The 72,089-nt window shown below is 42.0% G+C and overlaps 1 protein-coding gene across 1 annotated transcript; it reads left to right on the top strand.

The window, feature by feature from the left end:
• Nucleotides 1-15,405: 15,405 nt before the first annotated feature.
• On the top strand, nucleotides 15,406-63,266 carry SCG2 (secretogranin II). The gene is made up of 2 exons (XM_042953331.1): nucleotides 15,406-15,467; nucleotides 61,354-63,266. Exon 2 carries the CDS (start codon nucleotides 61,369-61,371, stop codon nucleotides 63,223-63,225), a length of 1,857 nt encoding a protein of 618 aa, XP_042809265.1. The 5' UTR covers nucleotides 15,406-15,467; nucleotides 61,354-61,368; the 3' UTR covers nucleotides 63,226-63,266.
• The last annotated feature ends 8,823 nt before the right edge of the window (nucleotides 63,267-72,089 follow it).

Below are 72,089 nucleotides of genomic sequence, written 5' to 3'. Positions count from 1 at the left end.
GCGTTATGGTTTTTTGTTTCGTTGTTTTTTGTTTTTTGTGTTTTTTTGAGAGAGTGCAAATGGGGGCGGGGCAGGGAGGGGGGACAGAGGATTTGAAGCAGGTTCTGCACTGACAGCAGCTCACTGTGGGGCTTGAACTCACAAACCATGAGATGGTGACCTGAGCCGAAGTCCGGTGCTCAACGGACTGAGCCACCCAGGTGCCCTCGTTTTTGAGAAGAATACTACAGGGGTGAAATACCCTTCTTATCACATCCTATCATGCTACATGGTATCATGGGATTTAGTACCAGGGATGTTACCCTCAATCACTTGGCCATAGTGGTTCCTGCCAAGGTTTTCCACTGTGGATTTACTATATTTTCTCTTTTTTCTTAATTAATTTATTTTTTTTATTTTTAAAAGATGTTATTTATTTTGAGAGTGAGGGGCAGAGTGAGGGGGAGAGAGAACCCCAAGCAGGCTCAAAGCTGTCAGCCCAGAGTCCTATCGGGGCTTAATTTCCAGAACCGTGAGATACTGACCTGACCGAAATCAAGAGTATAGAGTCGGACATTTAACCGACTGGGCCATCCAGGCACCCCTATATTTTCCTTTTGATATATACTCTATTCTTTTGAAGTGGGTCAAGTCCAATCTACTCTCAAGGAAAGAGAAATGAAGCTCCACTTCCTGGGAGGGGAGGAGGGCATAGCCCTCATATATTATCTGGAATTCTTCTGTAAGGAAGATTTCTTCCTTCTTCATTTATTTATTATTCAACAATTTATTTATATTAGTGTGAACTAAACCTTTAGTTAATTTTATGGTGATTTTATATATAGGGTAACATTCTGGGCTCCAAAATCTGGGTTTCTGGCCTTGGTTATTTGATAATTACTTCCTGAAAGCAATTAAAAAGTCTAAATCTCACTGGCTCCAAATAAAATCTAATACATTTTACCTTGTAATATGGATTTGGAAAGGCCCCATAGTTCAAACTAATATTTTATTTTATTTTATTTTATTTTATTTTATTTTATTTTAAGAGAGAGAGAGAGAAAGCATGTATGAGCATGAGCAGGAGAGGGGCAGGGAGAGGGAGAGAGAGAATTTTGAGCAGGCTACATGCTCTGAACAGACTCCCGTGTGGGGCTTGGTCTCACCAGTGTGGCATCACGACCTGAGCCTAAATCAAGAGTCGGACGCTTGACCAGCTGAGCCAGCTAAGACCTCATTTTTTTTCCCCTTGGAAACTAATATTTTAAAATATATATGCATCTAAATTCCCTGAACTTGTACTAACCTGACAACTGAAGAGTTGAGTTAATGATATCGATTTAAAATTTTTGCAAAAAGGGGCACCTGGGTGGCTCAGTCAGTTAAGCGTCCGACTTCAGCTCAGGTCACGATCTCGTGGTCCATGAGTTCGAGCCCCTCGTCGGGCTCTGGGCTGACGGCTCAGAGCCTGGAGCCTGCTTCCGATTCTGTGTCTCCCTCTCTCTCTGCCCCTCCCCCGTTCATGCTCTGTCTCTCTCTGTCTCAAAAATAAATAAACGTTAAAAAAAAAAATTAAAAAAATACAATTTTTCCAAAAAAATAGTTTAAGATCTATTACTTGACTGTAGATTCAAATACTCTGTTACCTACTTCACTTTGAATTTAACAGTGACTAAACAGAACAGAGGAATGTGCTGCCACAAATACAAGTTTCTTTTGTGGAATCTGCAAACCTGATTATGAAGCTGTTTAATGCTGTGTAACCCAGTGTTTTTCCTCCTTATTTGGCAACAGAGATATTTTGTGAGTGTGTGTGTGTGTGTGTGTGTGTGTGTGTGGGTGTGTGTGTGTGTGTGTGACTGTGGCATTAATCTTCTCAACCCAGTTGGGAAAATGCTTAAGGTGTTTTCCCAAATTATGTTTTTCTGCCTGCTGTTTCCAAATGTATGCTCCTGTGAGTAAAGGATTTTCGCGGCATCCAGTGTGGGCACGGCTATTCTGAACACTTTTTTTTAAGTGCATTAAAATAAATAAAAATACATTATCTGTGTAAAGGGGATAACCAGCTTCGGTCACCACAAATACAGATTTCCCCCGTTATCCAGAAGTAGAGCATTTCCCTGAAACCTTTCATAAGTCAGAATGGCGTATGGTGAAGAGGCAATTGCCATTAATTTATACGGAAAAAATGCTGAGCGTTCTCAGACCCCAAAATAACCTCTCTGAAGCTTTTCTGTTACCCGAGGGCACACCTTGCTGACAGCCACACAAAATAAATTGAGATAAAACACAGATGCTCAAAGACACAACTCAAAGCGCTGGTGGCCCGATGCTGAGCTGCTGAGCGTGGTTTCTGGGGACAAAGCTTCGCGGGGCCCCTCTCGCTGCTCCCAGCTCATAAAGGCTATGCTGCCTTTATGATAGCTCCCTGAAACAAATGCTGAATGCTGTTTTTGCTTCTTTTCATAAAAGCAAAAATCCTTTTTTTTTTTTTTTTGGATTTCTTCTGGTTAGCAAAAACAGATACTACCGTAAGTCTTTCCTAAAAGGAAAGTGGCATGGCACAAACTTCAAAGAGCAAGGAATACCCGTATATTGTCTTCACATTCCTTAATGCTATTGCTAACATGGAGGTAAACAATGTCATCCTTGTCAAGGGGAAATTTGAGTTAATAATAATGATGATGATGATGATGATAAAATGATGATGATAATGATAATGAGGTACCAAGCATTGTTCTGAGAGGCACTTTTCTATATGTTACAAAATTTAATGCTCTCACTAGCTCACAAGTTAGGTACCACCATTTCTCCCAGTTTATAAATGAAAAAAAAAAAAAAAATCAAAGCCAAAAGAAATGATGTGATTTGCCCAGAATTACAAAGGTGGTAAGTGGCAGAGTCTTAAGTGTGTGTAAGTGTGTGTTCCAGGGACAGAAAACGCTCAGAAGTCAAACAGAAGAGAGGAAAAGTTGGAAGAAGTGCCGGGAAAGAGCTGGAAATCAGACCCGTGGGGAAGACCAGCTCCCCCTTTGCATCCTCCAAAGTCTCTTCAGTTCCGAGAGTTCATTTTTTATCTTATGTGTAATTGGCACCTAAAAGAACTCTGAAGACTTCACGGCTTTTTAGGCAAGTGAAAGTCTAAGGGACTTTTTCATTTTTGATGAACTGAATAAGCCTGACAGGGTTTCGTGGTATCCAAAACCTCTTTCCCATAGTGTATCAGTTAGTGTGCCTCCAACTGCTAGAAACGTTACAATTCAGGTCCACATAACTTAAGCACTTAAAGGGAAGTTAACATCTCACAGAACAAAGAATCCAAGGTAGGATGACCTTAGGGTTTGTTAACTGAGGAGCTCCAGAGAGTCATTGAGGATTCAGGTCCTTTTCATTTGTCTGTTCTGACATCTTCTTCATGTTCCTTCAACCCAGAGTTGCAAGATGGCTGCCCCAATTCCACGCATGAGACCCTGACATGACAGCTTCCAAAGAAAAAGAGGAACTGTCTTTTCCTTGATCATCTGATGAACATATGCCCACCCTTAAAAGAATCACTGGCAAAGGGAACGGGACTGTTACGGCAGGCAGGCTAAGATTGATCCGGATTTACCCTTGGAATGAGGACTGGGCTTCCTTCCTTGGCACATGCACAGAAGAGGGTACATGCTCAGAAAGAAGGAATTGGAGGATGGATGTTGGAGAGGCAACCAGAATGCCTTACAAATGCCTTCGTCTTATATTTGGTACTTGTTGAGATTGCTGGCATGAAATTATTGAGTTTTCAGAGAAACATGGAATCCTTTTACTAAAAAACAGAGTTAAAGCTCCTTTTCGTATTCATGCATGGCTAACTGCTCTCCTCTTTTTGTCCTTATTTTTCTCATAACTGTTCTGGCTTCCAGTGGTTTTGTGTTATAATCTATTATCCTGTCTTTGCTAGCATGTTTTTTTTTCTTCGTTTTTTATTTATTTAAATTAATTTTTTTTCTGATGCATTTACCTGCTAGTTTGAATATATTTCAGAATCGTTTTCCCAACCTTCAATGAAGAATTGTGGTAAAAGGAATCAATAGTTTTTGACGGGACCCATTTTGAGGAAAATTTGCAGGTAATCCTGATGTAGTCTATTTGTGATTTGTACCTTTTTAAATGATATGAATGAACATATCCAAGCTACTGAAAAGAAAATATGTACGGGCTTCAAATATTTTCAACATTCAGGGAGTAAAAATACAATCCTATGCCTTCTGCTAAATTAAAGAGAGTGATAAGGAGATACCAGACTGAGAACCTCTATTCTCCAGGAGTTACAATTGGAAGAGACCATTGAATCTTTACAAATGTTGTAGACTAAATTCTCTGCCAACTGTCCTGTTTTCAATTTTTGTTATACTAAAAAAAACTAACATTTGTGCCCTTTGTTGGGCACTGGGAATACTCATGAATTTAACATTAATGATTTTTTTTCTTTGCCTTGATCAAAGATAGAACAGCAATTAAGAGCTGTTTCAAACCCTTAGAAACAAATTGGGAGTATTTTAGCAATTAGCATTACAAGATCTCTTGCTTTTTGAGACCCCCTGCAGCAAAGAGTTAATGTTTAAACTATTTAAAATTCAGTGGTGGTTAATAAGGCAGTTCACAGGCTCTCATTTCCTAACCACATCAGATTTTTCTTATGCAGTTTTTCAGTTATTCCAGCCATTTTGAAAGAAATGACTTCTGATTTCACGTGACTATTTTAGCACCTTAATCCGTGGACTACATTTGGATTTATGCTGTGGCCTACCTTTGGATACTGTCACATTTCCAAACTAAAATGGTAGAAACGGGAACCCCAAATTTCCTTTATTTCTTAACACACAAATTCCTCATCTCTTTTGAGACCCTTCTGCCAGTCACAAGGAAAATGTGGACTCTCTAATTCCATTCATTTCTTGTAATAAATGATGTAGTCTTAATAGAAATTGCCTCCATAATCCACAAACAGTTGAGCTCATACTGTGTGAGAAAAAATATGATATGCACGCAGTGAGAAATCAAACGTTTCAGAAGAAATGCCAAGGCATGTCTTGGCTCTCAAGGAGCTCAGGAGGACTTGGGGCAGAGAGCCATGGAAACAAACACGGACAATACAAGGCTATAAGGAGGTTAGTAGAGAAACCAAAGACTTAGGTGTGTACCCTTGGACTTGAAGGGGAGTGTCAGGGAAAGTTCATGATGGAGGAGGTCATCCAGTGGAGATGAAGGCTGGTTGACCCAAGAGCTGGACCCGGGCAATCTGGTCAGTATATGTGACTGAGCCCAGCTAAGTCCTCTACATAAACTCTTCTTCTTCTTCTTCTTTTTTTTTTAAGCATTGTATTTTTGAGAGAGTGCATGCAGGGGTGGGACAGAGGTGGGGGGGGGGGGAACAGAGGATCCGAAACGGGCTCTTCTCTGACAGCTGTGAGCCCAACATGGGGCTTGAACTCACGAGCTGTGAGATCATGACTTGAGCTGAAGTCAGACGCTCAACCGACTGAGCCATCCAGGCGCCCCCTCTACACAAACTCTTAAGAGGAAATAAGATCTCAGTGGCGTCTTGAAGAAATTGAAAGGGTTTGCCAAGCAGGACATGAACCAAGGGCACGGAAAGCCAAAGGAACTGCATGGGCTTCGAATCAGATACTTATTTTAGGGTGTTTTCCTTAATACTGAGAGGCATTTTGTGAGCCAGGGCATGTCCCTCAACATCACTTGTGTTTTTGTTTCATCAGCTCATTTCCCCTCATTTTTTTTTTTTTTTTTTTTTTTTTTGTGGCACCATCCCTGCAGGTAACATGGCTCCTGACATCTGTGCATTGGAAAGGTGAAAAGCCAGCAGGACGTCACTACAGGAGCCTCCAGGACTGGTACTGTCCTCGTCTTATAATACTGTGATATTCTCCTTCTGGTTGTTTGGCCACCCTCAGTGCCTGCTCCTTTGAGGATGTTGCCTGTGATTCCTGTGTCCCCTCAACCCGTTAGCCTTCACCAAAGTCATGCATTGAGTGTTTTGATGATTGACAAAAACGGTTTTGCCCTCTTCCTAAGTAATTCCTCCTCTGGGAATTTTTTTCCCCTTCCCTCGTGGTGGAGCTGAGCTCATCCAATCAATATGTAAATTCATTCTGTTTGTTCTCCCGGATGCCAAGCTAGTCTTCCTTTGTTAATTAGAGGTTAGATTTCACGTCGCCTTCAAAGCCGAGCAGCTCTCTGTTTTAAAGACTTGTGATTCTATTCTCACAGCACTTACAGCCAAGAATTCTGAGCCAACCTCAGCCAGTTGTACGGTAACAAAGATAAGGGCTGCTGAGGTCTCTCAAAGACCACAGAGTACACAGTGGAATGAACTTTCCAGATTGTGCTCTTCCCTCCCATGGATCTCTGAATCTTCTGCACTGACTTGAACAACAGGGAGAGGATGTTGACTTCCCTGCGAAGACTTTCTTGGTCCTTTATTGGGTTGGGACTCGATCACATTTTTTTATACATGACACATGTAAGAGAAGGGGCCACATGACATGCTCGAGGTGTCACATCTTGTGCCAAGTAAGCAAGTCGTGACCTTGGGCTAGATGTTTCACCCTCCTTCTCAGTTTCCTCATCAGTAACGTGGGGACAAAAATAGGACCTCCCGCAGAGGATCAATCAGCCTAGAATAGCCGTGTCTACCTAAAAAATCCAGATTGTTCTCTGGGATTTGCTCACAGACTTCCTGGAAAGTCACTGGCTTCTCTGCTCTTTGTGGAGACCTTGCTGACTGCGAGTCTAGCCCAGGGCGGTGGACCTACTAACCAGTCAGTACGGATTGCTTCCGTGATGGATTTGTATTTGGGTATGAAACCAGCCAGCCACACACAGGGTTTTTGAAACCGTTCTCATCTTTTTCACTCACGTCTGGGAAATCTTGCATACTTCTGCATTCGCATTTTGGCTCAAACGTTTAAAAAGTGCAGATTAAAAGTACGCTCAAGTCAGGTCGTGCGGCTTCCTGACTAATTTTCTACTGAGATTAAGGAAGATTTTAGTAGCATGGTAGCTATCAGATTTGTGCTCACCAACTCCATTTAGTTAGGTCTTTGAAATTTTTTAAATTTATTTTACATTTATTTATTTTTGAGAAACAGAGTGAGACAAAGCGTGAGCGGGAGAGGGGCAGAGAGAGAAGGAGACACAGAATCAGAAGCAGGCTCCAGGCTCTGAGCGAGGGGTCAGCACAGAGCCTGATGTGGGGCTCGAACCCACGGACCGTGAGATCATGAGCTGAGCCGAAGTCGGACGCTCAACCGACTGAGCCACCCGGGTGCCCCTAGTTAGGTCTTTAAAAAATGACCCCTATTTCATATTTGTGTACATATGTGTGGTGTCTTTCACCCTAAGGATTGGAGGATATAATAAGGAAATTATTGTTAATTTAATTTAACAATAATTAATTTAATAATAATTAATTATTGTTAATTGCAAAATCAACTACCTCGTGTAAAAAGCAGGCTATACTCAGCACTTTTATTCCTAGGTGCCTTAGTACGCATCCATTAGAGCCACCTAAAAAATGAAAAGGTCCCATAACTAACAAAGAGAAAGCCAAAGTGTTATTAATTTTTGGCTTGGTTCAAGAACCTGACTCATTCTATAACCTTGTTACTGTATCTATTACCACCTGGAATAATATTCTCTGGCTCAGAAGGCCAATAGTTAAGTTCCATAGTAATCAATTCAAACATCCCCTTTAAAGAAACATTGATCTGTTTGGTTTTGACTGATTGAAAATCCCTCTAAGAACTCTTCTTTTTCTTGTCTTTTCTTTTTTTTTTTTTCTTTCTTTTTTGAGAGAAAGAGAGAGCACGTGAGCAAGGGAGAGGGGCAAAGGGACAGAGACAGAGACAGAGACAGGGAGAGAGAGAATCTCAAGCAAGCTCCACACTCAGCATGAAGCCTGAGGAGGGGCTCCATCCCATGACCCCAGGATTACCACCTGAGCCGAAATCGGGAGTCAAACACTCAACCCACTGAGCCACCCAGGAGCCCTCCCTAAGAATTCTTAAAATCGCGATCCTGTACCTCATTTCCTCAGCTGTTTTCCCAGCCCTAATTCAGACTTTGGCAGTCTGGTAGGTGAGCCATTGCAATGATCTGCTAAGAAATCCTCGTGTTTACCTTTCAAATTAGAGTTGCCTGATAGAGAAGGAGAGAGAGAGAATCCCAAGCAGGCTCTATACTGTCTGTGCACAGAATCTGAAGCAGGCTCCAGGCTGCGAGCTGTCAGCACAGAGCCCGATGCGGGGCTCAAACCCACAAACCGCGAGATCATGACCTGAGCTGAAGTTGGATGCTTAGCTGACTGAGCCACCCAGGCACCCCTTAAAAATTTTGTTTCGACTAGGGTAGAGCCGGCTGATAGAATCGCATGGTTTTAGGATTAAATTGGCAGTAAAGGAGAGATTGAAAATAGAGTTGGGGGGGGGCGGGGGAGGGCTGCTAGCAAAAAGATCCTGGAAAAGAGAGAAAGGACAGGATCTGTAAGAGAGGCAAAAGGATTTAGTATATTTAGGATAAGAAGCAATTTGTTTTCCATCCTCACAAGAAGGAATAAACGGTTGGGGCCAGATGTTGTAAAGCTGGTTTAGAAAATTCACAAAGCGGGACGCCGGGGTAGCTCTGTCGGTTAAGCATCCAACTTCAACTCAGGTCATCATGTCGTGGCTCATGAGTTGGAGCCCCACTTGCGAGTCTGCTTCAGATCCTCTGTCTCCTTCTCTGTCTGAGCCACTCCCCCCGCCCAGCTCATGCTCTTTTTTCTCTCAAAAATAAACATTTTTTTAATGTTTATTTATTTTTGAGAGAGAGACAGAGCACGAGCGGAGGAGGGGCAGAGAGAGAGGGAGACACAGAATCCGAAGAAGGCTTCAGGCTCTGAGCTGTCTGCACAGAGCCGGACATGGGGCTTGAACCCACGAACTGTGAGATCATGACCTGAGCCGAAGTCAGACGCTCAACTGACTGAGCCACTCAGGTGCCCCCAAAATAAATAAACTTTTTTGGAAAAAGAAAAAGTAAAAAGACAGAAGGAAGCTTTATTAAAAAAGAGAAGAAAAGGAAAGAAAAGGAAAGAAGAAAGAAAAGAAAAGAAAAGGAAAGGAAAGAAAAAGAAGAAAAGAGAAAAGAAAAGAAAAGGAAAGGAAAGGAAAGAAAAAGAAGAAAAGAAAAGAAAAGAAAAGAAAAGAAAAGAAAAGAAAAGAAAAGAAAAAAGAAAAAAGAAAAGAAAACTCACGGAGCTCTTGTCTGGTATTATCCATTTTCCCTGTGATTTTCAGAGAGTGAGGGGAGATCGGAATGTCAGGGATGGAGAAACATGGAAGGTTAAACTATCCCTTCCCCTCTGGGAAGATACAACCGGATGAACAGTCAGGAGGTATTACGGTCCCGATTGTCAAACCGACCTTAGTGAACATCCTTCACACGTGCATCCCTTACACTAGAGCCTAGTGGTGGGACGGAAGGAAAGGTGGATGGTAGGGTTGTGCTAAAATTCAAACATGATTGATTGCTTACATCGTGTTCACCACCCTTCTCCCTTCTTCCTTCCTGATAGACCCCTGTTTTTGTTTAGGTCCCCAAAGTCCTCAGATAAGACATGTTCTTCAAGGGATGCTGGCCTGTCCAGCATCTAGGGAGACTGGCCCTGATTCGTGTTAAGCCAACCATAATGGTCCCTTTTTACCAATGACTGATTCGCATAAGGTTGTGAGCATGTCATACAAGCCCAGGCGATGAGAGGGATTCCACAGACAAGGAAACGTTTTCTTGCTTCCAGAAAGAGATAGAAGGAAGAGATGGTCTATTTTCTACCTTGGGATGCGGACCTGCCTGCCGGGGATGGTTGGTGAACTAGTCTAAAGTCAAGGTGACATGTAAGGATGCAGGGTTGAAAGACAGAACTGGGCGCTTGAACTAGTGGTCTTCTTGTTCCGTGACGTAATTACCTTATTGCTTCTGTCAGTTTGGGTAGGTGTGGTGCCATTTGCATCCGAAAACCTTTTACCTGATGCGCTAAGTAAACATATGGGAAAGACAGAGGCACAAAAGGCACTGAGGATATTGGTTAGATCCAGCTTGAGGTGATTGACCTTCCAGTTTAAGACAGAGAAGGAAGGAGGAGTGTTTGGGTGGCTCAGTCGGTTGAGTGTCCGACTTCAGCTCAGGTCACGATCTCGCGGTCCGTGAGTTCGAGCCCCGCGTCAGGCTCTGGGATGGCCCAGAGCCTGGAGCCTACTTCCGATTCTGTGTCTCCCTCTCTCTCTACCCCTCCCCCGTTCATGCTATGTCTCTCTCTGTCTCAAAAATAAATAAATGTTAAAAAAGAAAATTTTAAAGACAGAGAAGGAAGGAAATGAGAGGAGAGGGTGATTTGGAGAGAAAGTGGAGGGCTCTTGGCCTGTAAATCACTAAGAATTCAAAGAAATAATGTCTGGAGTATAGCTGAGTGAGAAAAAAGAAGAAACTGGAGACAGGAAAAGAACGGCACTTACTCTCATTCTTTGGGATTTTCCCACCGTTGTCATTTTTAGGATCTATTTGGCTCTCTATTTCAGAAACGGTGAGTATGTCTCCAAAGGAAGTAACATAGACTCCTGTCAGCAGAAGTGGGAGAGGCAAGAGTATCTGGGCACTTTTTATATATTTTAGAAATAAAGAAGGAAATGGTATGTTTCGGAGAACATTTGTGGGAGATTCGCTTTTCATAGGGAACTGCAAATTGTGTTTTCTCCCAGCCAGGCTCCGTGCCAACTGGAGAAGATGGTAATTAGCAAGGCCCACTGTTGTCTATTCTTATGCATCTAATAACCCAAGCTTGATTCACAGAAGCTACAAAACAGAGTAGTCGCTGTGAAGTGGAACATTTTTATGTAGGGCATTTACTTTTAATGGAAAAGTTTGTGCTATGACATTCGTCGTAGAGCTGCCTGACGATCCTGTCTTCCCCAGTTCCTTCACTGATGCCACTGTTATTCTTCTGGAAGAAGCGTCCAATGTTTTATTCATGCTTTAGGTGAAACGAGGAATACTGAGTTCAGAGGGAAGTTGTGTTTCTGACGCAGGTCCTGTCGCTGTACCTTGCGACACGGCCGCCTTTTCTATCTTCCCACTGCTGTTTGGCTGCCTCCTTATCATCGGCACGTCTCGCACCCTCTTTCTTCATCTGGACTTTTCTGAGTTGTAAGATGAGTAAAGAGGACTAGTAATTTTCCATAGACAAAAGCATTCAGTGCAGTCTCTTGGAGAGACTTGGAATCTTTCCTAACATTGTGAAGACATTTTGGCTTTCTTCTTTTTAAAATTTCTTTTTAATGTTTCTTCATTTTTTGAGAGACAGAGACCGAGCATGAGCAGGGGAGGGGCACAGAGAGAAAGGGAGACACAGAATCTGAAGCAGGAGAGAGACAGAGACAGAGAGAGAGAGAGAGAGAGAGAGAGAGAGGCTATATCAAATGGAACGGTCTAGGCTATTCTGCAGTAACAAATAACCCCCACAATAATAGATCTATTTCTCTATCAATGACCCTTGAATAGAAAGTCTCTACTGATCGTAGTCACTCAAAGACCCTCAATGATGGGAATTCTATCAACAACATGTGCTTTCATGATCACCCCAGTTGGGGAAGAGAATGAGGTATATCATGGCCTGGCTCTTTTCAATGGCCAGATAAATCCTCATGATCATGTCTAACTTCAAAGGAAATAAAATCACGCAATTCTACACGTGCTCAGAAGACAGAGAACCAGAAATATTTAACGAGCAGAACTAATAACCTCTATAGAAGGAATGCAACTCAATGAAGAAAATCCAGGAAAAAGAAAAATAGGTAAAAACAAATTGTCTTGCATTGCCAAATCCAAATAGGATAGAGTGGGTGGTTTAAACAACAGACATTCATTTTCTCACAATTCTGGAGTCTAGGAAGTCCAAGTTCAAGGTGTGGGTCAATTTGGTTCCTGATGAGAGCTGTCTTTCTGGCTTGCAGATGGCCAGCCACTTCTTGCTGTGTTTTCTCATGACCTTCTGTCAGTGCGTGCATGAGGTGGGAGAGAGGGGAGACCTTGAGGCATCTGGAATCTCTTCTTATATGGACACTAATCCTATCAGAATAGAGCTCCTACCTTAATGACTTTATTTAATCTTACACCGTATATGAAAATCAACTCAAAATGGATTAAAGACTTGAGCTTAAGACCTGAAACGTTAAAGCTTTTAGAAAAATACATAGAGGATTAATCATGATATTGGTCTTAGTAATGATTTTTTTTTTTTTTTTGAATTGACACCAAAAGCAAAGGCAGAGGTCAAAAATAGCAAAACTTAACAAACTCAAAACCTTCTGCAGGAGCAAAGTAAACCATCAACAAAATGAAAAGGCAAACTGTGGTTTGGAAGAAAATATTTGCCAACCACCTATGTAATAAAGGGTTACTATCCAAAATATACAAGAATCTCAAACAACTCAATAGCGAACAAAAACAAAAAACACTAACCTAATTAAAAATGGGCAGAAGATCTGAATAGACATTTTCCCAAAGACATACTATGTACCATGGCTAACAGGTACACAAAAAGGTGTTCAACATCACTAATCATCAGAGAAATGCAAATCAAAACCACAATGAGGTAACAGCACACACCGGTGAGGATGTTTGTCGTTAAAAAGATAAGAATAACAAATGCTGGCAAGATTGTGGAGGAAAGGGAACCCTTATACATTATGGGTCAAATAATTATGTTGTGTATTCTAAATACATTATAATTTTATTTGCCAATTATATGTCAAAGAGTTGAATGAGGGGAGAGAGAGAGAGGAAGAGGGAGAGAGAGAGGGAGGGAGAGAGGGAGAGAGGATGAATTCAAGACTAAAGGGGAAGCTTGAAGGGAAACTGATTTCCCAGATGTAATATCAGCCTTGGAGGTAAGCCCTAAAGTCTAGGGCTTGGAATTTAATGCTCATCGGGGAACAGAAGACAAGGCTTAAAGGTAGAACTGTGACCTGACTGAATCCATCTATGAAAAAAGGACAGAAAATCTTTACCTATCAGACTGGAGAAGTGAGAAGGAAACTAGCTGTCCACACGGCTGGCGAGGTGAGCACTTTGCCGTAACAAATGGAAAGTTTAATTCTGCACTATGGACTGACATTATTACCCTCTTAGTTCAGGATCTTAAGCAGAGAAATTGACTTAAAAATTGGTCTTACTCAGAGGATCTCTGGGTCCCCAACAGAGTGATGTGTAAATTACTCTAAGGGACATAGCCCAGTTACCTCAGGAAGTCACGGTGAAATCTTATCATCCAAAGGCAATACTGGTTAATATGTTGCCAACAGAGCCACTAGATTTTTCTACATACACGTCTCGTTCTCTACATAGTTGCAATCCTAATATTTTGTATAAACAGAAAGCAAGATTTTCCGCAAAGGAACATAAGTCGTCGAACGTAACTGAGTTACTGCAGTAAATGTTTTCCCCCAGCTGCTGCCCTCCTTTCTGACATAGGAAATGCTTTGTTTCTCCTCTATGCCTCAAACATTTGGCTATCTCCCACCACCAAAAGGGGAGAAGAAGAATTCAAAGCAAGAGATGAATTTAGAGGACGACAGAGAGAGAAAATACGGCTCCATATGAACCCCCCAGCGATGCCATTGTTCCCAACATGGTGTTAACCAGTATAAAGTTGTTTCCATTCCATTGATTCCTACAGGTATTTCTTGCAGCAAAGGGCCTTCTCATCAACTCACCACCCTCCACGTCTGTGCTTCTTGAGTCCCTGCTTCATGTCTAATTGGACGAGAAGATGGATTATTTCTCTAGGGTATCTTGCGGGAACTCGTCAAAGAGCTTATACATCTGGAGGTTGTTTGGAAAAGTTGTGCGTCAACACTTCTCTTCTTCCTGTGCGGAAGGCGTAATGAAGGCAGGATGAAAGGGCAGACAGTTTGCTATTAACTAAATTGAGTTTCTTTTCAGAAGTGTGAACTGCTAATCCTCCATCACTAGGCACAGCCTTTCCTTGGGCAGGACGGACAACTTTCCTCCCCGGACAAGAGCTACCTCTGCCTTGTTTCTGGATGTGGATGGGTGGGTGGAGGCCAGACATCCATCTCTCTCTTCCTCTCTCTCTCTCTCTTTCTCCCATGGGCTCTAACCCATTGGGGGCAGGCCCAAGGAGCCAAGTAAGGATTAAAACGCAGGATCTACTTTTAAAAAAAAAATTTTTTTTTTTAACGTTTTATTTATTTTTGAGACAGGGAGAGACAGAGCATGAACAGGGGAGGGTCAGAGAGAGGGAGACCCAGAATCGGAAACAGGCTCCAGGCTCTGAGCGGTCAGCACAGAGCCCGACGTGGGGCTCGAACTCATGAACCGCGAGATCATGGCCTGAGCCAAAGTCGGCAGCTTAACCGACTGAGCCACCCAGGCGCCCCAGGATCTACTTTTTTAATGATAAAGTTGGTCTGAAGGATTTCACAGAACCCCTTCTGTCTTAAAATTAGGGTTCCGGACTCACAGGACTCTCATCTCTCTGCCCAGTTGGCAAAAGAGAAATGTGACTAGAACGTGCCGACTGCTGGGTGGGGCCCACTAAGTCTGCTTACTTTGCGGTGGGTCGACCGTCCTGGTGCTCAGTATTTCCCATTCTCCATCTCTTCCTTAGCACCCAGAAGACTATGTGCCCTCAGCCTCTCTGAAGTTGGGCGGGATGATATGACTAACTCTGGCCAATGGGTTGTCGCAGGAACTGAGATGTGTCACTTCTGGGCTGAGGCAGGAAAGGTACAGTTGTCTACGCTGTCTGTGCGATCCAGCTTCAGACTCAAATCCCACACAAGACAGTTCGGCCCAACCACTGGCCATCCCAAAGGATTTACCTGGGCAGGCTTCATGGTGGTGGCAGAAGCTGCCTTCCTTTTACGTGAACTTTGGGGCACACACATCTAGGGCACTGCTGTCCCTGGAGGAAGTTGTATTTGAGGAATAAAGCCCTCCCTCCCCCGGCCCCCAGCTGGCCTGCTCTGAGGCAGATCTGTGTCCCCAGCCTAGGCATCTCCTTTTGAAGGCCTCCTCAAAGAGGTCAGAACTTGAAGACACTTTTCTGTACTCTGACTCCATACTTCTCCCCTTCTAGTCCTTCCCTTTCCTCTTCCCAGCCGGAGTCCAAAAGACCGCAGTGGTCTTTCCTTCAAGGATTTTCTTCCCCCCATCTCCCCACCCCCAACCTGTGATGTCTGTCAAGTGTCTCTATGATGCGGTCCTGGAATGGTGGGGGTCCGGTGTTGATGGCCAGGAAAGAATTCTTGAGACATCTTTGGTGCAAAAAGGTGATTTTATTGTACAGCACGGGGACAGGACCCGTGGGCAAAAAGAGCTGCCTTGGGGCTGTGAAGAGTCACTGGTCAAACACTAAGGAGCTAGAGGAGGTAAGGACACAGGGAGGCCTCCAGAGGGACTTTGATATGCTAATGAGGACTCCTAAAATACCTGAGGCCTTGCTTTTGTCAAGCTAACTTTGTTCCCCTCTGGTAAGGCATGAACACTAAGACAGGAGGGAGTTCCTGGAGAAATGTTTTAGCCTGTATTTGCCTCAAGTATTTGCAAATGGGCTGCAGGTTACAAAGAAATTTAATTTTACCTGCCATTTCCTTCTTGCCCTTGTTCCCCACATCACCATGGAGGGGAGGGTGATGTTGGGGCTCCAGGAAACTGAGTCTATAGGTTTCTGGAGATTAGGCTGGTGATAAGATTGCCTTTTTTCTTGTAATTTACTAAGATTTTTGCAAACTGATGGCCAACTCTCGACCTGCTGGACTGTGATCTGTATCAGTTAACCATTTGTTTTTCCCCTTTCCTTTGTTTTTGGGCAGCCTGGAATGCCTGAGAAATAGCACCCCCCCCCCCCCCCCCACCGCCCGCCGGGGGCCGGGGTGTGGTTAGCTCCTGCTTTGTCCTCTGCTTGCCTTATGCCTCCCCCATCACCCAGCCTGGTGCTGCTCCCTGGGGAAAAGTGGAAGCCAGCAGCACCCTTTCCTGTCTGGCCCCTTGCTTGTAGCCTCACAGTGAGTGAACAAAGTCTTAATTGTTCCTTTCAGTTTGGCTTATTGTCCTTTATTTTAAAACCTCTGTTAACTGGAACACCCCGGGGCATGGAATATTCTGTTTACTAAACTTTAATTTACCACCAAAATCTTTCTCAAGTACATGTGGATAAAAGCATGCACCCACTTCTCTGCTTTAGTTTTAATATAGGTAATCATTCAAATTAAATCTTTCCTCGATGATTCAGAGCTTTATCTTAAAGTACTCATTTTTTTCCCCCTTGAACAGCCATATAAATGTAGGTGTAGAAAACCAAGATGAATAAATACTAACTGCTAGAAGAGTCCCTGAAACCTATTTTAAAGAAATCTGTAACAACATCTTTAGCTGTTACTTTTCTTTAAAAATAACATTTCAGAAACAAAAGTTTTCTAAATTACATGTTTTTAGAAGACTTGAGATTAAAAAAAAAAAAAAATCGAAAATGGAGTCCCCTAGAGGTCTGGGTGTGGGGCAACCTTTACTTTTTTTTTTTTTTCCTACTCCTCCCCTCCCATCCCTTCCCCTCTTCACCCTACCTCTTCCCTTCCTTCTTTCTTAAATGTACAGTTACATTTTAACTTCTTACTTGGAGATTTTGGTAAGCCTGTTTTCACAGAGCTACAACTTTTAGTATATGTCTAGTGTATTTCTCTTGTTAATTATTGCACTGGCTTTTCTTTTTTTACTGGTCACTGTAGGTTTCCTCTGGACACCTGCAGGGCTGGTTGAGTTGAAGTGCAGAAAGTGTTCTGTAAGCTCCGATTGTTTGATCCTCAAGAAGTTTCCTTGGGGGGTTGCCTCTGGAACTCCTACAAAGAAAGATTAAGATTTCAGAAATTGACAGATGTTTTCATTGTCAAGAGGAAACTCTGACTCTATTAATATTTAATAGATTCCAAAGTTTATGGAAAGTTTATTCTTTCAACTCTAAATCTTTGGCATTTTGTAAAACAAAGAAACCAAATTTTGTTGTTGTTGTTGTTAAACATGTAACTTTTACACGTCTTAAAAACATAGACTATATGGAATATTAGCGATGGGAGGGATATCATTGGAGTGACTCACTAGTGGGGACACGTGAGGAATCCGAAGAACGAGAAATGAGGCCCAGAGGGGTTAAGCAAATTAGTCTCGGCACTATTTAGAAATCTGGTTTTCAGGAGAGAAATCAGCTCATGGCCCCATGCGCAGGACACATACATAGTCCTCGTCTAGCGAACTCCAGCGTCAGTGCCACCGCTCACCGGGTAGGACAGTTTAGAGCATGGATTCTCGGGCTACGTTGCGGGGTTAAAATGCAATCCCATCACGTGCTATGTGTACATGTCCTGATCCGACAAATGGGAATAATAGCTCCATCAGCCCCAGAAGCTTTTGGCAAGGACCGAGTGAGCAGTTTAAAAGTTTCTGGCACTCAGTAAGTAGCGGCTGAGTCTTGACCGTTAGTGACTCGTTGGGGCAGTCATGCAGGAGCTTATCCAGCTAGAGGGACGTTTTCTATGTTGTAGGCACTGTGGTAGTTCCTGAATATTCAACGGAGGAACTCGACGCAGGGCCATCCTTGGAGAAGCTAACAGTCCAGCAGTGTGGGCTCTCAGCACTGGCACGGGAGCCTGATCTTTTTACATCGGGCTTCATTTAAAAAAATTTTTTTTTAAATGTTTATTTATTTTTGAGAGAGACAGAGTGTGAACAGGGAAGGGGCAGAGAGAGACAGAGAGACAGAATCCGAAGCAGGTTCCAGGCTCCGAGCTGTCAGCACAGAGCCCAATGCGGGGCTCGGACTCACGTAACCAAATTGCAAGATCATGACCCGAGCTGAAGTCAGAGGCTTAACCAGCTGAGCCACCCGGCACCCCTGGCGTCATTTCTTTTAAAAACAACTATAAAGAAAAGCGTTAAATTGGCAAACGTCTGTTTTAGTAATGAACCGTATTTTTCTGTGTGTCTGATGAGATGGTTGAAATTGTGTGTCTGATTTTGAGAAAATCACCTAAAAACTCAGGGCACATACTGACTTGAGAAAGCTCCTATTTCTAAGGACATGGCCTATTTTGCATGCTAAAATGCAAAGGAGAGTGAGGGCCTGGCTTTTTTTTTTTTTTTTAAAAGATCTATCCCTTTTTTGTGAAAAGCTGAAATGGGCTTAATTCCGGGTTGTCATATTCAGTTAGGAAATGTGCCATGGAACAGAGAAGAGCTTATCCAGGCCTTACAGCCTGAGGTCCTCGCAGACAGTAGGCTCCCCTACCTCCCCACAAGGTTTGGTACTAGCAGGTCATGTGACTCCAGGCAGGCCAATCAGGGCTGACGGGATTCAGTTCTGGGAGTTGGTTTGTATTCTCAGAAAAGCCCTGGGTCTGTGGGGCTGAAAGATGGACCCTAGTAAATGTGAGCTGAGCCGTAAATGAAAGCGCGCTCGAACCCTTGGGACTGTTCCGTTCTGAGTCAACATATTCCCTCTCTATAAACGTATTAGGATTGGGTTTGATGTTTTTTGTAACCACCTTTGGCAGACTCCCTGAACTTAATAGGTTTAAACAATGTTTTAATGGTAAACATCTAGTGGCTTGGATATAGAAACCTGCCCATTTGCAAACAGACTCACTTGCAAACAGCTGGACAGACTGCCTTATCCAGAGAAGAATTTGAATCCTTGGCTTCGACTTGAGATAAGGAGAATAAATAAAACTGTTTCCATTATTAGGCCTACTGCACCCAAAATCTGAGTAGTGCTGAAGGCACAGCAAGAAATTAAACGTGGAAGTATATGATATGACACGATACAATACTCTTTGATGGAAGCAGCATGAGAAGGCTATTATGGACTGGCATAATGGAGTCTGGAGACACCTCGCCTGATGTACATTTGCAAAACGCCTAACAGATGCCATATGATTTAAAAAATTACACATGTATATGGTAATGAACTAGACTGTAAATGCTAACATATCTTTTCTCCAACCTGAAACTATTTGGCCTGAAGTAGAACATGAAGCAGTGAGCTCAAAGTTCTATGCTACTTTGACCCTTCCTTCAGACCGCTTGGGCTGTTGAGGATCTCAAACTTTGGGCTCCTGTGAGGAACAAAGATGGATTCAAGAGGTTGGTCAACTCACGCCACCACATTTCCGCTATTTTAGGCATATCATTTGCAAGGCTCGTTTGCTAGTGAAAGAACCCTCAGTTGAGACCAATGGTCATTTTTACCTGCCAGTCTTGGTAACCTTATTTGGCTCAAAAGTAATAGAGTCAATGCTCAAAAAATATTGGACAAGAATATTTTGGGGTTGCCCGGGTGGTTCAGTCAGTTGAGCATCCGACTTCAGCTCAGATCATGATCTCACAGTCTGTGAGTTTGGGCCCCGCATCGGGCTCTGTGCTGATGGCTCAGAACCCAGAGCCTGCTTCCGATTCTGTGTCTCCCTCTCTCTCTGCTCCTCCCCCGCTCATGCTCTCTCTCTCTCTCTCAAAAATAAATAAACATTAAAAAAAAAATTTTTAAAGAATATTTTAACAAGTTCTTTAAAAGATTTTTTTCTTCTGCTTAGTGTGACTTGGGGAATAATAGATGTTTTTGTTACCATATGTATGTTTGCAACATGTTTTGACATTTCAGTTCATTCTAGGATCCCAGAACCCATCTGGTAATAATAGTTAGGCTCACTTATCTTTCTATTTATGTGTGTCATTTTCCTTTGTGGGTGTCAAATCCCATTTGTTTCAGCCATTGAAAGAGAGCAAAGCATTGGTGACCATGAAAAGCAGCCTGAAGCGATTTTATTTTATTTTATTCATTTATTTTTATTTATTTATTTTTTTCTGAAGCTATTTTAAACAGTGTCGTTTTATTACTGTGTTATCGTCAAGGTAAACAGAATGCAACAGGTACAATAGTATTCGAAAGCATCTCATAAGATTAGCTTCTTGGTGCAACATATTGAATTGAACTCTTTTCATAAAGGGCAAAAAAGAAACAAATGTGTTTGCAATTAAGTTTTTGTATCAGACCTTTAAAATCCATATTTATATATAAAAGAGCTATCAGTTTGTAAACCGAGAAACTGTCAAGTAAAATGGAAGTAGATAGTATGTTTTTCTTGTTAATAAATGGTTTCAGATATGGGGTCAAGATATTCTTTTAGTCAAAGTGACTAATTTTTTTTCTAGTTGTTTAGAGTGGCTCTCTCAGTCTTCATTTCCCCCTCCTTCTATTTAGAGAAGTTAGAAAGATGAACACATGACTTTACCCTGACTCTCTTGCAGCTAGAGTCCTGAATGGAGGATAGATTTAGTCATTTGATGGAGTCTTGTGAGGTCTGAAAGAGGGGACGATGGGACACGTCTTCCTTCAGCACAGTGTACAGGGACAGTGACATCTAACAGAAATGAACCTTAGCAATGGCTGCATTCCACATCCCACCCTGGTCACTGGCTTTGAAATGAGCAGCGGAAGTGATGGCTGTGGCAACTGCTAACCTCTGCATCACATTTACAATGATAGAACCTTGGAGCCAAACTTCTCCAGTCTTTAAACTATTTTTTTTAAGCACTTAATCTTTTTAAGTATGTAATTTCTGTCTTTTGCACTGAATCTTGACTTGATAACAAGCATCAGGTCATGTCCATAACCTGGGCATAATTCAATGCAATATCCTTAATTTGTCCTTCCTGTCCTGGAATTTTTACATGAATGTCGCCTGCCAAGCCATTCAAAATGCCGTGAAGAATATATAAAGCCGCGGCCTATGTAAATCGTTGAGAATGCTTGCCTGTGTGTTTGGAACCGATGATCTTTGATTTCAGTCCCCCCACAAATACTTCCTAAATTCTTATTCTTCGTCAAATATTGTTTTAGTGGTTGGAAATGCAGTGGTGAACAAGGTTATCGCCTTTGACCATGTATGGTTCATAGTCTCGTGGGAGGGCCCAATGAGCAAGTAATTACAACTGTGATAACAGTAATAGCTAACGTTTACAACAATTACCCCGAGGAGATTCTGATGCAGGTGGGCTTAAAAGAACTCTGAACTTGGACTTAATTAATATGCTCCATATAATCGCTAATCTCAGGCAAGAGTGGACATAGAACCAGAAGGCACTAAATAGCATCCTCCAGCATACCTCCATTGCTGGAGGTAAAGGATTTCTTTGATGATCATATCCCAGCCTCTGCTTTCAAAATTCTCTCCCCACAGTTTTAAGCAGCCATTGTCTTCCTCACTGGCGAAATGTTACTTTTAACTTGAAGAGTAAAATGTTTTGTTTTTGAAAATACATGTTTGCATAATATTTGCAAACAGAAACCAACATTTGGTCTGACCAAAATGGAATTTTACAGTTAATTCTCTTATTAAATGTTAGTAAAGTGTAATGCATTATTTTATTTTCTTTTTTTAAGTTTTTATTTTAATTCCAGTCAGTTAACATACAGTGTGATATCAATTTCAGGTGCATGATATACTGATTCAATAGTTCCATACATCATAATGTATGATTTTAAACAAAAATATATAGAGGTTCTGCTATTTACCTCCAAGTGCAAATTGATTCCTTCATATACACTGTTGGATGTGTCCACCTATCATTGGAAACCCATGGCTTAGAGTGCAATCTCTGCTGGCTTTCATCCATACAGAATACCCCCTTCTTAATAATCTTAATTTCTTACCTCTAAGAACCACTGTTATCTCAACATTTATTCATTCAACAAATATCTATTAAGACCCTACTCTATGCCAGGAGTAATTCTGGGCTCTGAAGATATGTCAGTGAACAAAACAAAATTCCTGCCCTCCTGGAGCTTGTGTGGTGTGTGTAGAGGGGGAAACAGACCATAAATACCCAAACAAGCAAATATGTAATATATCAGGTGAGTGTAGGTAACTGCAGAGGAAAATAAGCAGGGGAAAGAGGAAGGGAGTGCTGAATGCAGAAGGTGCTGCAGCCACAGGTATGGGCTCTTAAGATCCAAGCGTATGCATTTCTTCCCAAGTCCGTGTTCAGTGATGTCAGGTTGGCAACTTGGTCTTGGCCAGAGCTGCGGTGTTTACGGCAATGAAATTAACAAATGCTGGAAATCAGGACTTTTTTTTTTTTTAAGAGAGTCAATAGTGAAACATGTACCCGCACGTTATTGGGTGAGAGTGAGGGGTTCTCTGCTCTACGGGGTGATTGGAGAACGCCTCCCTGGGCAGAGAAGTGAAGGAAGAAGTGAGCCATACGGTCATCAGAGGTCAAGAAGAACAGCCTTCTCAGACGGGGGGGGGGGGGGGGGGGGGGGGACCATGAGACCTTTGACATGTAATTGGAGAAAGAAAGCAAGCCAATAGAACCTTAACAGTGTGATTCCGAGGACAAGTGAACATGCGGTGGGCGTGGAGAGAGGATAGCTACATGGAGGCGGGGCTATGTGGAGCCCTACAGGTCAGGGTAAGGAGTAGCAATTGGCTAATGCTGAGTAGCAGAATCTTCTTTTAAAAGGACATCTGCTTTTTAGTTTGTAGCCGTCCCCCACCCATGGCTGTTTCACCAAGCCCTCCTGCTTCCCTGGTGTGAGCTTTCTACCTGCCCTCCCTCTCTAGGTATGTGTATTTCACACCCAATTCCACAGCTTTCGCTTCTCTATATACTATAGCACATGTTTTATGTTGCCTCGTCTTATATTTTATTTTTTAAATCCGTGCAAAGGGTTTCCATGGTCACATCTCACATAGTAGAAGAACCTGGCAGTAGTGTAATTCTTTTTCTCCCTTCCTGATCCGGGTGCTCTTGCTATAGTTTACTTTTACATGTATTGTAAACTCCGTACTATGTTGCTAATGTTTTTCCTTAAACATCAATGATCTTTTAAGGAGATTTAAATAATGAAAAGATATATGCGGTGCATTTATTCATGTAGTTGCTATTTCTGGGCTTTTTATTCTTTTGTGTAGATTCATCCTCTACATTTCCATCTGGTGTCACTTTCCTTCTGCCTGAAGGACTTCCTTTAACATTTCTTGTAATGGGGACCTGCCCATGGAAAGTTATTTCAGCTTTTGTAGGTGTGAAAAAAGAAACCTTTATTTTGCCTTTGCTATTTCTTGTCTTAAAGTGGCTGAGTTTCATCAGGTGCTCTGGTATTAGTAGTCTGTTGGATTTAAAAAAAATTATTGCATGGGGCGCCTGGGTGGCTCAGTCGGTTAAGCGTCCGACTTCAGCTCAGGTCACCATCTCGCGCTCCGTGAGTTCGAGCCCCGCGTCGGGCTCTGTGCTGACAGCTCAGAGCCTGGAGCCTGCTTCCGATTCTGTGTCTCCCTCTCTCTCTGCCCCTCCCCCGTTCATGCTCTGTCTCTCTCTGTCCCAAAAAAAAATAAACGTCAAAAAAAAAAAATAAAAAAAATATTGCAGAATATCCATAACAAAACTTCCAGTTTTAACCATTTTTAAGTGTATGATGAAGTTGTATGAGGTACATTCACATTGTTATTAAACTATTACCACTGTTTCTAGAACTTTTTCATCTTCCCCAACAGAAACTCTCTACCCATTAGGCAACAAGTCCCCATTCTCTCTTTCCAGCAGCCCCTGATAAGCTACATTCTACTTTCTGTCTCCCTGAATTTGTCTGTTCTAGATATTTCATATAGGTGGAACCGAGTATGGTTTGTCCATTTGTGTCTGGCTTATGTCTTTAAGGTTCATCCGGGATGTAACATGTGTCAGAACTCTGATGTGGGAGGACGTGTGTGTGTGTGTGTGTGTGTGTGTTTATGAGGTACCGTCTTAGTTCATTCAGGCTGCTATGCCAGAATACCATAAACTGGGTGGCTTATTAACCACAGACATTTATTTCTTACAGTTCTGAGGTCTGGAAGCCCAGATCAAGGCCACAGCAGATGTGGAGTCTGGTAAGGGCTTGTGTCCTCGTTCACGGATGCCCTCTTCTTCCGCATCCTCACATGGTAGCAGGGGTGGAGTTCTCTGTGATAAAGTCGTTAATTCCATTCATGACTGGTCCACTCTCTTGATCCCATCACCTCCTAAAGGCCCCATTTCCAAACACCGTCATTGGGAGTGAAGTTTTACTACATGAATTGTGTGTGTGTGTGTGTGTGTGTGTGTGTGTGTGGAGGGAGACGGACACAAATACTTGGTCTAGAGCATTCCATCCCCAGTCCCCTGAATTCTTGTCTTTTTCACATGAAAAATACATTCATTCTATTCCAATAACCACCAAAGTCTAAACTTATTCAAACATCAACTCAAAAGTCTGTTAAATCCAAATTCTTTAAAAAAACGTTTTTTTTAATATTTATTTATTTTTGAGAGAGAGACACAGAGCACGAGTGGGGGAGGGGCAGAGTGAGGGAGACACAGAATCCGAAGCAGGCTCCAGGCTCTGAGCTGTCAGCAAGGAGCCCGACACGGGGCTCAAACTCACAAGCTGTGAGATCATGACCTGAGCTGAAGTCGGACACCCAACCGACTGAGCCACCCAGTGCCCCTTGAGATCATCTTTCTTGACTCCATGCTCCTCCAGTTTCTGGATCCACTAGGGGTGTGGCCCTGCGTCCACAGTTCTCCCAGCTGGAAATCTCAGGGGGGCAGGAGAGGAGGTTCTGCCCACCTATCCTCTTGACCTAATTCCCTCCCGAAGCACCCGCCTCCAAATACCATCACATTAGAGATTAGATTTCAAAATATGAATAGGAGGGCAGGCATGGTGGGGGTGTGGGTGGGGAGCACAGAATTTCGGTCTGTAGCAGGTGCATCTTCTAAGGAGACTTCCTGCTTTCAGATTTTATGTTTTCATCAATGAATTATTAAGACTGAAATTAAGGAAGATCATTCACAAGACCATGCTGCCTGTGTCTTTGAACGTTATTCTTGAAGTACGAAGATGTGCGATCATGTCAGGAAGTGCTACCAAGTGTAACATGTGAAACAGATTGATTACCTAGTGAGAACACATGAGCAGCACAAACAATCTAGACAGTTTGGCATGAAAGAGTGGATACATCAATTTCCCATTCCTGTCTTACCAGAGGAGACAGTTGGAAGGAGATACACAACTCTTCAGGATCGAAGGCAAGCAGCAGCTGAGAGCTCAATGCCAGAAAAAAACTTTGTCCCATCACTGTCCTGGCTGGCCAGGAAGTTAGCTTCAAGCTGAATTTACTCCCAGGCCCTCACCATGCCACCCAGCCGTGGGCGTAGGCTCTCCAGAGCTGGCGAAACAGAATGATGTAGAGCCTCCCAAGTTGGACAGTTTGGGCTCAGGCTCTGGCTTCATCACTCACTGCCTTTGTGGCCTAGAACTGGATACTCACTTCTCTAAGCCTCAATGTTCTCAACTGTGTAATGGGGTGATATTAATATTTTCCACAAAGAGTGATTAGGAGGACTAAGTGAGGCAATCGAATAAAGGGCTTACCGTAGTGCCTGGCATGTGCGAAGAGCTAAAACAATATTAGTTGTCAATCAGGAGTGATATTTGAAATGTTCTCAGTGGGAGGGCATGAATCGAGACCAATCTGAATTGTCACTGCCTAGTGGTCCCTTCTGTGCTGCATATCATTCCATCCTGGATGGTGAGCAGGACTAGGGGTGCTGGGGGTGTGGGCGAGGCAGAGAACCTTTGAGAGACTCGAGGGAGACACTGTTAACCAACCGGTATGGAAGTGTTAAAATACTTTAGGGGCACCTGGGTGGCTCAGTCGGTTGAGCGTCAGACTTTGGCTCAGGCCCTGATCTCGCGGTCCGTGAGTTCGAGCCCCACATCGGGCTCTGTGCTGACAGCTCAGAACCTGGAGCCCGTTTCAGATTCTGTGTCTCCCTCTCTCTCTGCCCCTCCCCCACTCTTGCTCTGTCTCTCTGTCTCTCTCTCTCTCTCTGTCTCTCTGGAAAAAATAAATAAACTTTATATTAAAAAAATACTTTAATAACTTGCATGGCCATACCCCTGAGTACCAGGCCTGGTTGTTATTCTGGTGATTATACTTGCAGAGGAGTATTCTTCCGGAGGCATGAATTTGCTCATCACATTAAATAACTTGTTTATGCTGCTGACTCACAAATTTACATCTCCAGCCCTCTTCTGCTCTACTGCCTGCTTGACGTCTCCACTTGGATGTCTTATGGGCATATCAGACTTCACATTTCCAAACCAGACTTCTTTTTTTTTTAAATTTTTTTTTTTAACGTTTTATTTATTTTTGAGACAGAGAGAGACAGAGCATGAACGGGGGAGGGGCAGAGAGAGAGGGAGACACAGAATCGGAAGCAGGCTCCAGGCTCTGAGCCATCAGCCCAGAGCCCGACGCGGGGCTCGAACTCACGGACCGCGAGATCGTGACCTGAGCCGAAGTCGGCCGCTTAACCGACTGAGCCACCCAGGCGCCCCTCCAAACCAGACTTCCTGATCTCCCGTGCAGAAACCCTGCTCCTCTCCTTTTCCATCTCAAGCCATGTGCCAGGGACCTCGTATGTCTCTGATGTCATGATGCCTCCACATAAAAGGGGCTCAGGAAGGGAATAAATGGATATGTGCTGGCTCACAATAAATGACAGCACTCAGAGGTGAAGTGTGGAGTTCTGTACGGCAGAGTGAATCAAGTTCAGTGGAACTAGACAGAGCTAGACTCATTCGTTGGCAGTGGTCTTGAGCAAGCCACCGAACCTTCACCACCCATCCTTTCCCTGCCTAACGGGAAGAATAAAACGGTAGGATGACGGTGTGCATTCAAGGCAATACATACAAAGGGACCGACACACAGTCTCCGTTTGCTATTGTCACATGATCGATTTCCTGAGTCATCCAAATAAAAGGCCAGGAAACTCCAGGATACTCCGCTGGCCGGGAAGTGAGGACTCTTCTCTGTTCCGTCTCTTCCTCATTCATAAACTCACCATGTCTGACCTCAAATCTCTCACATTGTACTTAATTCACCTTTGCTTGCTTGGAGCCTCCTTCCTCCAGCGTGGAGGCCTCAAGAACTGTAAGAAATAAATGTCATAGCTGTCTCCAGGGTCTTAATTTCCTCACCTTTGAAGTGGAACAGACAGCAGTTTCCACTTATCAGGCTGAGATGTTTGGAGAGTTAAAAAACATTACTTGAAGCTTGGAAATCAACAAAACGCATTTGTTATGGAATGAACGTTTTCATCCGCTCTTCCCAAACTCATGTGTTGAATGAAGCCTTAACCCCCAATGTGATGGTATCTAGAGCTGGGGCCTTGGTGAGGTAAATTGGGGGTAGATGCAGTCAAGAAGGTGGAGGCCTCATGTTGGGATGAGTGCCCTTGAAAGTAGAGATGCCAGAGAACTTTCTCTCTCCCTGAATGCACAAAGAGAGCCCCTGTGAGCAAGGTGGTAGCTACCTACAAGTCAAGAAAGCAGAGGAGGCCTTGAAACGAAACCTGCCTTGTTGTCACCTTGATCTTGGACCTGCGGCCTCGAGAACTGTAAGAAATAAATGTCAGTGGTTTAAGTCAAATGTCTATAGCTGACTTTGTCTCTTTTCTTTCACTCAGCGTTACCAAGCGGTCTTTCCGTGGACAGTTACGTGTTTCTACGAGGCCCACCCATCCTGGGGCTTATCTGATTTTCCAGGGGGTTATGTCTTGTTTGACTTCCTGTTTAACATTTATTAGGCACTTTCACAACTCTGTAAAGGTAGAAGCTAGCTTAAATCAGAAAACTGACAGCAGTGAAAATTACGTTGGTTTGGGGGCACAGCCAATAATTCTTATCCACAGATCAGGCCACCCTAATGGTTGCAGTTTGTTGACTAGTAGGACACTTACCAGTTTTGCAGATGCGTTTCAGCTCCGCGTGGACGGTCTGACTTGAATTCCCTTTTGAGCCAGTCTTAACGTTTTACCTGATCAATCAATTAATTAATTAATGAGTTGGCTGGAATATTTGGCATGTGCTCGTTTTGTGTCTGTATGAGAAGCATGTCTTAAACTTCTTTTTGGAAATTACGCCGTAATAGTATTAATGAGTTGCTGTTTCGAGAACGGTGAATCTCTAGCTGGACATTGATATGCATTGTAAGAAAGGGCACTTGTAACAGCCAAGATCCCTTCCTGAAGGGGTTCTACCTTTCTATTTCACGGCTTAGTGTCTCTCACGTACCTCCGTAGCCATTCTAGAGATTTTATGTTGAGTCGCGCAGAATGAAAAGGTAGGTCATTAAGGCATGTTCTCTAATAGGCAATAATGTGGATCAGTTGATTTTTGACTCTTGAAAAATCACCTTTGCATCAATGGTTGGTTTTTTTTTTTTTTTTTTCTGGAGAGATGAATTTAGATTTGAATTAGATGGAGTGTAATAAAATAGGGCATTCTGTTCACTGCCAATCTGCTAAAATGCTTACCAGATAAAATGTCGCCAGAGTAATTTGTGGTTGTTAAATTTTTTATTTATGTAGTCCCACAAATTAATGGAAACAAATCAAATGTCAGCCACCCTTCAGGCACCTCATTCCATCCCAGTCAAACTATGAGATGCCTGTCGGGATAAATTGTAGAGAAAAGTAGTGCTTGGTGACGTGATAAATTATGATGATTTTAGATGTTGTTTCCCACCCCCCACCCCCATTCTTTATAAGCAAACTGAATTTACAGGTTCCCGCTGTGTGTCAGAAAAGAAACAAATCTGTGAAGTTCAGGCAGAGAAGTTAATTCCTTAGTGCTGAATTTCGGGTCTAGGTTATAAAAAGTCTCTGGGGTCGAGGTGTTGTCAGAGGGTAATTTATTAATCCTGCGTAAATAGTCCTCTTTACACAAATATAACTGTATAGACTTCTGGTGATTAATAGTAAATTAGCTCCTCTCACGCCCAGGCTATTCTGAACCAGCACATGAACATCATAACTGTCGGTGAGCAGAGGCATTACCAGAGTGATAGGCACATACTTTCAGTTAGGAACCGTAGAGCAGTGGGAACCCATTCCCTGAAATATTGTTTCCCATGTAATCTTAGTCATGATCTTCACCTTTATGGAGGTTACATTTTATTTATTTATTTATTTATTTATTTATTTATTTATTTATGAGAGAGAGAGTGTGTGTGCAAGCAGGGCGAAAGGCAGAGAGAGAGGAGGGAGAGAGAGAGAATACCAACCAGGCTCTGTGGACCTGGGGCTCGGACCCAGGAACCATGAAATCATGACCGGAGCCAAAGTCAAGAGGGGGGACGTTCAACCAACTGAGCCACCCAGGTGCCCCGGAGGTGACATTTTAGAAGAAGATACGATCATTCAACAAATGATTTAAATTTTTAGGGATGGTCTGGACAGGTTGTCCAGAAGGCTAAGGAATATGACCTAGTGTCTCAGGCTCAGTGCTTCTTATATTTTTCTGTCATAGTCTATTCCTTTGTCTCTTTTCTTTTGCTCAACTACCCACACTTATTAATCAATATTTATCCAATGCCTACTTCATGATTAGCACTGGGCTGCCTGGGAATTATGCGTGTCCTGATCTTTGATGACTAATTAAAAAAAAAAAAAAAAAGGCCATAACAAGGATGTCTACACTAGGAGAAATGACAAGTGACTGGGAGACACAATGACTATAGCAGACACGTATCAGTCATGGTGCAAAAGCCCACCAATTCCATGTGTTATTTGCAGCTGAGAAAGGGAAGAACCACTCTGTGCTTATGTGATACAGAAGAGATTCATGGACAAGCGAGGGCATGAGCCAGCAAAGAAGCATGGAGAGAAGGTAACTCCTAGAGCCATCCGGGGGTTCAACAACATTTTATTGCTTTTCTTTTCTTTTTTTTTTTTTTTTAACAACATTTTATTTCATGAACACTGTTCGCATGCCTGTTATGTGCCAGGAGTTGGTCTAAGTGCTTTAGAAATGCTAACTTCATTTAGTCCTTATAATAACCCCATGAAATAAGTATTATGCCCATTTTATAGACGAGGAGATCCAAAGCACAGAGAGGCTGGAAAGCCTGGTTAGGTCATGTGTCTGCAAGTGGCAAGTCCGAATTTATACCCAGAAGTTAAAACTGGGTAGTAGGGCTCCACTGATGTGCTTTTAACCCCTACACCCTCCTGTCTCCCCAACCTCAACCAAGGTGCAGCATTTGGAAAGGCAACCAATCTGGCTACGAGGAATCATCTAAACTGCGAGTGGGTTGAGTGGATGGGCATCTAAATTCACATATCAGGTGGCCACTTGGGCGTGCAAGCTGGGGCTTGTGCTGAGAACGGGAACTTGGAGTCACAGATTCAGAAGTGAGTCATCTGCCAAGAGGCTGTAGGCAAAGCAAGGGGTATCTTGTATTGAGAGCAAGTCCTAACTATTCTCAATGGGGACACTTGTTGAATTCTACCTATTTGATCATCCTTAGCCAGAAAGGAGCTTTTTCCTGGTCTCCTAGTGGCATGCCACTAAGTTAAGGGTTGCGAGTCAAAGTGACGAAGAATGCAAAGTTATTTGCAGTTGTGACACATACCCAGGTCTCCGCTGCTTTTGTACATCGAAAGTCATCAACACAACACCCACCGCTGGGGAGAGGATCAGAGAAGCCTCTATTCTGGATATGTCTCATTTTGCTTTGGGGGGCAGAGCTTTCAGCTGTTGAAGGAAATGACTTTAGAAATGGCTTTTTCAAACCGACTGCGAGTCAGATTGTTACAGAGTGTGGAGCTGCGGCTATCGTTATTCCGATTAACAATTCAAAACCTGATTTTGAATTATTCATGGTGTTTAAATAACGATCAACATGAACAAAAGTGATGTGAAACTGTGGCAATTAGAAAAGCTTACTTAAGGCTTGTAGACAAACATCCTTAATTAAGTAATATTGCCTGCTGGAGACGGCATTTCTGGGAACCAAAGAGGAACTGGAGAAATGGAAGTCCAAGGGGGCCCCCAAAAGTGTGTTTTGGCGGGGGGTCGGGGGGTGGTGTTAGAGTAACCTCATGATCTTAGAGTGCTTGAGGAGGCACCAAGCAGGCCACCTAGTAGCAGCTCTTTGCCACTGCCTTAAGAGAGTCTAGATAGTTTTAAAAAAAGGAAAGAAACAATGTAGAATATGACACATTCAGCTTTCCGTTTCTTGCTACAAGACTGACAGGAATAGTGGTGTTGACACAGAAATAATCAAGTAGCAGAAGTCATCACCTGGTGGCAGGAAAACTAGGCTAAGGAAGGGCAGGATTGGAGCCTCAAGCCAGCTCAGGAGTGGGGTGTCTGAACCCCAGGCAAATCCTGAAGACTCCTGGTTATGTTTCATATGCTGTTCCTACATTTGCTCTCGGAACCCTATTCTCAAATCCACAAAGACGAGGAAGAGGTTTAAGGTCTCATCCCCCCTGCTTTGCGAAGTATGGCTCCTTCCCAAACCTACTGGCCACTTATTTAGGAATTCTCTCAAATGGTAAGGATGTTTGGCTGCTGGGTGGCCAACCTTTGCCCCAGCACCCTCCTCTCCAGGAGAGAAACAGGTATCCTCAAGAAGTAGAGTGCATACCAGATACTCATGGTTGAGGAAGCATGGCCCGTGTAGCTACCAGGGCATCTTTGACAAAACTCTATAGGATTGATGTCTAACAGATCATGTATTACAACAATAATGCCATAAAATGAGAAATTAATAAGAAAAGGATATGAAAATAAATCACATATATAAGGAGACTGAATATCTGGGTACTAAAAAAGGAAGTCATAATGGAGTCAAAAGGAAGTCATGAGGAAATGAAGAAACACCTGGATTTAAATGATGATGAAAGCATTAATGTCAAATTTGTCAGGCACATCTACAGAAGTACTGAGGGAGAAATATTTAACTTGAAATACATTTATCAGGAAATATGAAATATTTAATATTTAATATGAAATATTTAAAAATAAATGAGCTAAGCATTATGGCATTGGAAAAAAGAATACCAGAGCAAATAAATAAAAAAGGAAAAGCAGCAGGGAAAATACATTAGATGTCAACGTAATGAGGATAAAGAATAATCAAGAAGATAAATGCAAAATTGCTTCTCTGGAAACATTAATTCAAAGGATGCCTTTGGCAAGAAAGATGAAGGAAAAAAGGGAAAACATTAAAAAAAAAAAAAGGTTAAAATGCAGAAGAAAAAGAAAGAGAAGCAACTACAGACACAACAGAGATTTAAAAATAATAAAAGACTGCGTTGGGGCCCCTGGGTGGCTCAGTCGGTTAAGCATCTGACTTCAGTTCAGGTCATGATCTCACAGTATGTGGGTTCATTGCATTGGGCTCTGTGCTGACAGCTCAGAGCCTGGAGCCTGCTTCCGATTCTGTGTCTCCCTCTCTCTCTGCCCCTCCCCTGCTAGCACTCTGTCTCTCTGTCTTTCAAAAAGGAATAAAATTGTTAAAAAAAAAAAATTAAAAGACTGGGGCAGCTGGATTGCTCAGTCAGTTGAGCCTCTGACTTCGACTCAGGTCATGATCTCATGGTTCATCAGTTCTAGCCCCACACTGAGCTCTTTGCTGTCAGCACAGAGCCCACTTCGGATCTTTATCCCCCTCTCTTCGTCCCTCCCCTGCTTGCGTGCTGTCTCTCAAAAATAAATAAATCTTTAAAAAATGATAATAAAGACTGATGTGCTATTTACATTTACGTTTAATTCATTTGGTAAACCGGATGTAGTCAATGAATTCCTAGGAAAAAAAAAATCAAATGCTAAAATTGCTATAGGAAGAAATAGAGAAATTAGTGCACTCATAACCATTAAAGAAACTCTTCCTAGGGTCCCGCCCACCCCCTGTCTCCAATTCGGGCGCAGAATGCTTCATGGAAGTGCCACACACTTATAAAGAGCACTAGACTCCTAGTTTATGGAAGTTCGTCCAGAAAATAATAAGACAAGGGCAATCCAGCCTATTTTTATGAGACCTGTCCAATTTTGATTTCAAAATCAGATTAGAAAAATGTGAAAAATAGGCTCATTTCTCAATAAAATATAGCTTAGCCAAATCTAATAGTGTATTTTATTATTTAATTTATTTATTTAAATTCAAGTTAGTTAACATACAGTATGGTATTGTTTTCAGGAGTAGAACCCGATTCATCACTTCCATATAACACCCAGTGCTCTTCCCATCAAGTGCCCTCCTCAGTGTCCATCACCCATTTAGCCTATCCTCCCGCCCACCTCCCCTCCAGCAACCCTCAGTTTGTCCTCTGTATTTGAGTCTCTTATGGTGTGCCTCCCTCTCTGTTTTTATCTTACTTTTTCCATCCCTTCCCCTATGTTCATTTGTTGTGTTTCTTAAATGCCACATGAGTGAAATCATATGATATTTGTCTTTCTCTGACTGACTTATTTCTCTTAGCATCATACCCTCCAGTTCCATCCATGTTGTTGCAAATGGCAAGATTTCATTCTTTTTGATCGCCCAGTGGTATCCAAAATCTATAAAGAACTCATCAAACTCAACACCCAAAACATAAATTATCTAGGGAACAAATGGTCAGAAGACATGAATAGACACTTTTCCAAAGAAGACATCCAGATGGCTAACAGATACATGAAAAGATGCTCAACATCACTCATCATCAGGGAAATACACATCAAAACCACAATGAGATACCACCTCACACCCATCAGAATGTCTAATAATGTATTTTAAAGACCCCACACAATTAACTAGGGATTTCTCTCCAAAGGCAAAGAAGATAAAACATAAAAATATCAATGAAATAGTCTACATTGATAAACTAAAGTAGAAAAATCATATAAGTATTGCAATATATACACAAAAAAACATTTCATGAGATTTAAAATTTATTTGTGAGAAACATTCCTCACAAACTAGAAATCATATAAGAATTTCCTTAACTTGATCAAAGTTATATTCCAAACACCTACGACAAATATTATATCTATTAGAGAAACTATAAGATATCATGTCTAAGACCAGAGAAAAGACAGACATCTTTATGCCAGCACTTCTGTTTTCAGAACTGGAGGTCCTGGCCCAGGTAAAAGTGATGTAAGGATTTAGGAAAACAAGTAGAACTATTGTTATTTGCAAGTGATATTACCTCTAATCTAAACCAATCCAACAATATCGACATACAAACTCTTTGAACTAACAAAGGGATTCAGTAAGTGTAAGGATATAAAATTAAATCCCAGCAATAGAATTTCTCTATACTAGTACCAAATATAATGAAAAATTAAGATATCATTTATAATTGCAACAAAAACCCATGATGTTTTTAGGGATTAACTCGTGCAAGAAGACATACACTTTATACCTCTCAGTACATTGAACGTTATATAAATAAGTGAAGAGACATTTATGTGGATGTAATGAGTTAAACTCTCAAAAAATTAGTCTTTAAATTTGATCAACATCATTCAACATTCCAGTTGGACTTTAAAAAGAACTTGATAAATCTCTAAACTTTATTTGGGAAAAGGAAGATCCAAAAATATCTAACTTTAAAAACATTGCAAGTGGGAGTCGGTCCAGATAACAACGAGACCTTTGGGGTGTCAACCTATGAAGAGAGAATCACAGTGATACTCCTAAGGGTTAGATCAACCCAAACCCTACAGCTTTGTTGTAATCCCCCCCAGGACTTGAGGAGGGACAGCCTCGCCATCCAGTGGGGCTGGATGGAGCCAGACTGGAAAGGCAAGTGGGATCAGAGGGTTCTATGACCCCAGGAAACCCTGGAAGACCTTCCATCAGCCCTTGGCTTTGGGGTCCCCAGGTTATGTCCACTGTTCCTGATCTGCAGAGTTTGGGGGTGTCCCCAAATTGGAGCTTCTTACTCCAATCCCTGCCTATGACATCAGCTTTGGCCACCCTGATGATATTTTCTTTGCACACAACTAGACCCCCCGCTAAAAGACTTTCTCACAATGTTTCCTCTTGTGCCAGACCCTTTCATTCATTTCATCAACACTTCCCAGTGCCTATGTGTCAGGAACTGTGTTTCCCCACAGAGGGGAGTCAGGCTACTGTTAAGTCTTTCCCAGCTGAGATGGATGTGGCACAATTTGAGTCTTCAGGCAACCTGAAGTGACCTACACTATACCTGATATTTCCAGAGTTAGATGGAGCGTGAGAGGAGTGATCCAGAGTCTGGAGAAAGAAGACAAGAAACATCTGAGTGATAGCCATGTTGCTTCTGTTCTTGGTGATTTGCTCAATGAGGCTTGCCAGCCTTGTGAGGTGTTATTAGCCTCATTTGAAAAATGAGCACTCCAAAGGACAGAGAGCTTTGAGAATTTTCCCAGGGGCAGACTTCTAGTAAATAGCATAAAGATAACTTTAACTTGGGGCGCCTGGGTGGCTCGGTTGGTTAAGCAACCTACTGTTGGTTTTAGCTCAGGTCATGATCTCACTGTTCTTGGGTTCAAGCCCCTGAATGGGGCTCTGCAATGACATCATGGAACCTGCTTGGGATTCTTTCTCTCCCTCTCTGTCTCTCTCTCTCTCTCTCTCTCTCTCTGCTCCTCCCTCTCCCCTCAAAAAATAAATAAACATTAAAAATTACAAAAAATAGTTTTAACTCTACTCTTCTGATCCCAAAGCCCATTATATTTCTAATACTAGGTCGTCCACAAATTGTTCGTTCTCTGTCTTGGACAACTGCTGGAGGGAGGTAGGAGACATCCTAGAGACAGAATGGTGGACCAGTTGTGTCTGCAGGCAGTGTGGGCTGAGTGTGACCAGGAGTGTGCCCAGCCTCGTAGATGAGCAAAGCTAATCAGAGCTGTGATGGTTCTAATCCACGTAGGGAGAAGTTTCTTCCTAGGGGCTGAAGAGCAGTCTCCAGTGCAGAGTCCTCAGGCTACGGGGAAGCAGAGGAATAAACTAGCCCAGGGGGGAGGGACTTGCGATTCTGAGATGGGTGGGTGAAGGTCAAAAACGATAAAACGTGAGGTTGGCCAGGGGTGGCGGACTATCTAAGGCTCCTTCGTGAATCCTCTACTATGAAGCGTTGGAGCCACCTGCAGAGAGTTTAACCACTTAAGCCTCACCCTTGCACCCTGACCACAGACAGGGTTTTACCCCAGCACTTGGTTCTGCTTCCTTGGTTCTCAACAGAACACCAGATTTTCTGGAATCATGCTGCCAGCTGTGAGGTAGGTTTTAGGCACTGGGAGCTGCCCAACCATGGCTGACCCATTCTCTTCAGAGGTGTGCGCCTCACTTAGGCCTTCAGCCATGGTGTGGTATCTGTCTAGCGTCTTCTAGGGCTCTCCATCTCTTCCTGACCCTGGCCCCAACAGTTCAACTTCCATAAAGTGAAAGGTCTGGCCCAAACAAACCAACCCACAAACAAGTACCGTAAAACCTCGGATCGTGAGGAACTTGTTTCACAAGTGTTCCGCAAGACGAGCAAACATTTCTAATAAATTTCAGCTTGATGAACGAGTGATGTCTTGCAGTACGAGTACATCACATATGAATGTCACATGATCACGACTGAGCCAGTGGTTCTTGAAATTCGCTTTGAGACACAAGTGCTTTGGATTGCATGCAGGTTACCGGAACGAGTTATGCTCGCAAACCAAGGGTTTACTGTAACAACAACAACCTCCCCCACAAACGTTAAAAGTATATGCTAGCCCTTACAGAAATCAAAATAGCATACAAAACCATTGCAAAATAGAGTGTGGCATATGTTCAAGAACAGGTATATAAATATATAGATCAATGAAGACCTCAGAGACAGTTCTGTCAATGTATAGAACTTCATATACAATAAATGAGATGCCACAAATCCATAGGGTATTGACAGTGGGTTTAATAGGTGAGATTGGAAAAAGTGGCTCACGATGGAGAAAAATAAAACTGGGTTTTTACTAATGTCACAATTAAAGGTCAATTTCAAAGGAATTAAAGACCTAAATATAAGTAGTAAAATGGTAATAGTAAAAAAAATGTAAAATATCTTTGTGACACAGAAGTAAGGAAAATCTTATTATTTTTTTTTTAATGTTTATTTATTCTTGAGAGAAAGGGAGAGACAGAGCATGAGCAGGGGAGGGGCAGAGCGAGAGAGGGACACAGAATCCGAAGCAGGCTCCATGCTCTGAGTTGTCAGCACAGAGCCCAACGCGGGGCTTGAACTCACGAGCTGTGAGATCATGACCCGAGCTGAAGTCAGTCGCTTAACCGACTGAGCCACCCAGGTGCCCCAGGAAAATCTTTTGAAATACAACCTTGAATGAACACTTTCGGGTAAAATATGATGAATTTCATGACATCCACATTAAGGATTTCTGTTCAATAAAGGATGCCATAGACAAAGTTAATAGATGGCACGATGGGAGAAGGTAGTTAGAGCATCTAAGTCTGATAATAAGGAGATTCTGCAAAAGAGTAACCACAAAAGAAAAATAGGCAAGAGATATAAACAGACAATGCAACCAGAAGAGGAAATCCTAAAAGCCATCAAGCCTATGGAGGGTTGCTCAAATTTGTCAGCAATTGGATAAACACAAATTAAGTGAATGAGCTATCCCTATATACATACTAGTTTGGTAAGAAGTGGGAGGCTGGGAAATGCCAAAGAGTTGGCCAGGATGGGAATTCGAGAATAGAAGATCTCTCAAGAGCCTCTGGAGAGCAATCTGGCACTTAGAAAAACAAGAATATGCACAGATGTAAGGGGTCATGCACAGGGAGGTCTTCTGCACCATTGTTTACAGTGGTGGAGTTGGAAGCAATCGGAAGGTCTGTCCCTGGGTCAGTGACCGGGAAAGGTGTGGGCTTTCATACTGTGCACGTTAGATGTACCTTAGCGACCAAACTAGAGAGGCATAGTGATGAATGACGAAAGGCGTAAGAAATGAGAGGAGGCATCTGCCACAATTTACATAAATTAAAAACACAGGCACCTAGAACAACAAAGCCCATTTTGGGAGAATACAAACAAGCCAAAAAGATACACATTAAGCACGTTAGCATGCTTGCCTAGGGGGAGGTGGTTACGAGTTGGGGAATGAGAACGGGAGCATGGGGATAAACGGGAATGTTTTCAAACTTGCCTTCCAGCACAGGCAAGCTACTTAATTGGGTTTGGAGGGAGGATCATTTGATGCGATGCTCTCAGGCTGTCAATTAGGAAACAACAGGCGAGGTGTTTGGATGCGTCAGATCCCTGGGCTCGTCGTCTCCGAGGCTGGAAATAGAATCCAGAGCTGGAGAGGCTGCCTCCCGCAGACGGGGTCAGAGGTGCTGGATGCTGGGCTTCTAATTGGACACACTGTGTCAGAGAGCAGAGCGGAGGCTTCCAACACAAGGCACAGGATGCCCGTGGAGCCTCTGTGACGCATTTGAGAGAAAAAGCGAGAAGCGAGAAAGCGGCAGTGACACCCTTGCATCCTGTGATTAAGCCCTGGGGGCTGGCCATCAGTGCTGTTCTTTTACAGTTACAGCTGTGTCAACTGTCACCTCGACTGTGTTCCTAGATGCCCTTGGGCGTCAACGGATGTTATTTCCAAAAACACTCTGCAATGTCCTAAGGGCGTGCTGAGAACACAGACGCCTTCTTTGGGACAAAGATTAAAAGTAAGCTCCTCTTACCGACAACCGGGCTGCATTATAAACTTCAAAGTTGCTAAGAGACTGCGTCTGAAATGTTCTCAGCACAAAAAAGAAATGATAATTGTGGGACTTGATAGGGGTGTGGGTTCCGGCTGTGACGGTGATCACATGACAATGCATCAGCGTGGCAAATAAGTTTACACTTTAAACTTAATGTTCTGTGTCAATATCACAGTAAATAAATTAGGAAGTAAGTAAATAAATAAATAAGTAAAAGCCCATACACCCACACACAAAGCTCGCTCCCGACCACTTACAACTGTCTGCCTGCCAAGGTGGAGCCCCCATTTCTGGCTCCTTCGTTCATGTTCACGTATAGTTTTGCCCTTCTTACGTGGCCTAGGTGGTTGAGACCCTCGGGTGAAGCAAGTGGCCTATTCAGGGCAGGGCGGACCAAAATGCTGATTCACCAGTCCGTCTGAGCATGTCTCTCCAAGCCCCCAGACCCCCTGCACACATTATTGATGCCTATGGCATACATGCTAGTGACCCAGACTTAATTGGCATTGAACTTATCTCTCCAGCTGAGGGGCTCTGAAGCTGGTCCTGCTGGCACTCCCTTGGCATCCTCTGTGTTAGGGGGGCCCTGGGTCCCTGCCCGGATCATGCTCGGCTCTGTCCACCTGGTTGTTATGGCGACGTTTCTGCCTCACTCTTCCTGTGTGATTCTGCTAGTCCTAACGGGACTGGGAAAATTTGTGCTTTTTTAGAGCATCTCTCAAGAGCTAGGTATAGGGCTAAACAGGTAAGCCCAGAAAGATATGGAACTTTCTTTCAGGGAGCTCACAATCTAGTGTGGTGGGGGGTAGGGGGAGGGTGGGGTGGGGGGGGCACATAAAACAGTCACAGAAATGACTGAGGGAAGTCTGGTGATCCTGTGTTGAAGGATACTGGGGATTTGTTTTAACCAGTTACGGCAGAATGACAGATTCAGAAAAGACTGTTACGAAGGAAGAAGTTTTTTTCCCCCGGTTTTATTGAGAGATCATTGACATACAACGCTGTAAAAGTTTAAGGTGGACAGCACGATGATCTGACTTATAGATATCGTGAAATTATTACCACAATAAGTTTAGTTAACACCCATCATCTTATATAGATCCAAAAAAAAAAAAAATAGAAAAAAAAGATTTTTTTTGAAAAATCTAAGAAGGTTATGTTTACAGAGCCTCAGAAACAGGAGATACCACACACCACACGGGGCCACATGGAGAAGGATCAGGGTCAGGGAGGAGGCAGAAAGCGAGAGGGAGCAGGCATGGCCCAGACCCTTTACTGGGGTCTTGGTGGGAAGGAGTGGGCAAGGCAGGGCTGGCATTCTGGGTAACTTTAGATAGTCTGAATAACTTCAGTGGACTCTCGATGGTAGGTCCCTAATTGTCCAGTACCTGGCCCTGGGCTGATTTAGTGTAGGGGGAATATAGACTTGGTGTGTGAAAATTTGGTCAGAGACGTAGTGGGGTGTGGGCTCTGGGCTGGTTGGTTTCTGTACCAAAGGCAGGCTTCCGAGGGGAGTCATTTGCTTTCTTCGGGAAAAAGCCAGCCTTGCAAGAGCCAAGGCCGGGACCAAGGCCTCAAATGCCAGAGCATCAAGAATACAGAAAATAAGAAAATATTGTCGATTCAGTAAGCAATTACGTTCTCTGAGAGTCTGTAACAAAGGACCCTGCTTTAACCTTGTCAGGGACGGCTTCCGCGAGGACATGATGAGTACGGCGAAGGCTACAGACTGAACGGAAATGAATTGGGAGGGGTTAGGAGCCACATTTCACATTTCGGAAGTGGCATGTGCCAAGGTCCTGGGGTGGCAGAAAGCGCTAAGTGACTGAGGAACAGAGACGTATGACTGGAGTGGGAGGAGGTGGAACCTGGGAGATGAGCAGAGGCAGGCTCTACAAGGATTGTGAGCAGTGCTAGGGATTGGGATATTAATTTGAGAGGAGCAGCTGGCCCTTGAAGGACTGTAAGTAGGGCGTGGTCAAGAACCCACATCCACCTGCTTGGCTGGTCTCTCACACGTCAACTGGATATGAGCAGAACTCTCCTCTGGGTGGGTGGGTCCTGTTGCTATCCTCCAGCGGCTAGGATCACCATCAGTGCCACCACCTTCATGATTGGGAGGGTCCCTGCTCCCCTACCTTCCCCAGCAGGTGGAACTTCCTCCGACAGACAGCTGGACAGCCGTGCCTGCGATGGCTCGCTGCTTTGGTCGCATAGCCTGGGCGGGTTCCTCGGTGTCCATCCTCCAGCTCTCGTCTTCCTCTCTTGTCCATACAGCTGCCGGTCCAGTGAAGGAAGGGGCCTTCTAGTGGGGTTTCCTTTAGCCAAATTTTGCAAAAAGTTGAAAGATTTGATGAAAAGTGGCCCTTCTGCCAGCAAGCACTCTCTCCTCCTAATGAATGGGAGATTGGTATGCGGAGGGGCACAGAGATGAAGTCAGGCTGGCTTCTTCCCGTTAAAAATGCAGGAAAAACAAGTCAGCAAGGCTGTAGTGCAAGGAGATGCAAAACCCAATTTGGAGCAGTTAGGTGTAAGTTCCAGGTGTCCAATTGGGAAGTTGTCGGAGAATTAGTCCCACGGTGGTCTTGGGATTAGTGTCTCCTCCTTAGAGTCCTGTGTTTAAAATACAGAAGGAACTTACAGAATGAGTAGTCACAGGGATGCAAGGTAAAGCATAGGGAAAACAGTGGTATTGTCGTAGCGCTGTGCGGTGACAGATTTATGGTGAGAATAGCATACCATGTGGGTGTGTCCAATCACTGCGTTGTACACCTAAACTAATGTAACATAGTGAGTCATCTAAACTTCACTCAAACAAGAAATGCCAAGGGGTGCCTGGGTGGATCAGTTGGTTAAGTGTCCGGCTCTTGATGGCAGCTTGGGTTATGATCTCATGGTTTGTGGGATCGAGTCCTGAGTCAGGCTCTGTGCTGTTGGCACGGAGCCTGCTTGGGATTCCCTCTCTCCCTCTCTTCCTGCACCTCCCCTGTTCTCTCTCTCTCTGTCTCTCAAAATAAATAAATAAATATTTTTAAAAAATACCAAAAAAAAAAAATATATAGCAGGAACTTGATCTTCTGCTTCTGGTTCACTTGCCTTCCCAACCTGATTTGTTTTGTTTCCTTTGACTCTTCCCTGGGTAGCTTTAGAGGACTTGCTTCAGTCCAAACTTGGAAGAGAAAACCAAAATGAACCAGTGGGCAAGAGCGGGAGGCAGTCAGGCATTGGGGAATGCACTCTGAAGTAGCTTGGGGGGACAAGGGGGGGCAGATCACAGAGTAGCCTCAGGAACTGCCCTGCTCCCCGGCCTGGAGGGATCCAGGAGAGGTTGGGGTGCAGGGAGGCTGTCGGTCCGCCCTGCTAGTTTAAGTATCCGGAAGTTTAAACCCGAGTCTCGGCAGTGGAAGGAACGTGGGACTTGAAGACCAACAACCCTTGTTTGGATCTCTGTTCAGCCACATTCTAGCTGCGGGGCTTTGGGCAAAACAACTCAGATTTTCCCTTTCGTTGTCTGCAAAATGAGAAGATTGATCTAAATGACTTCGTTTGCAGGAGATGGGGGTGGATTCCGATCCGTAGAGCTACCTTCGCAGGATGTGTGAAGAAAGGGTCTCTTTAAACTGATGCTCCCACCCTCAGCTTCAACGGAAAGCTCTTCATTAAAGGCTCTAGCTTGAGGCAGTTAACGTTCTCATTAAAATGCAAATTTATTCTCCACGCAGCTGCCCTGGTAGTTTTCCTTGTGTTGTCATCTATTTCCTTTCTCTACTTAGAAAGTGTGACGGTAATAAAACCCAAATTCCTTAACCTGGCATTTCAAAGCACACTCTATCAAGACCCCAGCCTTACTCTAGCACTATCCAGCAGGCAATGTGGGGGCGTGGTCGGGAGGCAGGTGCTGCGGGGGCGTGGTGAATAGGCTGGCCCTGTGGGGGCGTGGTCAGCAGGGATGGGCTGTGGGGAAGTGAGAAGGCTGACAGTGTGGGGGCGTGGTTGGGAGGCAGGTGCTGTGGGGGCGTGGCTAGGAGGGGAAACTGGCCTGGGGTCCTCTCAGCTTGGCTTATTCCAAACGTGAGCTTGGCAATATTATGAGGTATTTTGCGCCTTCAGTTTCCTTCTCTGTCAAGAGAATAACAAGGGTACCTATCTCGTGAGAGTATTACAAGGATAAGTATTATAATTTGTTCAAAACACTTAACCCCGTGACTGGAACAAAGTCAACATTTAGTAAATGTTCACTGTTTTTGTGGCAAACCACTATCCGTTTTCTCCAACAGATCTATTTCCTCCCCACTCTGCACGTTGTTCATTTCATCCACTCAGTAGAACATGTTCGTACATCACCTTTTTTTTTCTACCTGAAATCTTTCTTCAAGGTCCTGTTCAAATGCCACCGTATCCAGGAAGCCTTTCTTGAACTTTTGGGAGAATTAATTACCCTCACTACCTCTTGGCTCTTTCCTTGTGCCTCTCTTGAGAATGTATTTTATTCTGTTTTATCCGACAATGATTTATGCATGTAGCTCTTTCACCCCACCTCCATGCAACCACCTTCATTTCCAGCCACCAGCCTGTGAGCGCTAAGAGGGCGGAGAAGACAGCTCATTCCTCCTTGAATAATTCAATTAGTTCAATAAACATTTGATGAATGAGCAAATGACGGGATGAATGCATGAGTGGAAGGTTACTCAAATGGCGCTTTCTGTCATTATTACAGATTGGTTCTATCAGAGAGTAGGACTTCAAGAAACTTGAGTTTCAATATGGTTGGTGCTCATGGGATGTAAGGCTTGAGGTTTGAGATGCAGCCATGGAGAGGCAGGACTGTGTGGGGCCAAAGAAGGTGTCGGGTCCCCAGACAAGTGCTACTTTCTTTTTAAATTAAAAAGAAAACTAAAAAGCTCTGTGGCCTTGGTCTGAGTTGATGGTGACACGTAATTACATGAGAGATGATGAATAGACAAGAACAAATGCTGTAAATCTGAATGTAGCAAAGCCCATATCCATCTTGCTGGATTTTGCACCTCTAGGTAAAACCCCCTGAATTGATAGTGGCTCTTGAAGGAGGGAATTGCTTCTCTCAAAGATTAATGGAGTGATGTGGGAGGCCGAGGCAGAACATATCCTGTAAGACCCAATTATACAAAACTGGGTTCCAGCAATCCCAAAATTAGCTTTAGATTTGCTTAGTGAGGATTCTACTTATTTAAAAGATGATCACCAAAGTCTCAGGTTTGACTTCACTTCACTGATCACATTTTCAAGTGGGATGGAAAAGTGGGATTATTCAGGTGAAACTGTAATCTCAGGACCAATAGGGGGTTGAGAGTTCCTATAACTGTCCAGCACGCTCACCAGGTGCTCCACTAGCCCTGGGGCAGCAAAGACAAAAGTGGAGGAAACTTTCTGGGGAGTCTGTGGAAAGCTTTCCATTGCCATGGCCTCTGGGAAATGACCATCAGTGCCACCAGCAATGGGATGCTGTTGACATTTTATCCCTTTTACTTTCTATGTTTCTCTCATGCTCCATTCCAGTAGTTTCTGTCATCTTCTCAGGGTTCTCTTTAATCAAAACTAGCAGGCCCATCCCAAGTCTCCAGAAACCGCGGGCCTCCCTCACAAGTTTTCTGACCTTGAACTTAATGATTGCTCTAGGTTCTACTCATAAGTCTTTAGCTACTTAGAGTCTCTCTCGTGTCCAGTTCCTTGGCATTCATGATTGATTTAGGATAATTTGTGGGAGTGGGGAGGGGCTTCCTTTTATCTAGCCCTATGTTGAACTACTACGTCCAAATGCATCCATATCTCCAGATTCTGGAACTGGGGCAAGCAGGGCCAGATCTGGTATCCAGCCCAGGAAACCAGGAGGCCAAGTCCTCAACCCCAATCACCCCGTTGCCTTGGAAATGGGGTCAGTCTGTTTGTTTTCTTTTTCTCCCTTAAGGAGGAGCGAGTTGCTATAGAAAATTGTTAAGATCTCGTAATGTACCAGGCACTTTACATTTATTACAACTTTCCATTTAATCCTTGTAAGGGTAGGAAATACTACTAAGAGGTACAGTCACAAATCATACCCAGGTAATCTGACCACAGGCCATTTGTGTTTATCTATGATACTCCCTGAGATTCAGCTTCCTCACCAACAAAATGGTGATAATATTAGTTTGAATCACAGAACATTGTCTATTTTCAATATTTTCAATATAAAAATGACAGTTTCAGATAGTTCAACATGTAATATTCCCTGCCTTATAAGTTAGTTGTAAAGATAGTCTTTGTCAAATGTCTGACACATAGCAAACTTAATTAACTTTGGCTGTTTTAATTGTACTGTTTGCTTCATTTCTTACTTTAACTGTGTGTGTGTGTGTGTGTGTGTGTGTGTGTGTGTGGTTTTCTGCTCCCTGTGTTATAGCTATAGTAGTGTGTCTAACACTTGGCAGATAGTAAACCCTCAATAAATACCTATTGAATTGAATGGGATTTAGCGGAACTTGTAAAGAAAAACAAAACAAAATGTGTGCCGTATTCTATGAATTCCAGAGTGGATGTCATTTGTAACCAATAATTGTATCCATCCCATCTGTGCTCTCCTTTTGTTTTTTTATTGGTTTCAGGGGGTAGAATTTAGTGATGTGTCACTTACATACAACACCCAGTGCTCAGCACAGCAAATGCCTCCTTAATGCCCATCACCCATCTAGCCCAACCCCCTGCACACCTCCCCTCCAGCAACCCTCAGTTTGTTCTCTGTATATAAGAGTCTCTTATGTCTTCCTCCCTCTCTTTTTATTTTACTTTATTTTTCCTTCCCTTCCCCTATGTTCATCTGTTTTATTTCTTAAATTCCACGTATGAGTGAAATTGTATGACATTTGTCTTTCTCTGACTGACTGATTTCACTTAGCATAATACACTCTAGCTCCATCCATGTTGTTTCAAATGGCAAGATTTCATTCTTTTTGGTTGCCAAGTAATATTCCATCGTATATATAAACCAGATCTTCTTTATCCATTCATCAGTGGATGGACATTTGGGCTCTTTCCATACTTTGGCTATTGTTGATAGTGCTGCTAGAAACATTGGGGTGCATGTGCCCCTTTGAATCAGCATTCTTGTATCCTCTGGATAAATACCTAGTAGTGCAATTGCTGGGTCGTACAGTAGATCTATTTTTAATCTTTTGAGAGGAAACTCCATACTGTTTTCCAGAGTGGCTGCACCAGTTTGCATTCCCACCAACAGTGCAAAAGGGTTCCTCTTTCCATTTGAGCCCTCCTTATTGGTGTATGGTTAATAGGTCCTACTTTAACTTTTCTCATCGAAGACTTCTGAAAAGTGGTTGTCTTGTTGTCCTGTTGTGGCTACTTGATAAAAGCTACAAGCTCCTAATTTCAACACCCAAAACTAGGATATCCTGACAATAGAGAAAATCTTGGCCTTCAACAAGTGTCTTTCTTGTTTTAAAAATAGGTCTTTGTTTTTTATTTTTTAACGCTTATTTATTTTTTAGAGCTAGAGAGAGACAGAACACAAGTGGGGGAGGTGGGGGCGGTGAGGGGCAGAGAGAGAAGGAGACACAGAAGCTGAAGTAGGCTCCAGGCTCTGAGCTGTCAGCACAGAGCCCAAGCCGGGGCTCTGACCCACAAACCATGAGATCATGACCCGAGCCGAAGTCAAATGCTTAACTGACTGAGCCACCCAGGTGCCCGTAGACCCATTCTTTTGCTAGGCTTAGTGTCTTTGGGTTCGGGAGACACAGCTAACCTCTGGAGCATGCAGTGTCTTCTGGAGGAACACAGGTGTGGCAAAAGAGGCTCTGGACCTTGAGATGAGGTTTCAGAACATCCGTGCATCTCATGTGACTTAAGTCACGCACCACGCGTGGGACCAACTTGGGTTTTGGACAGCTGAAGAAAGCGGCGTATAAAATCTCCGCTGCCTGGGAGGTTAAGATGACACAAATTCTATTCTTCTCTTGGCTGCTTCCATCCATCGTTGGCAGCCACGTTCAAAGTTTCCCGGCTACCTGGAATCATCTGCATCCCCCCTGTGCAGAATTAATCAAGATCTCCTCCACTGCCCCTTGAGTACACATTTATGACAGCCCATTGCATTTAGGTTTGTATAGATGGTTTTCCAAAAGCCATTTCTCCCACTAGACACTATGCAGGCAGCCCTCGAATCTTAATCATGTTGTAACACTGATGCCTAATGCAATGCTTGGCACAAAGAAAATAGCCAATAAATGCTTGTTAATAATAGCACTGTGCTTACTGTTCTGACTGAATCTCACAAAACCCAGACCTACTATGATGATTTCTATTTTATGGACGAGGAAGCAAAAGCAGAGAGAGTAGCCTGATCAGGACTCACAGCTAGTGAGGGGCAGAGGCAGATTCGAACCTGGGCAGTCTGGAGCCAGAACGTGCCCATTAACTGCCTCCCTCTCCTTTTAATAGATGGAGGCTTCTTGACTTGTGGCTAAAATGAAGAGTAATGAAGCATGGTTCAGAAGGAAGGAATTCACTGTTGTAGGAGGAAAACAGGATTTCCTCTCCTGGGCTTGTGACTGGTATTGTTCAAAGACCCCACACCCTACTTCAGCTGATGGGTACTGGTGAGACACGCGGGCAATTGAAAGATTTCAGAGTTGAGGTCAGAGGGGAAAAATGCCCAAAAGGGACTCTGAAGAGTCTCATTCACCCAGAACACTAATTGGCTCAGCAGCCGAGAGGGCCGGGAGCCTTCGGGGTTTGCTTGCGAGGCCCCCTGGCTGCTCTGACCCGCGGCTGCCGGTTGCTTCAGCAGCATCTGGACACCCAAGCGTCGTGACATTTCAGCCTTGTTCCTGAGGCTCATTAGGACAGAGCCGGGGGATGCATGTAATGAGTGGCTGCGCCTCCGTGAATGCCTAATGTGCAAATTGCTTCCCCCGCGCGCCCTCGTGCAGGGCGGTGCGGGGAGACTGATGATTAAACCGTGAACCTGGCCCCGGGGCTAGGGCGGCGGCGGCGGCGCGCGCCTGAAATGAGGTGTTCGCTTCCATTCATGTCTGCTGCGGATCCGCCCGAACCTCTGCGCCCCAGCGGACCATGACTCACGTCTTATTCCCTGTAGCCGCGTGTGTTTTGACTTTCAATTCATCCGTCTGACGCCACGCCGGGCTGAAGTCAAGGCAGCTTGGGGCAGAAGCAGCTTCCCAGAAGAAACGCCACCTCCGCCGGCTGGAGAGCGGAACTTGGTGCCAGCAGCTACGCAGACTTTTGCCTCCGCTCTTTCTCATTCCAGTGGCGGGGATGGGGGGCGGGGGGCGATGCCTTGCCTGGCAGGGGCGTCCCGAAAGCAAGTCTAATCACGTGGGAATAAAGGAAATGATCTTTTAGCTGGGTTACAGTTTCAAAGTTCAGCTATTGCTAGCCCGGTGTCAGTGAATTCCCAGGGATTGGGAGGTGGATGATAATCAGGCAGGATATCTCTGCAGAGGGCCGCAAACTTTCCAGAGCATTTCTACGACTGTTACATAATTGGGCCCTTGCAGCAACTCTCTAAGGCTCTTATCCCAGGTAATATCACGTCTTTTGGCAAATTAAGAAACAGGGGCTCGGAGGGGCGCGTGGGTGGCTCAGTCGGTTGGGCATCCGACTTTCGCTCAGGTCATGATCTCAGGGTTCCTGAGTTCCAGCCCCGGCGAAGGTCTCAGTGCTGACAGCTCAGAGCCTGGAGTCTGCTTGGGATTCTGTGTCTCCCTCTTTCTCTGCCCCTCCCCTGCTAGCTCCCTTGCTTGCGCGTGCAAATATATAAACATTAAACATAAATAAACATTTAAAAATAAATATGATTTATTTCTCTCTCTCTCTCTCTCTCTCAAAATAAACATAAAAAACAAAACAAAACAAAACAGGGGCTCAGAAAGGTTGAGTAATTTGCCTGTGGTCACACAGCCAGACAGGAGCCTAGTGTTATACCTTCCACCATATTTAACTCCTGCCTGTTGAATTTGTTCTGAGGCTAACTTTACTGCGGAACTAAAACATCTTTAAAATTTAAATGATTTTTGGGTTTTTTTTTTTTTCGGTTATTGAATATAGCATTTTTGGAGATGGGAAGAACTTATACAACCAATAGTCCTGGACTTATACAACCAATAGTCCTGGACCCCAAAATGAAAATTAAGCCCCACTCAAGGTTGAACTACAATGTAACACAAAATTTCCAAAAAAAATTAGTCCTTTGAAGAATTTTCTTGTTATCTTTAAGGATTACTTCTACTCCTATTTTCTTAATATTTTTCTATACTGAGTCTTTTGTTAAGCTTAAATGAAAGGAAGTTTGTATCACTGCCTCAACTTAAAAATTTTATCACCTCCATAAATAGGCAACCCAAACCATAAATTCAATAAAGTATAGAGATGTTAACAAATTTCTGTTTAGATCCTGCAGCCTATAAAAAGCTCTGAGCCTAAGGCCAAAAAAAAAAAAAAAAAAAAAAAAAAAAAAAAAAAAAAAAAAAAAAAGATTTTCAAGTGTCACAAAACTGTTCAAAACATACTAGCCCCAAACTGAAAATTTCATCTTTATATAACCAGGAGAATGGAACAAAGAATAAATTTCAGACTGTACAATTCAGTTATACTTTTGCCATGTCTATGCCTGACATAAAATCACTTTCAATGGTGCTGTGGCTACGCATTCTGTACTTTGAGAAACAGATGTATCTGGTTGACTCTTTTGATAATGGGAGCCCCCAGGGGAATGCAAGACAAAATCCTCATTGCCAACTTATCTCACTATTCTTCCCCAGGTAAGACTATGACTGTTACTCAAGTTGTAGTAATATTTTAAACCACTTGATCTCAATATTTGTATCAGTCAGTTTGGGCTAAGTGAGGTACAGTAACAAACAATCCCCCCAAATCAATTGCTTAAAACAACTTTATTTCTTGCTCACTCTGCAAGCCACTGAAAGATCTGGAAGGCAACACTCCACATTGCAGTCAGTCACTAAGGGACCAGGCTGTGTGGGCAGTCACTATCCCAAACCTTGCCTGTCACTGTGGTGAGGGAGAGCGAACTCTGTGGTATGTCCACTCTAAGCTCATGGTCTAGAACTTGTCACATGGTACCACCCAATCAGGAGTCCAAGAGGTGTAGTTATATCATATGGCCAGAAGAGGAGAAAATCAGAAATATTTAGTAACAGTACTAAGAGTTACAACAAAATTTTAAGATTACATACGCATTTGAGCATCTGTTTATGGCTCTGGAGCTGTCTGATAAAAGGAATACTATAATATACACTTAAACAGTTGTGTTCAATTTCATGGGATTCAATGGACTTCACCTTAAAACTCTATGCTCTAATAAAAGGAGTAACTGCATGCAGTGGGGGTAGGGATTGATCAAGGAAGGCTTCGCTAAGGAGACAAATCAACTAAATTTTTTTCAAAGAGTCAAAATGGTGGAGAAGAGTGGTAGACCATTTTCAGGGCAACGAGAATGATGTGTGCCTTTGAGAGAGCAGGACACACACAAGAAAGAAAAAAAAGAGAGAAAGAAAGAAAAAGAAAGAAAGAAAGAAAGAAAGAAAGAAAGAAAGGATTAAAGATGGGTCTGATGATAGTAAGTATACCCTCTGGTAGAGAAGTTTACATAACTGAAGCTGAAAAACCAGGAAGTTAGGACTGGAGAGGTATGGGAGAGCATTGAGGAAAAAAAAAATCAGTGAAAGATCTCAAACTGTGGAAAGTTAATCGAGTTGGTACCAGTTGAGCAGAGGAAACTCATAATGGAAAAATGTTGAAAGATAATTTGCTATTATATTTTTAAGCATCAAGCCCTGTGGTTTCCATTTAGTAGGCAATTAATATAAATTGACTTTTATTTTTTTAAGTCAAACACTCCAGTTATTCAATCAATAGTATTTTCTGAGTGCTGGCTCAGAATAGAAATAGAAACTATTTCCCTTAAGTTACCAACTTCCTGGAGGAAAAATGTGTATGAGAAAGGAGATTAGTGATAAACACTGGAGAGGTTGGAAAGAGATTCTGAGAAAGACCAAACATAAGGGGATGTGAAGAGGCTGTGGAAATAGACAAATAAGAAAGAAGTAACTGGGAGAATTAGCAATGGATAGGGAAGAAGGGGGTGGAGGGAGTACAGGAATGAGCTAAGGAATTATGATTCTGTGGTTGGAACTGTGGGTCAGAGATTATTATTGATCATGTGAGGACATATAGGAGGAGATAAGAGATTGGGAAGGAATTGGGTCAGCTTGGGTCTTGATATGTTTCTTTGTAGATGTGAGTACTTTTAAGATTGGTTTGGATGGCTTAGGGGTATAGAGTGAAAGAAACAAAACAAGATCCCTGACCTCATGTCCTCAAAGAGATTATAATCAACTGGGAAGAGAACAGTCTAAGAATCTTACAAATAAATACTACCTTACAACTGCAATAAGTTCTAACCAGGAAAGATACATGGCCCATGAGAGAATATTCTGGAAAGAATTTGCCATGTCAAAGAAGTCAGAGAAGCTTCTCCAGAAGAAAGGGTAACTGAGCTTCCTTGGAAGTAAGAGGTTGGATGGGAGAAGCAGTGGGGGTTGGGGAGATTTCCTAGGGAGAGAGAGAGGAAAAAGGATGTTTGCTCTGAGTTAGATGCTGTTAGGAGTCTTGAATTAGGAAAAGGATGTGCTTTGGGGATGGGGGACCAGAATGAGGACTCATGAAGAAAATTCAGTCAAGCGGTTTCACTTGGGAAAAACACAGGGGCGGGGGGAGGGGGGTGGGAAGGCACAATTCGCATCATAGGGAAGAGGACTGAGACCAGCTCTATGGAGCCCTGGAATTCTAGCATCCATGGTCAAGCCTACAAAAGTTCATATGTCAGGCCAGTACAAGGGAAACAACCCAAAATTTAATAATAAAGTTGTTCAAAGATGGAACAAGTGAAATCATAAGGTAATGAGTTGCTTGCCATTGGAGGTATTTAAGTATATGCTGGAAAGTTGTTGTTATAAATGTGACGGAATAAATGAAAGTAATAGACTAGGTCAGAGTAGATGTGCCTTTCCAATCATAATAACCTATAAGCTAGTTTGTACTCCGATAAACTCAACTGTATTTATTCAAGATTCAATTTAAAATGAAATCTTTTTAAGCTGAGAAAAAGATGTTCTTTACAAATGTCAGCAGCATTTTCATAATAAGAGTAAATAATGGACTGGTGAGCAAGTCTCTAGAAAAGCTGTAGGAAAGGTCAAATGTATTTACATTTAAATCTAGCTTTATGTTTAATGAGAAGTTGGGATATGAGGAAAGTTTAAAGATGTAAGAAATGGAAAAATTAGTGTTTCATTATGCCATCTAAGAAAGGTATGGAAATAACCATATCTTTTGAAGGAGACAGAGAATCAAATTTACTGTAGTATTGATAGGACCTCTCTTAACTAATCATATTTTTAGTATTCTTCTTTATATCAGATGTGATTTATGAAATGGCCCTGGAGTCACTGCTTCTAGTCCCAAGCCCCTTGGGCAGCAATAATGGGGATATTTCATTTCCTCATGTTTAAAGCTACTGAAGCAACTTTTCCAAATACTCACAAAGGACAACTGGTACAGATGCATTTCATTCTGCTAATGTTTGCTTATGGGACTCGAAGTAGTTTAGAGTACTCCAAAAGGGGCTGGTTAAAACCAAACTGGAACTTTATCAATCATGTCTCTCTTTGTTGTTTTTTACTTCAGTTTTCCCCCTACATCCCCCACTTTCAGGGTTCTTACCTCTAGTCTACAGTCTTTGTTCTGGCTTTTGAGGATTCTCGGGGTTCACTGTATAGTCTTTTTCTCAGGCTTGCTTTCTTATGCTGTAATTCTCTGTTTATCAAAACTTAGGATCCATCAGAATCACATAGAGGGGTAATAGGACCTCAATCACTAGGATCCATCCCCAACGTTTCTGATTTGATAGATCTGAGTGGGGTCTGAGAATTTGCGTTGCTATTCTCCAGGTGATGGCTGGTGTTGTTGATCTGGAACCACAGAGAGAATCACGGCACTGTCACTGTAAATTCCCCTACCTGTAGCATATCCTCCTTTCTTCAGTGTCAAAGTCGTAGATGATTTGATTTGTGTGCTGATTCCCAGACTCCATACTGAAAGTTCAAGAAAAAAAAAATTGCCTGATTTGTGGGATACAGGCTCAGTGGCTTTCTTTGGGGGAGGAGATTTTAGGTTGGGGAGCCTGTTTTCAATTCCCGACTTCATATTACACATGGGAGTGCCCTGCCTCCAGAAGTGATATACTCATTTTACCAAAATAGCACTCTGAACTCCCAAAAAAAGACTACGTGAACTGTGAAAGTCATCTGGTGAATCAGTGGGAGCCCTGAAGACAAAATGCTAAACTTGACCATAATGATGCTAAACTTTGACCTTGAAGACTCTCATGCAACTCCTTGGGCTTCTGGTTAAAAGGAGGAATAAAAATGTGTACTTGGGTGATTTCCAAACAGAAAATTTCCTTGTTAAAATGTTTGCATGCATGCACTCAAAATGTTGATTCACAAAACAATTATGCCAGGAGAATCTGAAAGATTGAGACATCCAGTGTTGTTTTAAACAAAGTAATTAACTTCTAGGGCACAAACTTCTTTTCCCAAAATCCACTGAGGGAGCAGATGCTCAGACATGCATGGCATTGGATTAAGGAAATGGTACTTTCTTTTCCTCCAATCACCAGATGGTTCTAGAATCCAAAGGCAATGGAAAAGAAAACCTAAATTTATTTAAGTAGCTGTCATTGAGGATTTATGGGAAAGATCATATTTTAGTACCTGGTAGGCAAATGCAAAAATAATTTCACAGCCAAATCCCATTTCACAAAGAGAAGAGGCACAGTGTCCAAGGGTTAGAAGAGGCCTTAAATGTTACGTAGTTTATCTAGGGCCACCAATCATGTGGTATCTTGATAAGAAGGAGAGGCAGAAGGAGAAGGAGAAGGAGGAGAAGAGGAGGAAGAGGAGGGGGAAGGAGGGGGAAGAGGAAGAGGAAGAGGAAGGAGAGGAAGAAGAAGAAGAAGAAGAAGAACTACCATCCCCCAAAACAAAGAATAAACAAATACTAGAATTATAAATGGCTCATTTTTCTTATGTGCAATTTCAAATTTTAACTCAAATACCAGGAAAATGTTTTGCAAAATAAGGGAAACAGTAGAAAAATATAGTGAAAGAAAATCTCCTTAAAAAAAATATCAGCATAAGTTGTTAGCAGTGCCTGGAGCTCACATGAATCAGGCAGTTCATTTGCCTAACCACACTCTGAGAGGATGAAAACTTTCCAGAATGGAGCTTTGATAGTAGGAATGAGCACATCTTAACTCAATTCAAGACAGCATCATTTGGGCCAGCCATTCAGTCTAAGGCAATGGGGTCAGTGTGAGGGTACAGTGGTAGAAAACAGAGTTCCTGCCTCCCAGAACTAGTGAATTTTGTCTGAGAAACTAGATAGTTACAGTATTAAGCACACCCAGTTTCTGATTTATATGTTCTCTGAAAGCAATTTGGCAGGCTCTGCCTTTGCAAGGGAAGTAGAAAAACATTTCATTCTTCTTTGATAGTGAGCTTTTTTTTAAAAAAAATTCATCTTATGACAGGAACATTTATTAATAAAGAAAGTATACTATAACTAAGAGGAAGAAGCGTAAATAAATTTTGGAACCAGGGAGGCAAAGAGTAAACAGGAGTATAAAGAAGGAGGAGTAAACAGAAGAGAAGGGAGGCAGACATGTGAGGAATGAGCAATGAGAAACAGCCCAGACCTTCAGACGGGACTCCGCCAGGAGTCTTATCTTCCAAGGGAGAGAACAATGAGGGGATTAAGAGATGGGGGAGAAGGAGATGACACAAAGAGGAGACAGAAGACACATTGGCTTCTCTATCTTAGTTGCTTTCATACAAATTGAAACAAAATGGGAAGTGTAATGGAGTGGAGGAGAGATACATTTCGAATTGAGGGATAACTAAGAGTGCTTGTACAAATGACAAACTCAAAGTCTGGTCTAAATGAAATATGAAATTGAGTAACAAAGAATGAAATGGCTAAGATTTAAGAAAATCTGATCATAAAAACAAATTAGCCCATTCTGATTACTTAGATTTGAATTGTGAATGATTGGCTTTATCTTCACAGCACATGCAAGGATGCGAGCTAATTTAGTGAGAACTATTACCGTACATGGTACATAATTATTTTGAAAATGGTCCAGATATAAAGCTTTGTTTCTCGGAGGCAATGATAGTTGGCAATTTGGACCTAACAGAAGATTAAAATTTTGTAAGGAACCTTTAGAATGATTTTATCTCAGGCTTAGTAATAGAAAGATTTATCGGTTATCTGTAATATATTGTACATTCTCTAAAAGACTTCACATCAACAGCAACACTGCTTTCTCTCTACATATTACCTTTTAACTTCTTCAAATAGATCTCTATTTGAGCAAATAGTTTCCTTTAGAACAACAACTACTGGCAAAAAATTTGATGTTTTCTAGAGATATGCTAAATATTAAAAAATCGAAAAATTGAAAAATCTATAGAACACAGCCTGCTGGTGCATAGGATTTTCCAAATTCAATAACTACTCTCTTGTTTAAAAGACATTATAATATGCCACATAGCATCAATGAAGTGATCTAATGTTGACTCTTGGTTTCCATTTTTGCTGCCCCAGATGGGAGTCTGGGCCTAGGCCATCTGGACAGTGACCACAAAAAGCAATTGGGACAACCCCTAAGGACTTTTGTCAAAGTGACTACATTCTAGACTGGGATCTTTAAGGGTTGGATTCCTGCCATATTCATTTCTCTATCCTGATAACCTGGCAGAGTGCCGAAATCATAGTCTTTATTATGGAAATGCCTTTGGAAAGAACTAGGTTCAAATCACACCTCTACCAGTTATGAATGAGGAAACAGTGGCCAACTTATTTATTTCTGAATTTCAGTTTTATCATCTGCAAAATGGAGATAAAAACAACTATCTTTCACAGTTGTCATGAGCATCAAATCAGGTTGTAGAATTCCAAGTACAGTGCTTGGAACATCCTGGAACTCTATACATGATATGTATTTATCATAGTATCATATAGAGGCAGGAACTCAGTTACCCACATATGGCTCATTACTCTACCCACACTTGTAGCTGATGAAGCCAGTCCTTCCCAGCAGCTGCCTTCTGACATCTCAATTCTACTTGGAGTTTTTGAATGAAGGTTTATATGGATATTGGGTGATTAACCTCAGGAAAGAGATTGACTTTGGGATCTTAGTTTCCGGTCTGTACCAAAAGAGTTCAATTCCATATTTATGTACTAGCTTGGTCAAGAGTGACTTCCTTGAGAGCTGTTGAGACATATGTTGAACTAATTCAACCCTTTAAGAGTAAGCTTGCAGAATTTTCTGGGACAATATTGATACTGGTTAGTTCAGCTGGCCACGCAGAGCTACTAGAAAGCAAATTAGGTCAAACTCAGAGTGGCTTAAATATTTGTCAAGGTTAAAGAAAATGTCTTTATGTGTAAAGCTAACAAAAACATCATCAAAAGAGCTGATATCATTGAGACGGTAGTTGAGAAATGGGATTTTCAACCCTTTCTCTTAAACCTAGCGCTTGACCTTGCTCTAAAAACTCATTATGAGGCATAAAACTATTGGATGAATTGGCCGTAAGATTCCCATCTGAGCTGTATGACTTCCATGTCAATCCACAGATGATAGTGCTTCTGGTCATTTAGAAAAATCAAATATTTTCAATAGGAGAGCAAGGAAGGAAAATCAAGGGTTATTTTTCCCAAGGTTTTTTTTCCTAATATTTTAAACGATTCCTGTCTCCTTGAGGATTTCAAGAGTTCTGTGGTTTATCTAACATAGTTAGAAATCACTTTAATAAAACCTGATAATGAAATATCTTAGTAAAGTCTTCTTTTCCCAGGAGGTTTCTTACCCATGAGTTTTCCCTTTGAATTTCTAGAAGGAATGACACGGCTGTCCACAGTGCTTCCCAAACACCGCTGGCTAACCTCTTTCTTAGTGCTTTCCAATTTATATCAAAATAATCTGTTTGTCTGTCATCCCCACTAGGCTAAATAGACTAAAGAATCCTCAAAAGCATATATATATATATATATATATATATATATATATATATATATATGGCCATATATATGATGTGATAAAAAGCTATCATATATATATATGTGTGTGTGTGTGTATATATATATATATATGGTATCATATAAAAGCTAACACATGTATATAATTCATCTATGTATCTGGCACTTAATAGGCATTACAAATTATTGAATGGATACATCCGTGGCTGATTATTCATTGAACAGAACTATAAAGGCATCTCTTCTATGGCAAGATTCTTTTCATACTTAAAGTATATTTCAAAACATACAGTTTTTAAAAACTCACATCTTTAATAAAATAGTTAAAAATTTAGACTTATATAAATTATTAAAATATATAATCATATTATCTGGCAAAGCAGAGCAATGGTCATGAATTACAAATACGAGAGGTTGGGAGTTAATCGGTATACTATTCCCTGGATTAGTCATGTGTATGGAAGGTATTCAATTCCTCTGATTCCATAGAAAAGGAAAAAATATTTATAGCTCAACTTGCTTTCAATTGCAAATGAATTCCCATTACATACGTATCACATTTTTCTCTAACAGTAAAAGAATCCGTTTTTCACTTAATGGAAGTTTTTTTATTAACACTCAACTTCTGAGCTTCTCTTTTTGAGACAGGTATTGTAAAAGATAATGACAGATTCATAGAAAATTATTGGGTACTAGACCTGAAATCTTATGACTACCCACTTCAAAACTATATTGAAGCTCTAAAACAAAATTCCAACTCATTAGAACTTTAAAGTTTACTCTCAAACAGAAACCAAAAAAAAAAAAAAAAAGAAAAAAAAAGAAAAAGAAAACTTTCTTTTTTATTCAAATAAATGTGAATTTAAAAATAATGCTGCTTGTGGTCGTGATACAAAATACGACTTTTCATTATAATAATGTGCCTTCCATTCCTTTCAGAGTATACCAGGGAACTTAGGTAATGTAATTTCCTTGTAGGCAATGAAGAAAAAACGTCCTTGTGTGTAAAACTTTTTAAAATAACGACAAAAACAACAGCAACAGGAAACACTTATCACAAGATATTAGAACATAGATGAGATTACGTTTCAATTAGCCGTCTGACAGATTTCGTTCTTTCTAAGGGAAATTGTGCAGAGCCAGTCTCAAAAATTTTGATGAAAGAAAACTGCAATTTTTGCCACAAAAAGACAGGTGGCGTAAGCATGCAGCATTTTTTCCCCCCTTAAATATATAAAGTGATTATTTTCTCTCGGGTTCTTTGAAAAAACTCGCCTGTGCTCCGGTTTGTGGCTGAGCCGGGTGACGTCAGTGTGGCAGTGCGGAGTCAGGCGCGGCGGCTCCCTATAAGCCGAGGAGCTGTCCGGGTGCTGAAACGGCCCGAGCAGCTCACCAGGCGGACTGGGAAGGACATGCTGTGGACCTTCTCTGCCATATAAAAAAGGGGTAAGGCTGCTTTTCCTTCGATTTACTGGAAAGTTCTAAACTGCGTGTTCTTTCCTTAAATCCTAGCTGAGAATAAAAAGACCTTTTGGCAACCTTTTATCTATAGAATAACTGAATAGCAACCTGCTGCTCTTCAACCAATACAAGGACATATATTTATATATAGATAAATCTATATTTACATATAGAATTGAATCTATGATGTATACCATTTGCTGTTGGATATTTATAACCATTATGCTATTCAGATAACCATATGTAAGAAGTGTGAAAAAGTTAAGGATTTTAGTGTCAATACCCATATTAATGTAAAGTTAACTAAGCCTGATATTTTGTTTCTTTCCTTAATGTATTGTTTGTTCTCTTAAGAACTAGATACAAAGCCAGAGATATAATTTATATGTTTAATATTCTTAGCAGTAGGTTTCCAATCATTCAAGGGCTGTTAAACACATTAGTCATAGAGGCAACCAATTTTGGAACTAGTTTTTCTTATTTTCTTTGACATTTACCTTACAAGAGCTCAAAATGAATAAATTGTCTAAAATTATTTTCTGAATTGATACCCTCTGAAAGGGCTTACGTTGTTATTCCCCAGTTTTAGTCCCAGGAGAGTAAAATTAGAATTATCCTGAGTACAGGCTTTTCCTTTTATTCAGGGTGCAATATTATCTTGGGGTATAGGTTGGATGTGACCACGAATTATAGAGAGATGATAATTTCAAATTTCCATGAGGAAAACATTCATAACTGTGTAAGATATTTTTACTATGTTTGAATGAAAGAGGTGGTACAATATTTTACTGTAAATTTTTAATGGGACGAGTGTTTCTTTTTTCTCTGTCCTAATTAGTAGGATTGCTCAAATTAGATATATCCATCTGTATTTGTCAATGCTCCAGTCTAATTTCAATAGAAAAGACGTTTTAGCTTACGAAGCTTTAGTTCAAATTGTACATAGGATATTAGAGCTGTCACCATCTTTAGTAAATAGAAGAGCTGCTACCTGGGAAAGAAATCCCTCCCTCGAGTCTTACGCAAAGGCAATGACTGTGTCATCCGAACTGAACCTTATAAATGACCAAAGAATAGCATGTGTTAGGCTGTGGTTTGAATAACTGCACGATGTATTCTTCCCCAATTCCACAGCAAAGCCCATCTCCGAGATAACGATTTCAAAGACAGGCACATAACTCATATGTTAAGAATACTTCAGGATACTGGTTTCAAAGAAAATAAGTTCATTAAGATTCTTAAGACTGCTATTTCAAATGCCAATGTTGGAAATAGATCATCAAAGCTAAATTAATCCTGAAATAATACAAAGAAGAAATTAGAATGTACTTTTATTTGAATCTAAGAATTTATACTTCTTTAAATTTTACAGTTTCTTATAGGAAACATTAATTCATAGTGAACATTTGAAGAGTTTTCTCTGACATGCCTTTAAAGGTTTTTTTTCTTTCAGTAAATTAAGTAGTCTGATTAATGGGAAACATTTTAATAAATATGCATTTATGGTAAAGAAATTTCTCTAACTACAACCATTGGTAGGTCTAAAAACTGAAAGTATTACTTAAAAACCAAAATGCTCTAGTGAAAAATGATATTTTCTACGATTGATGTCTAAGCTAACAGAAAATTGTGCCCATAAAACTTAGCTTATATATCACAAAATCATGATGCAAGTAAGATATCATGAACAAACATGTGATCTTTCCTTACATTTATTTGAGACAAAATTGCAAATATTAAAATAGTTTTTCAATGTTAGCAATGTTAATGTAAAACATGTAAAAAATAATCCCCTTGCTAATTCATATGTGAGGTTATGAAGCATTGGAGAAAAAAATGAATGAAGATTTTTAAGTAGGAAGAATTCAACATATTGTCTGTGTTTATCTAAATGGGGAGTTACATAGTGGTTATTTTAAGATTTTCTAACAGTATGAGTCATTTAAGATTTCACAGGTCCACACCAAAATAGACACAGACATAAGTCAAGCTGAATCTGAACACTCACAAATTCAGAAATAGACTGGTTAAGAAAACTTATGTTCTCTCTGAAGCATCTGTTATTATTTACTATGTATTCTTAAAGGCTGATGAAAAATATAACCATGATTGCATTTTGCAAGACAGTCATGAACAAAATTATTAGAAGACATATGGAACACAGGCATTTTAAAAGTTTACTTTCTTAGTGTGTTTACACAGGAAGAAACTTCACTAGGTTAGCCTGCTAGCTGGGACCAGAGAAGATCCATATTCTGGAGATTATTAAGGTATAGAACTTTAAAAATTGACAGTTGGGTTTAGTGTCAGTGTAAGAACAAGTTATTTCTGAAAAATATATGTAAATAGGATTCATCCATAAGGAAATTCAGTATGATCGATGTTAGGATGCCGTATTACTTCATCATATATAATGTCACTGCTGTGGTGTTTCTACAACAAAATTAGATGGACAGTCCAAGAACTAACCCACATGGTTTCTTGATACAACCTTAAGGAAATCATTCAGTGTGTATGTGTGTGTGTGTGTGTGTGTGTGTGTACATGTGTACATACATACATACATCATGTTTTAAATTAAGGCAACTAATTCTTTTGGCCAATGATTTTGGTAGGAATGCTATACAAGGGAACTAAAAGTCACCTTGGAAATTTTTTATTAATGCATACTTTAAAAACATACTTTAATGCATTATTAATGCATACTTTAAAGACAATGCATACTTTAAGAAAAACAAACTACATGTTTTGCAAATTAAAAAAACAAAACCTCATATCAGTCTTTTTGTTATTATATTAACCAAGTGAATGCCGTGCAAAATTGATGTAGCTGGGTCACAGTTTCAATGGATTCCTGCAGTTAGCTTGTGAGGGGTTGTATAGGAAATATGTATGGCTTTTAAAAAGAGTCATCCTAAGTTTAATGTGAAACAATCTCTGCCATGTGTTCTCCCTCAATGGTCAGTTACCGCTTTTGCTATAGTGACTTCTAGTTTTCCATTTGTGTTAATTCATATTTTCTATGCTTTAGGGACATCTGTCAAACATGGCAGAAACTAAGACTCACCGGCTTGGAGCAGCTCTGTCTCTGATCCCTTTAATTTTCCTCATCTCTGGAGATGAAGCAGCTTCATTTCAGCGAAACCAGCTGCTTCAGAAGGAACCAGACCTCAGACTGGAGAATGCCCAAAAGTTTCCCAGTCCTGAAATGATCAGAGCTTTGGAATACATAGAAAAACTCCGACAACAAGCTCACAAAGAAGAAAACAGCCCAGACTACAATCCCTACCAAGGTATCTCTGTTCCTCTTCAGAAGAAAGAAAATGGTGATGAAAGTCGCTTGCCAGAAAGTACAAGGGATTCTCTGAGTGAAGATGAGTGGATGAGGATAATACTTGAAGCTTTGAGACAGGCCGAAAATGAGCCTCAGTCTGCACCAAAAGAAAAGCCTTATGCTTTGAATTCAGAAAAGAACTTTCCAATGGACATGCCTGATGATTACGAGACTCAACCATGGCCAGAGAGGAAGCTTAAGCACATGCGATTCCCTCCTATGTATGAAGAGAATTCCAGGGATAACCCCTTTAAACGCACAAATGAAATAGTGGAGGAACAATATACTCCTCAAAGTCTTGCCACACTAGAATCTGTGTTCCAAGAGCTAGGGAAACTGACAGGACCAAACAGCCAGAAGCGTGAGAGAGTTGACGAGGAGCAAAAACTTTATACAGATGATGAAGATAGTATCTACAAGGCCAATAACATTGCCTATGAAGATGTGGTTGGGGGAGAAGATTGGAACCCAGTAGAAGAAAAAATAGAGAGCCAAACCCAGGAAGAGGTAAGAGACAGCAAGGAGAATATAGAAAAAAATGATCCAATCAATGAAGAAATGAAGCGTTCAGGGCAGCTGGGCCTCGAGGATGAAGATCTCCGGAAAGAGAGTAAAGACCAACTCTCAGATGATGTCTCCAAAGTAATTGCCTATCTGAGAAGGTTAGTGAATGCTGCAGGCAGCGGGAGGGCACAGAATGGGCAAGGCGGGGAAAGAGCAACCAGGCTTTTTGAGAAACCACTTGATTCTCAGTCTATTTATCAGCTGATTGAAATCTCAAGGAATTTACAGATACCCCCTGAAGACTTAATTGACATGCTCAAAACTGGAGAGAAGCCAAATGGATCGGTGGAACCCGAGCAGGAGGTTGAACTTCCTGTTGACCTAGATGACATCTCAGACGTTGACGGAGACCGTCCAGATGCTTTCCCAAACAAAATGCTCTCCAAGAATGGTTATTCCAAAACGCCCGGTCGTGCTGTGGCACAGGGCCTACCAGAGGGGCTAACTGTTGAGGACATTTTAAGTCTTTTAGGGATGGAAAATGCAGCAAACCAAAAGCCTCCATATGTTTCCAGTCAGTATAACCGAGAGAAAGTTCTGCCCAGGCTCCCCTACGGTCCTGGAAGATCTGGAGCGAACCAGCTTCCCAAAGGTGCGTGGATGCCAGATGTTGAGAATAGACAAATGGCATATGAAAACCTGAGCGACAAGGATCAAGAATTAGGAGAGTACTTGGCCAGGATGCTAGTGAAATACCCTGAGATCATGAATTCAAACCAGGTGAAGCGAGTTCCAAGTCAAGTCTCCCCTGAAGATAACCAACAGGAAGAGGACCAAATTGAGCAGGCCATCAAAGAGCAGTTGAATCAAGGTAGCTCTCAGGAGACTGAAAGACTGGCATCGGTAAGCAAAAGGCTCCCTGTGGGGCCCCCAAAGAATGATGATACCCCAAACAGACAGTACTTGGATGAAGATCTGTTAATGAAAGTGCTGGAATACCTCAACCAAGAAAAGGTAGAAAAGGGAAGGGAGCATATTGCTAAGAGAGCAATGGAAAATATGTAAGAGTTTTCATCAATTGCCCTACTTTCTTCCTCGAACCCCAAGAAAACCCCAACATTTCTCTTTAGTGTGTTGACTTCTATCCTGTTAACACTGTAATATCTTTAAATGATATAAAGGCCGATGATTCCATTTCACTGGGGTATCTGCTTCACTTATTCTGAGTTGTTCTCTTGTGTATGGATATGTGTCAATGTTATGACTTCTGGATAAAAATTAATCATATCCCTTAATCAAGAAAGATACGTGTGATAGTGTTTAATAGTGTATTTAATGGCTGTGGCCTTGTTGATGCTCACATATTATCAAGAGTGTCCTATAATTCTCTGGAAAGTTTTTAATAATTATTGAATTATTTTGTTACTGTCTGTAGTGTTTTGTGAAGTATTGGATCAAAAAAATAAAGCATTATAAATATATAGTTTTATTCATAAGGCCTTTTCTATTGTGTGTTTTATTGTTGATTAATAAATGTTATTTCTCGACAACTGTGGACTATTCATTCTGGAAAGCCAGAGACAGCGACTATGGAGCACAAAGAGAAATTCCTTACCTTCCACTGCCAACCCAGGTAAGAAATAAGAGCAAATGTATTATTATGCTGCATGCTTATAGAATGCAAATCCTCCAACAGCCCAGAGCTTACTGCTTGCCTATGGCTTTTCTCATATATATGACTTATGGAATAAGCCTTTTACTGTCATAGTTATACCTTGTACCCCTGATTTATAAATAAATAAATACACTTAAGTCTTCCAGACCCATAACCAGCATTGAAAAACAAACACAAACAAACAAACAAACAAACACACCGTGTTCAGGCCAATCAGAAATAACTACAGACTTGGAAGCAACTTACTTATTTCCAAATCACTCTGGTCCTCAGAAGACAAGGCTGATGCCTCTTTTGTATGATTTGAGAAGGGCTAAAGGACCCCCGGACTGTCAGGTAAGTGAATGGGCACAGTAACAGTGGAAAACATCAGCTGCCCTCTCTTTTGCGCTGGTTCTTGAGAAAATCCTGAGTGGGCTAGGCAGAGTCTACTTGTTACAATGTGTATCACGTTGGGAGAGTGTATCAGCATTCAGCCTGCTAACAGATCAACAGGGAATCAACACCAATAGCAAAAACAGCAACCACAAGAAAATATATACGGCCACAAAACAGTCATAGTTGTAAAAGAAACAAGGAAATAAGTAATTACTATTTACTGAATGTTTATAATGCACCAGGCCCCAAACACTTGACCTCATTTAGTCTGTACTGTAACGTTGTCAAGGGTCTCTTATTATCCTTCTTTTTACATCAGGGAAGGCAAAACTCAGAAAGGTTAAATAACTTTCCCAAAGACACTTGGTTTGATGAGTTACCAAAGCCTGGTTTCTTCACCACTTCACTACTTTGCCTCTATGGGAAGTGCCCTATCAGCTGAGTTGGGACTTTGGAGGCGGGATGGTGAGAGGCTCATGAGGATCTAGGATCAGTTATTTCCAAGTGAGGGCACTTGTGGTGTGGTGTGGTGTGTGTGTGTGTGTGTGTGTGTGTGTGTGTGTGTGTGCACGCGCATGCCAGGTGTAGGGAGGGGAGGCAACCCTTGAATGGTCAGAAGGCAATGAGAAGGCCTGTATACCTTAGGGAAAACACAGAATGTAGGTTTTTCTTCTTTACAATTTTGTCCAGATGTCCTTTCCTTTCCTTTCCTTTCCTTTCCTTTCCTTTCCTTTCCTTTCCTTTCCTTTCCTTCCCTTCCCTTCCCTTCCCTTCCCTTCCCTTCCCTTCCCTTCTTTTCCCTTCCCTTCCCTTCCCTTCCCTTCCCTTCCCTTCCCTTCCCTTCCCTTCCCTTCTTTTCCCTTTCCTTCCCTTCCCTTCCCTTCCTTTCCCTTCCTTTTTTCTGTTTTCTTTTTTTTTCCTTTTCTTCTTCTTCTTTCTTCTTCTTCTTCTTCTTCTTCTTCTTCTTCTTCTTCTTCTTCTTCAGAGAAAGAATTGAGAGACAGAGAGGCAGAGGGAGAAGGAGAAAGACTCTGAAGCAGGCTCCATGCGGGGCTCAATATCATGACCGTGTGATTGTGACCTGAGCCAAAATCTGGAGTCAGATGCTTAACTGACTGAGGCCATCCAGGTGCCCCCCAGACTCTTTTCTAATGATCACACAAATTTGTGTAATTCTGGAATCCGTTAAGTGGAAGAGACCTTTGTGGTGAATTGTCTCTACAGTGTTTCTAATTAATAATTAGTTAGTACTCAATTCTCTACCCCACATCTTTCAAAATAGAGAGTTACAAACTTAGCAGACAGTATTATGGGGAGATCCAGGATATTTGGGTAGTTTAAGGTCTAGATACAGTCTATATGTCATGCTTGGCGGATGTCCACATATATCTTCTGCCCTTTGTATATTTTCTTCAACTTCTTGTTTCATGCAACAAGCCACTCTTGGCATCCTAAATCAACCCTGTGACTATTCCCAGGCCAGCCTTAAGCAGGAATGAGAACTTGGCACATGTCTCCACCCAACAGAAATGCCCTCACTGTGATGTTTGGACATTCTACCCAGAGGTTAGGAATTGAGCCCAAGTTAACTGAGATGATAACAGCTGATGAGTCTCCCGGCTGGGATTTATACACAAATCAGGGGGGATGTCAAACCCTGTACTCATTTTGCTACAACATGGTACTTCTTTCTTAAAGTCTCAGACTTGAAATTCCGTGATTCTCTAAGGATGACGTTGCGGGCATCAGGAGTGGCCATTGGGGAGCTACTTGAATTTTGGATGTCTAGTCTTTGCCTGACTTCTCTCCAACACCAGCCAGCAAGCATCTCTGCCTTTTTGCAGCACCATCATATCCCCAGCTACTGAGTCATCAGACTAATTTCTGATCCAAATATTTTTTTTTTGTAAGTGCTTTAGTACATTGCTCACTAGCATAAGAAAGAAAGCTCTAAGTACCATTTAAGGATGTAAATGACAAATCAGTTGGAAGTAGAGTAACACAACCCCTTTCCCTGCCTAGAAGCTTCCTTCAGCAGAAGTCAGGGAGTAGCTTGAACCCTCCAAAGAGATGCCCTCTGCAGGCTCCCACTGCAAGGAGGAAAAAACTGCCTGGGCACTAAGACTGCACCCCTGATAGAAGTCCATATCTCTCTCAGGAGTCAGATAGGAGCTTAGCAATCTCTATGCTCTTGCCAAGATCTCCACTACCAACCTTAGCACTCAAGGTTGCTCCACCCTACCCCACCTTGGGGACAATCAGGACTAATGTGACTGTGCCTTTTATGACAAAACTTCCAAGCCATTCCACATTTCCCACGCTCAAACCCCACTATACCTTGTATATCACCCTTTTTGGATCCCAGTTCCTACTCTTTTCCATATTCTACAACATTTTTTATTATGTCCTTTTTTTTAAACATTTATTTTTGAGAGAGAGAAAAAGTCTGAGCAGGGGAGGAGCAGCAAGAGAGGGAGACAGAAGATCCCAAGCAGGCTCCACACTGTCAGCACAGAGCCCGATGGGGGCTTGAACTCACAAACCGATGAGATCATGACTTGGACCAAAATCAAGAGTTGGAGGCTTAACCAACTAAGCCCCTATTATGTTGTTTGATACTCAAGGTGAGTCATCAGCAAAATCCCCTGCATCCTCAACCTCTTCTCTGAGTATTCTCTTTGCGTCCTTGCTCTAAAGGAAGCTTACCCCTCCTTTGAAGTTGCCACTGTCCCTGAAACTCTTCCTTGTTCCTTTTTGTTGCTTATGGAGCAATTATTTTTCAACTTTTTTTGAGGGGGGGGGGTGTATATTATTAGTGAAAATAATCTTAGATGCAAGTGAACGTAAAACCAATTCAAACGAGATGTAGTAAAAACATGAATTAAAGAGAGGGTCACAAAATCCCAGTAAAGGTCATGCTAAAATGTGGGGACATCCAGAATAGCCAGAATAATGGCCTTTTAAAAAATGAAATATATTTGACACATAGCACTGTTTTAAGTCAAGGTGTACCACATATTGATTTTGTACTTTGAAAAAAAAATTTTTAATGTTTATTTATTTTTGAGAGAGAGAGAGAGAGACAGAGAGACAGAGAGAGACAGAGTGAGAGCAGGGGAGGGGCAGAGAGAGAGGGAGACCCAGAATCCGAAGCAGGCTCCAGGTTCTGAGCTGTCAGCACAGAGCCCGACGCGGGGCTTAAACTCGTGAACCACGAGAGATCATGACCTGAGCAGAAGTCGGACGCTTGACCGACTGAGCTACCCAGACACCCCTGAGTTAGTATTTTGGATGTTAAGTCTCACTAAGGACCCACCCCTTACTCCCTGCTTTTGGGTTCATCAGGTGCTCTGTGTCATTTCCCCTCACTCATCAAAGACAGTAACTCCTGCTCACTTCCCTCTGTTCAGCCCTGCTCCTTCATAATACTTGTCAATTTCAATATCCCTGAAGATGATCTTTCCAGCCCTTTCCAGGCACCATCCCCCATCAGCTGTTTACTTGCCTGTCTTTTTCTTACCAATAACTGTGACCTACCTTAAATCTAAATCCTAAAAATTTCACTCTATATTTCCAGCGCACTTCCTGTAGTAGCTTAGTTCCCATAACCACCCACACCACCCGAGAAATGTTATCCGTGGATCCTCCCATCTATCCGCACTCTCCCATCCCTTTTGTTCTTCACCACCACCCACTTTGCCAATCTTAATTTTCGTGGCTCATCATTATACTTCTCAAATCATTCTTACCTGCCTCTGGTCTCTCACGTTTCATTGTAAATTCTTTGTTAGTCCAGGAATTCTAGTTAAGTCCAATCCTTTACCAGCTCTTACCTTCTTGCCCACAACTGAACACAGCAGGAGAAAGACACACAACCACGCTGACTGATTTCACTTTAAATTCATGCCTACTGCCCTTAAATGGTCCACAACGCTGTGCTGGAATTCGAACATACCTAGGCTCTTTCCTCTTAGACAATAATTTCATACTTTCCCTCTGTCCAAAAATATTCAACCCTTTCTCCACACTCCATATGCACATGGTTATCTAGTTTCCTGTTTCACTGAGGAAAATGAAGCCATCTGAAGAGGTCTACAGACTCCGTTTTTACCACCTGCCTCCCTCTGTGGCGATACATTCCCTGCTTTCCTGTTCTTGTGGGTAACTAAGTCTTTATTAACCTTTCCATTTGTGCACTCAGTTCTGCCCTCTTGCTTACTTGAGAAACTGGCTTCAGAAATTCTCCCCTTTTTTGTGCATCCCCTTTGTCCTCTCTACTGAATGATCTTCATCAGCATACAAATAGATCGCAATTTCTTTCATCTGCAAAGCCAACAAAACAAATAAAGAAGCAGACAAAAACCTCTCCTGACCCCGCGTTCCCTTACACCTGCTGCTTCATGTCTGTTCTTCGCTTTACAGAAAAACGCTTTCAAGAGTTGTGTGCCCTTAGCCAAATTCTCTTCTCACATCTCAAACCCCTTTCAGCTAGGTTTTTGCCCCAACTTCTCCACAGAAATGGCTCCTGTTGAGATCAGCAATGACTTTCATGTTGCCAAGTGTGTTGATCAATTCCAAGTCCTTATCTAACTTGTTCTAGCAGCATTCGGCACTGTTAAACACCTTCTTTTCTTGGTGTCCAGGCCACTGTGCATGCGTGGCTCTCCTTCTACTTCATTGGTTACTCTTTCTCTCATCCTTGACTGTCCCTTTTTTAATCTCTTCACCCTCCAAACATTGGAGGCCCAGCCATCAGACCTTGGAACCCTTCTCTTTCCTGTCTGCACTCATTCCTTAGGTGCAGTATGTCCAGCCCATTATGTTACCCTGAACTCCACACTCATTAGTTCAACTGTCTAGACGATATCCGCATTGGATGTCCAATAGATATCTTATATGTAATTGGGACCTGGTTTCCCACTCCTTGACAAATTTCCAGCTCCTTTCAGACTTTTCTGTCTGACTTCATACCAAAACCCATGGTTTAGTCCTTGACTCTTCTCTTTCTCTTATAAGTCATTCATGAACTGGCATCCAATCCTGTTGTCTCAACATCAAAACATATCCACTCTGTCTTCTTACCACCTCACTATTACCAACATGCTACGAACCATGATCATCTCTCACCTGGGTTATTGGAATATCCTCCTATTGGTTTTCCCTGCTTCCACACTCCTTTCACTGCAATCTAAATACAGCAACCAACAGGAGCCAATTATAATCCAGATCAGACGATACTCAAGAGTGAGAGCCAAAGTTACTGCGATGATCTACAGGCATCTATATGGTCTGGCTCTGAACCCATTTCCTAGTACTCTCCCTATTATGCCCTCCTTTCCACCTGCACCGGCCTCTTCACAGTTCCTTGAATAGGCCAAGCATACGCTCCCCCTCAAGACTTTTGCATTTACTCTTTCAGAAGTGCTATTTCCCCTAAATAACTGCCTAAGTTTCTCCCTTACCTTTTTCAAGTCTGTTGTGCCAATATTTACTTCTCAATGCCACTCTTCCTCAAATGTCAACTCCTACACGCTTTTCCTGCCTCCATTCCTTGCTTGACCCTTTCTCTTTACCACTCACTACAGCTAGCATTCTTAATTACAGTGTTATCTTACATACTGCCCACTCCTCCACCGCTAGAAGGTGATCTCCTTGAGGGCAGCTATTGTTTGTTTCTCCATTCTTGCACCTCTAGCTCCCTAGATTCGTAACTGGAACACAGGAAGTGCAGAAAAACTAGTTATCGATGCAATTAATGATTTGGGAATGTGGGCCAAAAGTCTTGAACAGTAAAACAAGGTAAATCCTTGTTGAAAGAATAGAGAAACCTCAATTCTATTGCATCAATACAGATTCAAGGCCCATTTAAAATGTTTATAGAATGAAATTCATGAAATAAAATTCCTGATCCAGATTTCAATATCCTCTTCTACCAAGCCTTTTATCTTTGCCTGAAGGGAACGTAGCAGGGGTCTGGAAGCTCAGTTACCTTTGTGACTTAGGAAGGGATGGATAGAAGTTGTCAGCTTGTGACAAGTGGGTCCAGTTTTTTTTTTTTTTCTAACTTAAGCATTATCGGAAGGGCCTATGCCATGATTAGGCAATCCTCTAAGATGGCATAGTTTTCCAGCACTACAAAATTATAGCAATTTTGGTATTTTTATCAATATAGGTGAAAATTATAGTTATTGTACCCCATAGAAGAGAAAGATTACTGTTATTAGAAATGCTATGGAGATTAGTCACACGCTGGCCTAAGCTATGCCAGCATGAATGCATAGCTACCACAGCTAATGGTATTTATGCTGTGACTATTATTTCTTGACAGTTGGAAGGCTAGGACGCCCCATGGGTTTTGCTCAGGGAACTTCTGAAGGTTGAGAAGAACCAGGGATTGAAAAGCCAGTGGAGTTTTCCTGGAGAGCTGAAGCCTTTTGATTTGGAACAAAGATGGCAATTTGTCTGCAAGTGTTCAGACAGTATCTGCCTTCTAGAGGGTTTATTGAAACAATCTTCGGCAAGTTTTTCTGGATGGCTAAACCCACATGTGTATTTATAGTTAATTTTCATATCATTTACATATGCCTATATCCACTCTGTCTACTGTTCTCAGCACATTTGCAAGTAAAAAATGCATTGTTGATACTTTTGAGGTTTGTCCTTTTGTCAGACTCTTTTTTTTCCCCCTTGAAGTCCTCTCTTTAATCGTCATCACTGACGTGACTTCTGGACATCACTGGGAAAGAGTGGGTGGTGGGGTGGAAGGACTGGATGAAGAATGGGCTACAGAATCTGTGCTTAAGACATAATGATGGAATAGCCCCTTGCTTCTTCCTGTTACTCCAATACATATTTATATCTTGATGCTTTTGCTTCCTCAGTCTGATGGACTCTTCCAATATCGTAGTCCTTCTTCAAGGTTTAATGGACATGATGCCGCCTCCATGAAGAGTTTACTGATTATTCCTCTTCCTCGGTTCTCACGGTGGTTTTCTCTTACCTTCACTGCAATGTTTATTTCTCTTGTTGGCCACGTAGCCACGGTTAGTCATGTTGACCTGTCTGCCTCATCTGTTGAATTGTAAGCTCTGAAGTTAGGAAACTGCTCTGAATATCCTCTCAATATCCTCTACAGTGCCCAACCTCTGGCTCTTTCCAGGGAACTACTCAGTAGACACGTGGTGGATACATGAGCAGATGTTATTAAGCACACTTTCTTCTTTGTTGTCTTGTGCTTTATGAAGTCTCCCCAGGTGTTCCTGTACCCCCCAGCTCACTTAATAGAAAGGAGTGACATGAGTTGTCTGCTGTGCATCCCACATGGTCATCTGAGGGGACTCTTTGACCTTGATGTTTTCAGCACATCTGAAATCTCAGAATGCTGCCACGGGTGATGCTTTAAAGAGGATCTTATTTAACATTTGGCCTAAATTGAGGTTGAGCCCAATCCTAGATTCCCACATGGGCATCTCTTTTTAGCTGACATATTTCTAACCCTGACATCTAGAGACACTCAAGAGCTTGCTATGTTAAACAACTAAATTTTCACACACGTATTACAGGGTGAGTTTGGACCACCACACAATACTCTAGCTTTTCTAATGTTGACTGGTGTATCAATTCCAAGCTTAAACACCATTCAACTTTCAATTCTAGAAAGTCCTCTGACCTACCTAATGCATTGGAACATTTTCTTGGAAGAGGCTTTCAGGATAATACACAAAACAAAACTGAAGAAAATTCTGGCTTTGCTCTTTTATTTGGCCGGGCACTTAATCTACCTGGATCTGAGGTAGGGATTATGCTTACCTTTAGGGCTATTGCAAGGATTTATCGGTAAAATGTGTGAAAATCGGTAAAGTGGTTTACAGTGCCC

The sequence above is a fragment of the Panthera leo genome, chromosome C1, assembly GCF_018350215.1.
Source record: "Panthera leo isolate Ple1 chromosome C1, P.leo_Ple1_pat1.1, whole genome shotgun sequence".
Taxonomy (NCBI): domain Eukaryota; kingdom Metazoa; phylum Chordata; class Mammalia; order Carnivora; family Felidae; genus Panthera; species Panthera leo.
This window is presented reverse-complemented; position numbering and strand designations above follow the sequence as displayed.

Coding starts and splice junctions, on each gene's coding strand:
- SCG2 (XM_042953331.1), top strand. CDS start 61,369: ATGGCAGAAACTAAGACTCACCGGCTTGGAGCAGCTCTGTCTCTGATC.